Source organism: Mobula hypostoma, chromosome 4, assembly GCF_963921235.1.
Source record: "Mobula hypostoma chromosome 4, sMobHyp1.1, whole genome shotgun sequence".
Classification (NCBI taxonomy): Eukaryota; Metazoa; Chordata; class Chondrichthyes; order Myliobatiformes; family Myliobatidae; genus Mobula; species Mobula hypostoma.
Genome location: NC_086100.1, coordinates 122,249,774 through 122,319,366, shown reverse-complemented (window position 1 = coordinate 122,319,366; position 69,593 = coordinate 122,249,774). Strand labels below are relative to the sequence as shown.

General features: G+C 41.5%; 1 protein-coding gene across 1 annotated transcript; it reads right to left on the bottom strand.

The window, feature by feature from the left end:
- Window positions 1-17,151: 17,151 nt before the first annotated feature.
- On the bottom strand, window positions 17,152-59,165 carry LOC134345979 (reelin domain-containing protein 1-like). Its single transcript, XM_063047321.1, has 6 exons — window positions 58,988-59,165; window positions 40,091-40,313; window positions 36,600-36,769; window positions 29,031-29,313; window positions 27,271-27,346; window positions 17,152-17,802 (listed from the first exon to the last, which is right to left on the bottom strand). Exons 1-6 carry the CDS (start codon window positions 59,163-59,165, stop codon window positions 17,152-17,154), a joined length of 1,581 nt encoding a protein of 526 aa, XP_062903391.1.
- Between the last annotated feature and the right edge of the window lie 10,428 nt (window positions 59,166-69,593).

Sequence of the window (69,593 nt, the reverse complement as noted above, 5' to 3'; positions counted from 1 at the left end):
GGGACCGTGTTAGGGAACTGGAGCTGCAGCTCGATGACCTCTGTCTGGTCAGGGAGAGTGAGGAGTTGATAGAGAGGAGTTACAGGCAGGTGATCACATCGGGGCCACGGGAGGCAGACAAGTGGGTCACGGTTAGGAGGGGGAAGGGGAAGAGTCAGGTAATAGGGAGTACCCCGGTGGCTGTGCCCCTTGACAATAGGTACTCCTGTTTGAGTACTGTGGGGGGGAGGACAGCTTACCTGGGGGAAGCGACAGTGGCCGTGCCTCCGGCACAGAGTGCGGCCCTGTAGCTCAGAAGGGTAGGGAAAGGAAGAGGAGGGCAGTAGTAATAGGGGACTTGATAGTAAAGGGGTCAGATAGGCAATTCTGTGGACGCAGTCCAGAGACCCGGATGGTAGTTTGCCTCCCTGGTGCCAGGGTCCGGGATATTTCTGATCATGTCCAAGAAATCCTGAAGTGGGAGGATGAGGAGCCAGAGGTCGTGGTACATATAGATACCAATGACATAGGTCGGAAAAGGGAAGGGGTCCTGAAAGGAGAATATAGGGAGTTGAGAAAAAGGACTGCAAAAATAGTAATCTCGGGATTACTGCCTGTGCTACGCGACAGTGAGAGTAGGAATGCAATGAGGTGAAAGATAAATGCGTGGCTGAGGGATTGGAGCAGGGGGCAGGGATTCAAGTTTTTGGATCATTGGGACCTCTTTTGGCGCAGGTGTGACCTGTACAAAAAGGACGGGTTGCACTTGAATCCTAGGGGGACCAATATCCTGGCAGGGAGATTTGTGAGGGCTACTGAGGTGACTTTAAACTAGAATGGTTGGGGGCCGGGAATCAAATTAAAGAGACTAGGAGAGAGGAGGTTAGTTCACAACAGGGGGATGGGAACAAGTGCAGAGAGACAGAGGGGTGTAAAATGAGGGTAGAAGCAAAAAGTAGTAAGGTGAAAAGTAAAAGTGGCTGGCCGGCAAATCCAGGGCAAAAATCAAATAGGGCCACTTTTCTACATAATTGTATAAAGGCCAAGAGTGTTGTAAAAGCAAGCCTGAAGGCTTTGTGTGTCAATGCAAGGAGCATTCGTAATAAGGTGGATGCATTAGAAGTGCAGATTGTTATTAATGAATATGATATAGTTGGGATCTAGAGACATGGCTCCAGGATGACCAAGGATGGGAGCTCAACATTCAGGGATATTCAATATTCAGGAGGGACAGACATGAAAGAAAAGGAGGTGGGGTAGCATTGCTGGTTAGAGAGGAGATTAACACAATAGAAAGGAAGGACATTAGCCGGGAGGATGTGGAATCGATATGGGTAGAGCTGCATAACACTAAGGGGCAGAAAACGCTGGTGGGAGTTGTGTACAGGTCACCTAACAGTAGTAGTGAGGTTGGGAGTGGCATTAAACAGGAAATTAGAAATGCGTGCAATAAAGGAACAGCAGTTATCATGGGTGACTTCAATCTACATATAGATTGGGTGAACCAAATTGGTAAGGGTGCTGAGGAAGAGGGTTTCTTGGAATGTATACGGGATGGTTTTTTTGAACCAACATGTCGAGGAACCAACTAGAGAGCAGGCCATTCTAGATTAGGTATTGAGCAATGAGGAAGGGTTAATTAGCAATTTTATCGTGAGAGGCCCCTTGGGTAAGAGTGACCATAATATGGTGGAATTCTTCATTAAGATGGAGAGTGACATAGTTAATTCAGAAACAAAGGTTGTGAACTTAAAGAAGGGTAACTTTGACGGTATGAGACGTGAATTAGCTAAGATAGACTGGCAAATGATACTTAAAGGGTTGACGGTGGATATGCAATGGCAAGCATTTAAAGATCGCATGGATGAACTACAACAATTGTTCATCACAGTTTGGCAAAAGAATAAATCAGGGAAGGTAGTGCACCCATGGCTGACAAGGGAAATTAGGGATAGTATCAATTCCAAAGAAGAAACATACAAATTAGCCAGAAAAAGCGGCTCACCTGAGGACTGGGAGAAATTCAGTGTCCAGCAGAGGAGGACAAAGGGCTTAATTAGGAAAGGGAAAAGAATTTATGAGAGAAAACGGGCAGGGAACATAAAAACTGACTGTAAAAGCTTTTATAGATATGTGAAAAGAAGAAGATTGGTTAAGACAAATGTCGGTCCCTTACAGACAGAAACAGGTGAATTGATTATGGGGAACAAGGACATGGCAGACCAATCGAATAACTACTTTGGTTCTGTCTTCACTAAGGAGGACATAAATAATCTTCCGGAAATAGTAGGGGACAGAGGGTCTAGTGAGATGGAGGAACTGAGGGAAATACATGTTAGTAGGGAAGTGGTGTTAGGTAAATTGAAGAGATTAAAGGCAGATAAATCCCCAGGGCCAGATGGTCTGCATCCCAGAGTGCTTAAGGGAGTAGCCCAAGAAATAGTGGATGCATTAGTGATAATTTTTCAAAACTCTTTAGATTCTGGACTAGTTCCTGAGGATTGGAGGGTGGATAATGTAACCCCGCTTTTTAAAAAAGGAGGGAGAGAGAAACCGGGGAATTATAGACTAGTTAGCCTAACATCGGTGGTGGGGAAAATGCTAGAGTCAGTTATCAAAGATGTGATAACAGCACATTTGGAAAGCGGTGAAATCATCGGACAAAGTCAGCATGGATTTGTGAAAGGAAAATCATGTCTGACGAATCTCATAGAATTTTTTGAGGATGTAACTAGTAGAGTGGATAGGGGAGAAACAGTGGATGTGGTATATTTGGATTTTCAAAAGGCTTTTGACAAGGTCCCACACAGGAGATTAGTGTGCAAACTTAATGCACATGGTATTGGGGGTAAGGTATTGATGTGGATAGAGAATTGGTTGGCAGACAGTAAGCAAAGAGTGGGAATAAACGGGACCTTTTCAGAATGGCAGGCAGTGACTAGTGGGGTACTGCAATGCTCAGTGCTGGAACCCCAGTTGTTTACAATATATATTAATGACTTAGACGTGGGAATTCAATGCAGCATCTCCAAGTTTGCGGATGACATGAAGCTGGGCGTCAGTGTTAGCTGTGAGGAGGATGCTAAGAGGATGCAGGGTGACTTGGATAGGTTAGGTGAGTGGGCAAATTCATGGCAGATGCAATTTAATGTGGATAAAGTTATCCACTTTGGTGGCAAAAACAGGAAAACAGATTATTATGGTGGCCGATTAGGGAAAGGGGAGGTGCAACGAGACCTGGGTGTCATTATACACCAGTCATTGAAAGTGGGCATGCAGGTACAGCAGATGGTGAAAAAGGCGAATGGTATGCTGGCATTCATAGCAAGAGGATTCAAGTACAGGAACAGGGAGGTACTACTGCAGTTGTACAAGGCCTTGGTGAGACCACACCTGGAGTATTGTGTGCAGTTTTAGTCCCCTAATCTGAGGAAAGACATTCTTGCCATAGAGGGAGTACAAAGAAGGTTCACCAGATTGATTCCTGGGATGGCAGGACTTTCATATGATGAAAGACTGGATCGGCTAGGCTTATACTCGCTGGAATTTAGAAGATTGAAGGGGGATCTTATTGAAACGTATAAAATCCTAAAGGGATTGGACAGGCTAGATGCAGGAAGATTGTTCCCAATGTTGGGGAAGTCCAGAATGAGGGGTCACAGTTTAAGGATAGAGGGGAAGCCTTTTAGGACCGAGATTAGGAAAAACTTCTTCACACAGAGAGTGGTGAATCTGTGGAATTCTCTGCCACAGGAAACTGTTGAGGCCAGTTCATTGGCTATATTTAAGAGGGAGTTAGATATGGCCCTTGTGGCTAAAGGAATCAGAGGGTATGGAAAAAAGGCAGGTACAGGGTTCTGAGTTGGATGATCAGCCACGATCATACTGAATAGCGGTGCAGGCTCGAAGGGCCGAATGGCCCACCTATTTTCTATGTTTCTATATTTCTAATGTTAGCATTCGTTTGGAGAGGATTAGAATATAAAAGCAAGGACGTAATACTGGGGGTTTATAAGGCACTGGTAAGGCCTTACTTGGAGTATTGTGTGTAGGTTTGAGCCCCTTCTTAGTGGATGCATTAGTGATAATTTTTCAAAACTCGTTAGATTCTGGACTAGTTCCTGAGGATTGGAGGGTGGCTAATGTAACCCCACTTTTTAAAAAAGGAGGGAGAGAGAAACCGGGGAATTATAGATCGGTTAGCCTAACGTCGGTGGTGGGGAAACTGCTGGAGTCAGTTATCAAGGATGTGATAACAGCACATTTGGAAAGCGGTGAAATCATCGGACAAAGTTAGCATGGATTTGTGAAAGGAAAATCATGTCTGACGAATCTCATAGAATTTTTTGAGGATGTAACTAGTAGAGTGGATAGGGGAGAAACAGTGGATGTGGTATATTTGGATTTTCAAAAGGCTTTTGACAAGGTCCCACACAGGAGATTAGTGTGCAAACTTAAAGCACATGGTATTGGGGGTAAGGTATTGGTGTGGGTGGAGAATTGGTTAGCAGACAGGAAGCAAAGAGTGGGAATAAACGGGACCTTTTCAGAATGGCAGGCGGTGACTAGTGGGGTACTGCAAGGCTCAGTGCTGGGACCCCAGTTGTTCACAATATATATTAATGACTTGGATGAGGGAATTGAATGCAGCATCTCCAAGTTTGCGGATGACACGAAGCTGGGTGGCAGTGTTAGCTGTGAGGAGGATGCAGAGTGACTTGGATAGGTTGGGTGAGTGGTCAAATTCATGGCAGATTCAATTTAATGTGGATAAATGTGAAGTTATCCACTTTGGTGGCAAAAATAGGAAAACAGATTATTATCTGAATGGTGGCCGATTAGGAAAAGGGGAGGTGCAACGAGACCTGGGTGTCATTATACACCAGTCATTGAAAGTGGGCATGCAGGTACAGCAGGCGGTGAAAAAGGCGAATGGTATGCTGGCATTTATAGTGAGAGGATTCGAGTACAGGAGCAGGGAGGTACTACTGCAGTTGTACAAGGCCTTGGTGAGACCACACCTGGAGTATTGTGTGCAGTTTTGGTCCCCTAATCTGAGGAAAGACATCCTTGCCATAGAGGGAGTACAAAGAAGGTTCACCAGATTGATTCCTGGGATGGCAGGACTTTCATATGAAGAAAGACTGGGTGAACTGGGCTTGTACTCGTTGGAATTTAGAAGATTGAGGGGGGATCTGATTGAAACGTATAAAATCCTAAAGGGATTGGACAGGCTAGATGCAGGAAGATTGTTCCTGATGTTGGGGAAGTCCAGAACGAGGGGCCACAGTTTGAGGATAGAGGGGAAGCTTTTTAGGACCGAGATTAGGAAAAACTTCTTCACACAGAGAGTGGTGAATCTGTGGAATTCTCTGCCACAGGAAACAGTTGAGGCCAGTTCATTGGCTATATTTAAGAGGGAGTTAGATATGGCCCTTGTGGCTGCGGGGGTCAGGGGGTATGGAGGAAAGGCTGGGGTGGGGTTCTGAGTTGGATGATCAGCCATGATCATAATAAATGGCGGTGCAGGCTCGAAGGGCCGAATGGCCTACTCCTGCACCTATTTTCTATGTTTCTATGTTTCTTTAAGGAAGGATGAGTTGACATTGGAGAGCATTCTGAGGTGGTTCACGAGAATGATTCCGGGAATGAAAGTCGGATTGTATGAGGAGCAATTAATAGCTCTGGACACTTACTCACTGAAATTTAGAAGAATGATGGGGTATTTCATTGAAACCTATCAAATGTTGAAAGGCATAGATAGAGTGGATGTGGTGAGGATGTTTCAGCTGATGGAGCTACCTAGGACTAAAGGGCACAGCCTCAGAATAGGGGGATATCCATTTAGAAGGGAGATGAGAAGGAATTTCTTTAGCCAAATGGTGGTGAATCTGTGGAATTTGTTGCCTCGGGCAGCTGTGGAGGCCAAACCATTGGGTATATTTAAGGCAGAGATTCTGAATTAGGGCGTGAAAGGTTACGGGGAGAAGGCAGGAGAATGGGGTTGAGGGGGAAATGGATCAGCCATGATGAAATGGCAGAGCAGACTTGATGTACCAAATGGTCCAATTCTGCTCCTATGATTTATGGTCTTAGGTGCCATACCTTTATGTCATTGCCATTCTTGGATCAGTCGCTTCCTATTCTATCATCAAAATCATTTTTGAGTGAGGTGAATATATGGGCCCAAAATAGATCTTTGAAGCAAACCATGTTACCGCCTGCAAGCTGGAGAACCTGCCTGTTATCTCTACATTGCTCCCTTGTGTTCTGACTCATGGTCAGTTTCCTAAGTCAATAAAATTTATTAGGTAGTCAATCAATTTTACTGAACCATGAATACGAATCAAAACCTTTCACTTTTTCTACGTAACAGTTACTGTTGATGCTCTCTAGTCACTACTATGATCACTTCTTCAAAAACTCAATCAGGTTTATTAGCCATGGTCTAACTAATCTTCACATATTCATGCTGGCTATCTCTGAGTAGCCTTATAAGAACTTGCAAGGCATTTTGTTACTCTCCTTATTTATAACTTTTATTAGTTCATCAACAAATGTTAGGATAACTCTCTATAGTATTTCTAGTTCTCTCTGTCTTTAGAAGTGATAGAAGTTTTCCAATCTGAAGTGATGATTCCTGACACAAACAAGAGAAAATCTGCAGATGCTGGGAGTCTCCTTTCGACAGCCAATGGAGTAAGATGCATGTTGGCGCTACTCCTTCCTTTTACAACTTACTTTTCACTGCTAGTTTTGTTTAAACTTTGAAGATTTATTACTTTTAGTGAAGGATTAACGATTTAATCACGATGGCTGGAACCTAAACAGAAATCAAATTAAGACATGGCAAAATTGTTTCCAAAGCTGAACAAACAAAGGAGTCAGAGGGAGTCTCTACTTCAGAAAGAATGTTTTCTTTGGTGCAAGATATTAATATCGAGATCGGAATGGTGGACACCAAGATTGATAAACTGATGAATGCTAATGAAAAGCTTGAAAAAATTGTCTTTGCTGTCCAGGAATCTTTGAGGAATCTGGAATTTCAATATCAGACGCCTAAAAGGACACTAATAGAATCGGAAGAAAACCGGAGACTGTGAATCAAGTGATTAAAGAACAAGAATTAAAGACAACTACTATGGAAAAGAAAATTGTTGAGGTTTCTTTGGAAATATTATGAATTAAGAAGAAAACGACCGATCTGGAAAGCAGAAGTCATAGGATGAATTTACGCATACTGGGTTTGCCTGAAAACATGGAAACCGGTGAGCCACTAAAGTTTTTCATGAATATGCTACACTCACTTTTTAGTGAGATACTTGAAGCTCCTTGGATGGTAGATAGAGCTCACCGAATCCTCCGCCCAAAGTCCTCTGTTGAGTTGAAACCTCACTCGGTGATTTTATGTTTGGATTACTTTACTACTAAAGAAACAATTCTTCAAGATGCTAGGAAGCAGGGGAAGCTAATTTATAATGGAGTAGAGATTTGCATAATTGAAGATTTTGCCCCAGATGTTTATGCAGAAAGAATTAAATATCGGGAAGTGACGGCTGAACTTTAGAAGAAGAACTGTCGCCCCTCTTTGTGATATCCAGCTCATTTGAGAATTCCCCCATCTAATGCTAGCCCAAAACAATTTGACTCCCCAGAAGAGGCTTGGAGATTTATAAAGGAGTTTAAGCCTGTCTTGCAAGCAACTTAAACACTTAACCATCAGCTGGGAGTCATTTGTAGCTGGATCATTTAAAGTTTAATCTACGTTTTATGTCTGCCCAGACATCATTTTGGCTGTTTTATTTTTTCCTTTAGGATTTGTAAGAGTTTAACACTAGTCGTAACATATGATTTGGTTGGATCTATCTTTTTTGAATATATGATCAATTTTTATTAAATGAATTTAAGATGGCCGCTGTTAACTACGTCTTAACCTCTGTTAGACATAATTTCAAAATATTTTGAATTTGTTTATTTCTTCATGTTTGTGTTGTTGTGTCTTTAGTCAGTGGTGTTAGCATATAACTTTTTAAAAAGAGTCCGCCTATTGGAGACAGGGGTTAAGGGATTATAGTTTAGCATGCTGTCCGCCTATTGGATGGTTTTAGGGCTTTGGGGGGAGGAGGGTGGGGTTATTAGTTTAGGTTTTTTCGACTGGGCAGTCCTGAGAGGTTTTCCTGTCAATCATGTTTTTTTTCTCTCTGATCGAATCCATAATTTGTTCTTCCCTGCAGATTTGGTCTGTGCCGGCGCACTAACTTATTTTATAAAACCTTAAATTAAAGCCTTATTAGGGAAGTTAATAAAATTAATATAATCTCTTGGAACCTGAATGGCTTGAGCCAACCTACTAAGCGTAGAAAGATCTTTAAGAAATTAAAAACACTTCAAGCTGATATTATTTTAGCGCAAGAGACCCATATCCATAGGGAGGATGAAAAACGTTTCTTGAAATTTTGGAGGGGCTCTCAGTTTCACTCTTCATCAGTAACTAAAATTAGCGGGGTATCTATTTTTATTAATTTTATAATCCCTTTTGTATGTCTTAATACTGTCACTGATTCAATTGGAAGATATTTACTTACTGGTTTGTTATGTGGTCAAAAGATGGCTTTGGTTTGTGTGTGTATGCACCTAATGTAGATAGCTCTGAATTTTTTAAGTTATTTTCTGTGTTGCCGAATTTAAATGAATATAAGTTGATCATGGGCGGTGACTTTAACTGTTGTCTCAATCCTTCGATTAATAGATCATCAACCAATCCATGGCTTTCTAACAAGGCTGCAACCTGTATTAATTCCTTTTTACTAGAATACGGCCTGGTTGATATTTGGAGATTTCTTTATCCTAAAGATAAGGATTTTTCTTTTTTTTCACATGTACATCATAAATGTTCAAGAATTGATTATTTTTTGTTGGATACATGATTGGTGCCTTTTGTTGCTGACTGTGCATATGATGCTATTGCGTTGTTGGATCATGCGCCCACAAAACTAACACTGAAGTTCCCTGACAATATACGGAATGCATCTCAGTGGAATTTAATGCTACACTGCTGCATGATTCAGCAATTGTAAGTGTTATTAAAGAGCAAATTCTCTATTTTTTGAATTAAATACAACTGAGGGTATGTAAAATTTGGCTATTTGGGATGCAATGAAATCTTTTCTTAGGGGACAGATAATCTCATATTCAGTAGCTTTAAGAAGGAAAACTAAAGTGGAACTTTTAGTGATTACTAACTACGTCAACTCAAGCCTAGGGGGCCGGCGTCGGGCACGATGACGGACTCTCCACTTCTCCCTCTCCCTCATCAGGGTGTTCAGTTCATCTACATTAGCCACGCCACTGTCTTCTAGGATTACTAATGGGATTAAAGAAATAGATAAAGTTTACTCAGTAACACCTAGTGAAGATCTATATAAGGAAAGGGTGGAACTTCAAACAAAGTATGATCTGCTTCTGACTTTTCCCATTGAGCAGCAGCTTTTGAAATCTAAAAGTCAATTTTATATACATGGGGATAAGTCAGTTAAATTGTTGGCCGGTCAACTTAAAGCATCTATGGCTAGAAGACAGATTTTGAAAATACGAAGAACTGATAGAACTGAAATGTCAGATTGTCAGGAAATTAACGAGGTATTTCTGGATTTTTACTCTAACCTTTATAAATCTGATTTTCCAGACAATATTACTTTTATGAATAGATTCTTGCAAAGATTGAATATACCCAAAATTTCTACTCAAGATATGAATACATTAGATGTGCCTATCAAACGAGAGGAAATAGTAAGGGCTATGTCCTCTTTTCAATCAGGTAAAGCTCTGGGACCGGATGGATTTACAGTAGAATTTTTTAAGACTTCTACTGAAGTACTTACACCTCACTTATGCCAAACTTTCACTGATTCTATATCCTCTGGGACCCTTCCAAAAACTTTCTATGAGGCATCAATTTCATTGATTTCCAAAACAGAAAAAGATTTATCTGAATGTGCCTCTTACAGACCAATTTCCTTATTAAATGTGGATTCTAGAATTCTTTCTAAGATTTTGGCTTAACAGGCTCGAGAATATTTTATTTAAGGTTATTTCTAAGGATCAGACTGGATTTGTTAAGAATAGATACTCATATTTTAATATTCAGAGATTATTGAACATTATTCATTCCTCTCCAGCTAAAGAATCCGAATGTGTTGTTTCCTTTGATGCAGAGAAAGCCTTTGATAGGGTAGGGTGGTCCTATTTATTCGAAGTTTTAGAAAGATTTAATTTTGGTTCAGGTTTTATTTCCTGGATTAGGCTGATCTATCAAGCTCCTATGGCGGCAGTTATAACTAATAATCAAAAATCTCCTTATTTTAGACTATACAGAGGTACCTGGCAGGGTTGTCCTCTTAGTCCGCTGTTATTTAACCTGGCTTTAGAACCTCTTACTATTGCTCTTCGAGACTCCAACAATGTTCAAGGTATTAAGAGAGGAGATAAAGTGCATAAGGTTTCATTGTATGCAGATGACTTGTTAGTTTATATTTCAGATCTTAAGAAATCTATTCCTTCTATGTTATCTATATTTTCTGAATTTAGTAGTTTTTCTGGATATAAATTAAATTTGCACAAAAATGAGTTATTTCCTATTAATAACTACTTGGATCAATATGATCAAATTCCTTTTAGCATTGCTAAAAATAACTTTACCTGGTATTAAAACTACCAAAAATTTTAAGGACCTGTATAAATATAACTTTCTTCCATTAATTGAATACACGCAACAAATACTTTCTAAATGGTCGCCTATGACATTATCTTTAACTGGTTGAATTAATGCTATTAAAATGATCGTGCTACCAAAGTTCTTGTATGTATTTCAAGCAATCCTTTCTTTTGTTCCTAAACGGTTTTTTGATAGGATAGACTCTGAAATTTTATCTTATATTTGGAATAATAAAAATGCTAGATTGAGTAAACCTCTATTGCAGAAATTTTAAAAAGCATGGTGGTAGTGCTTTGCCAAATTTTAGAATGTATTACTGGGCAATTAATATTCAATATATTTCATTTTGGATTCATTATTCAGACATACATGATTGTCCTTTATGGGTGGATTTGGAGAAAAAGCTCAGTGAAAGGGTATTCTTTGGCCTCTTTACTGGGAGCTCCTCTTCCTTTTTTGCTTTCTAAGATTGGTAGTCGAGACCTCAATCCCATTATTAAACATACATTAAGAATTTCGTTTCAGTTTCATAGATTTTTTGAGTTTAATAACTTTGTTCTTTCTAGTAAAATCCACCTTAATTATTTTTTTAAACCATCAATTTCCGATCAGACCTTTTTAATTTGGAAAGCCAAAGGAATAATAACTTCTTTAGATTTGTTTATGGGGGATTGTTTAATGTCTTTCACTCAGTTAGTGGATAAATATGACTTATCTCATGCACACTTTTTTAGATATTTACAAATTAGGAATTTTTTACATAGTTTACTTCCAAATTTTCCCTCTGCTTATCCACCCAATATGATAGATACTCTTTTTCAGGTTAAACCATTTCAAAAAGGACTGATAGCTATAATTTATAAATGGTTATTGAATTTGCGAAAGATATCGAACGATAAAATTAAAGGTGCGTGGGAATTGAAATTTTGAGAGTCACTTTCGGATAATCAATGGGATAAAATTTTTCATTTGAATATCTCATCTATTTGTGCCCGTCATTCCTTGATACAGTTCAAGGTAGTACATCAGGCACATATGTCAAAGGATAAATTAGCCCATATTTTTCCCAATATTAATCCTATTTGTGACAGATGTAATATTGAGGTGGCTACATTAACTCATATGTTTTGGTCTTGTATCAAGATAGGTAATTTTTGGAAAGATGTCTTTAAAACTTTATCAAGAGTTTTGAATTTGGACCTACAACCAAATTTTTTTACAGCAATTTTTGGGATCATTCCACCAGAAGCAGGATATGTTCCTGTTTCCGCTCAACAGATGATAGCTTTTACAACTTTATTGGCTAGGAGAGCCATTTTGCTTAAATGGAAGGACTCTAATCCACCTACTGTTTTTTATTGACTTTCCTCCATTATGTCCTATCTAAGTTTAGAGGAAATAAGAAGTCGGACATTTGATACATCCTTCAAATTTGAAGAAACCTGGCGACCTTTTATTCAATATTTTCATATGGTTTGATTTATTGCTTTTCCAGTTACCTTCTCGAAACTTTGGATTTGATCAGAAAGTTTTTCTTTTTTCTTGCTTTACTCTCAATTCCTCTTGTTTGTATATATGTACTTTTTAAAATTAATAAAAAGATTGATAAAGAAAGAAAGAGAAAATCTGCAAATGCTGGAAATCTAAGCAACACACGCAAAATGCCAGAGGAGCTCGGCAGACCAGGCAGTATCTAAGGAAAAGCAGGCGGGAGGAGAAGATGGCAGCGCGATGCAGCTCACGCAGCTCTCCCGTGAAATGATATCGCATTTGTAAGTAGGATGCCGTGCACAATTCTGATTTGATGGAGACAGACGTGAGAAGCAGAGGAACATCTGGAGAAACTTCTGAAATGCCCGGTTCGCTGTCGCTGCTACTGTGCGATCGAGAATCTCCGGAGGGAAGGCCCCAAAATACCCGGCTTTGCCTGCTGCTGGTGACCGAGGCTGGGGTCGAAGCGTTCGGCAGAGATGGTGCTCGGTACTAGGTGTCGGAGGGCTGATCAGAGCTCGAAGTTTTTGGATGACTCAGAGTCAGACTGTGGTCGGGCATGGCAGGGAGAGTTTCCTTCCTTCTCCCGTCTGCATGAGATGTGGGACTTTCGAGAGACTTGAACATTTTTACTGTGCCATGGCCTGTTCTTCATCAAATTATGGTATTGTTGCACTGTTGTAACTATACATTATAATTATGTGGTTTTTGTTAGTTTTTCAGTCTTGGTCTGTCCTGTGTTTCTGTGATATCACACCGGAGAAATATTGTATCATTTCTTAATGCATGCATTACTAAATGACAATAAAAGAGGACTGTGTGTCCTCATAATCTAATCTAATCTAATCCAATATGGACTGCCCAGTCCCCTTTTTTCCCCTTTTTGTTTTTTTAATTATTTTTTGTTTTTGTTTATAGAGAATAGTGGGTTTTTTAATTATAAAGGTTTCTTTATCTTTTTTTTCTTTTCATGAAATGATAAGGGGAGAATTGAATATTTTATTTTTATTATGTACTATTAGATTAATACTATGTATGATCTTGATAATGTTTATTTTAATATGTATTGTTATCGATATAGATATCTGAGATGATCCTCCTCTTGTTTGTATATATGTACTTTTTTTTAAATTAATAAAAAGATTGATAAAGAAAGAAAGAGAAAATCTGCAAATGCTGGAAATCCAAGCAACACACGCAAAATGCCAGAGGAGCTCAGCAGACCAGGCAGTATCTAAGGAAAAGAGTATAGTCGACGCCTTGGGCCAAGGCCCTTCATGAGTCCTGATGAAGGGTCTTGGCCCAAAACATTGACTGTACTCTTTTCCATAGATGCTGTCTGGTCTGCTGAGTTCCTCCAGCATTTTTGTGTGCATTCTTTTAATGATTCCTGAAACATATCTCTTAAACTTCTTGGTTAAGTTCTCTGAAATATTCACACCATGTTTCTATAAAATTCTAGGGTAAATTCACCCTGCCCTAGGAATATACCATTCATTGCTGTGCTCATTTTCTTCAACAGTACTTTTTTTTGGTTTCCTTTGTCTTGGTGGGTCCACATTGTTAAATCATTATTGGATTCCTCAGAATGCTGTCACTTCTAAGCAGTAAACATTGACACAATCATTATTTCACATATCTGTCATTTCCTCATTTTCCTTTCCAGGCTGGCCTGGTGCAAACAAGGACATAATCTTTTTTAGAATTAGGAAACAGTAGAAGTGTAATGCATTACTGGGATTATTCTATTATTAGAAAGGATATTGAGGTGTGGATTAGCAGGGAATTTGCAAAGATGTTAAAAGTTTAAAGTCAATTTATTATCAAAGTGCATGTATGTTATCATTTACAACCTTGACGTTCATTTTCTTGCAGGCATATTCCAATAACCATAATAGAATCACTGAAAGACCACACCAAACAGGACAGTCAACCAGTGTGTGAAAGACAACGAACTGTGCAAGTACAAAAAGAAAGAAAAAAATGAAATAAATAAACAAACAAACAAAGAAGCAATCAGATGTTGAGAACATGAGATGAAGAGATCTTGAAAATGAGTCCATAGGTTGTGGGGCTCAGTGATGAGGCACGTGAAGCTGAGCGATGTAATCACCTCTGGCTGAAGAGCCTGATGCTTGGGGGGTAATAACTGTTCTTGAACCTGGTGGTGTGAGTCCTGGGGCTCCTGTACCACCTTCCTGGTGGCAGCAATGAGAAGAGGGCATGACCTGCATGATGGGGGTCTCTGATGACGGGTGCTGCTTTCCTGTGACAACGCTCCCTGTACGTGCTCAGTGGTGAGGTGGGCTTCACCCATGGTGGACTGGGCCGTATTCACTACTTTTTCTGTTCAAGAACATTGGGTCAATATACTCTCCACCACATACCCGTAGAAATTTGTCAGAGTTTTAGATGCCATGCCGAATCTTCGCAAATTACTGAGAAAGAAGGAACGGCTACTGTGCTTTCTTCATAATTGCCTTACGTGCTAGGCCCAGGACAGATCCTCTGAAATGATAACACTGAGTAATTTAAAGTTGCTGACCCTCTCCATCTCTGATCCCCTGATGAGGACTGGCTCATAGACTTCCAGTTTCTTCCCCTGAAGTCAATAATCATCTCCTTGGTCTTGCTGACATTGAGTGAGAGGTTGTTGTTGTGGCATCACTCAGCCAGATTTTCAGTCTCCCTCCGGTATGCTGATTCACCACCACCTTTGATTCGGCCCATGACAGTGTTGTCATCAGCAAACTTGAATGTGGCATTGGAGCTGTGCGTAGCCACACGGTCGTAAGTATAAAGCGAGTAGAGCAGGGAGCCTTGTGGTGCACCTGTGCTGATGGAGATCGTGGAGGAGAATTCGTGTGTAAAAGTCATGGAGGAGTGAAGTTGGGAAGAAAGTTTTTTTGTAACCTTCCATATCTACGATAACAATAAATGACAGTCAAAGGAGGGGAGAAAATTCACCCATTTTCAATGAAACCTGTATTCGGGTGAATTGTCTTGATCAGTATATTTCTGGCCCAATGTGAATAGCAACGTTGCTTTTGGGATTTGATCAGGCCAATGGAGTAATTATTAGATCAGGTATATTTAGTCAACAGTAATTATAATATCATGAGTTTTGGACTAACTGGGAAAAGATGCCTTCACAAAAGTGTATGTAGGTTATCAGTCACTTGTCCAGGCAAATTCAATTGGATGAAAGAGATCTCTGGGTAAATTAGAAATGAAGCCTGTCAGATTAAAATACTCTACCAAGCATTGTGACATGCTATGTTGGCACCAAAACCATGGTAAAACTGTGGGCTGCTCTCAGCACATTCTCAAAATAGATATCATAAATCTAACCATTATGTTGTCCTATTTAACTGTAGGAATGATTAAGAACTATTTTGGAAAATTTCCTTAAACGGGATTCATTTCTTCAATGGTTACTTTTATTATAAAGGAACGAATGGTTATTCCACACACACACACACACACACCCACACACACACACCCACACCCCCCCACACACACACACACACACACACACACCCATACATGCTGATATGTGGAATACACCTCTATTACACTGTGTGTAACAGAGGACATATTTGCAGAAGATGATTTTCATGGTAGAAGTAAACACTCTAAAATATATTTCACTGCAAATAGGCATCTTTAATAATTGTGGCATCAATTACTACATCTTAGCAATGTGCAAAATTTATAGAATGTGTTGTTTAGTAACAATTATCCACCAAAGATCAGACAGACATTAATCCATTCCAAAAGATGACAAAGCTTCCTCAAGGGAATTGTTTACAAGAGACTGTTCATTTACAAAAATATTAATACTCTAACAACAGAAAGAACTTATCTAGTTTAAGCAATTACAAGCCAAGGTGCTCTGTGTACTCAACATTACTCTCCACCCTCACTAAAATGCACTCTCTGGGGACAAATATTTTGCATGTTTTAAAGAAATTAAACTACTAAAACTTTTAGGGCTTTGAAGATAAGAAGTTTTTACTAATGCGGGTAAAATAAGTCCATGCCATGCACGAGAAGGTGTGATTTTTCCGTATGGACACAAGATGGTCTGAAAATCTATATGTATACAATATACTTAAAAACTGTATTTATTGTGACTTACATGCTGGAAAATATCACTTTATCCTGCACTAAAAGTGTGTGTGTGTTGGGGGGGGGAGGGGGATGGTGGTGCTCAGGAGTGGTCTCACTGTTTGACTTTTTGTATGCAGTCTAACCCTACTCTAATGAGTGAAGCCAAGAACTTGTGTATGTTCCAGGAGTAGGCATTGATAGAGTGGACAGGGAGTGTCTTTTCACAGGGTAGAAATGCCTAAAACCAGAGGGCATACATTGAAGCTGAGAGGAAGGTGGGTTCAAACGGGTAGTGAAGGGCAAGTTTTTTACTCAAGAGTATGGTGAATGCCTGGAATGCGTTGCCTGGTATGGTGGTAGAGACAAATACATTAGAGGCTTTTAAGAGACATTTCAATAGGCACATGGGTATAAGGAAGATGGAGGGATATGGATAGGTGTAGGTAGGAGGGATTAGAGTTTGGAGGTTTTTGATTTAGTTTTTAGCTGGTTTGACACAATGTTGTGGGCCACAGGGCCTGTTCCTGTGCTGTACAGTTCTATGTTCTATGTTTAACAATTAACCGAGGGTGTTGCTATTGTGGTTTAAAATCAATTTGGAAACCTCTCTCCACTTTGTGGTTCATGTGTACTGGTGTTGCTATACAAGTGCACAGCACAGAAAAACCAAGGCACTGTGCCCCGTGAAATGTGCCTTCACAACCTGCACATCAAAAGGGAACATTTACTAACTGGAAAATATTTCTCTTTTGTTCGTGGAAAAGTTAATGAAGGTCAGTGTTACGAAGGGGTGTATCATAATGAGGGTGCATTGTATAATCAATAATATAAATCTTGCACATTTCAAACTGCAATTACTTTCCAACAGTGATTGGTGGATTGATCACATTGTATTCAGCTTGAACAAGCACAAAGCTATTTTCACGTATCTTTCTGACGTGCACCAACTCACCGCTGTCTCCCACTCCCATGATGCTACCGTTAGGATCTCGGAAGGACACTTCCGTACGTTTCCGACAGTGCTGGGAGAGGAAATGGCGTGTCCCCACAGCAAGCACCATGCCAAGAGCAGCAGAGCAGCCAAGCAGGATTCCCAGTTGAGGAATGCCCAGCCCTGCACCTTCAGCAGGATCATCTCCAATAGCTGGGCCATTATCTTTCTGTTCATGCTGTGTCACCCTGACCGACATGTTTCTGACTATTTTACCCACATTAACTTTGGAACCTGAATTTTTTGAAGACTGCAGGAAATCTGCTGATGCACGGTGTGACATCAGCTGCTTGATAGTCCCCGTTGGCCTTACATCCTCCAGCTCTGGGTATGGTCCTGTGCCCAGAATTGTTGCTGCTCCTGCTCGTTTTTCGTGATCGCTCATATCTGAAGACACCCATTGCGTTTCTCTGTCTGTAGAGAAGTTAGCAGACAAGAAGGTAGAATAACCTTGTCCAGAAGTTGCATCAGAAGGTCTTAAATTAACGACTGTAGAAGTGGTCCATATGGTGACCTTCAAAATAAAACAAAACAAAGCAGTTGAAAATCACAGCAGCCAACCAAATTGCTGCCTTGGTATTATCTCCTGATTAGTAAAAGATAAACTCATGATAATGTCATCACAACTGAAATTCTTTAGATTTGATGTTGTAGAATCCCACGTTAATTATTCACCTTGATCTTCCTTCCTTCCTCATTTGGAAATGAATTCCAAAAACTGGAGGTGAGAGGGAATAGAGCCAACTATATATTCAACATTTTACATTAACTCCTAAAATTATCATTAAATTAAGTGCTCAAAGAAGCTATCATTAATAATTCCTCACAAACATAACATTTTGTGGTGAAAATAGAGAAACAGCATAAGTTCTATTTGACATTAGCCTCAACAAAATTGAAAACATTGGAATATCGTTCTGCACAGATTCCCTATTTGCCAATAAAACGCTGGATTTATGTCTAAATGTTTCTGCATTGGTTTGGTTTTTGGTGATTTATGGCTGCACAATCCTATCCAAGTCAGAATTTATCATTTGTTCCTCCCCACAACTACCACAGATCACAAAAGGTGTGGCAGGCAAGATTAACAGTGAAAAAGACAGAATATTTATTCAGTCCAACAATTCACTTGCTGAGCCAATTCAAGAGACAATTGAATTGAATTGACTTTATTTTGTTACATCCTTCACATATATGAGGAGTAAAAATCGTTATGTTACGTCTCCATCTAAATGTGCCATGTGCAATCATAGTAATTTATAATAAATAGAACAGTCAACATAATATAGAGTACACTCAAATCAGCGTGAGTTCGTCAGTCTGATGGCCTGGTGGAAGAAGCTGTCCCGGAGCCTGTTGGTCCTGGCTTTTATGTTGCGGTACCACTTTGGGATGGTAGCAGCTGAAACGGTTTGTGGTTGGGGTGACTTGGGTCCCCAATGATCCTACGGGCCCTTTTTACACACCTATCCTTGTAAATATCCTGGATCATGGGAAGTTCACATCTACAGATGCGCTGAGCTGTCTACACCACTCTCTGCAGAATACTGCGATTAAGGGTGGTACAGTTCCCATAGCAGGCAGTGATGCAGCCAGTCAGGATGCTCTCAACTGTGTCCCTGTAGAAAGTTCTTAGGATTTGAGGGCCCATACCAAACTTCAACCGTCTGAGGTAAAAGAGGCGCTGTTGTGCCTTTTTCACCACACAGCTGGTGTGTACAGACCATGTGAGGTCCTCAGTGATGTGGATGCCGAGATAATTATGGGAGATTTTAATATGAAAGTGGATTGGGAATGTCAGGAAGGTAATGGATCTCAGGAGAGGGAATTTGTAGAATGCCTACAGGATGGCTTTTTGGAGCAGCTTGTCCAGAAGCCCACCAGGGGACCAGCTGTTTTGGATTGGGTGCTGTGTAACGAACCTGAGGCGATTAGGGAGCTGGAGGTAAAGGAACCCCTTGCAAGTATTGATCATAATATGATTGAGTTCAGTTTCAAATTTGAAAAGGAGAAGCTGGTATCAAGTGTATTGATATTTCACTGGAATGGGGAAATTACAGTGGTATGAGAGAGGAACTGGCCCAAGTCGATTGGAAAAGTAAGCTAAATGGAGGGGCGGCAGAGCGGAATTGGATGAAATTCCTACAAGAAATAAGGAAAATGCAGGAAAAATATATTCCAAGAAAAAAGAAAATCATGAATGGAAAAATGGCACAAATATGGCTAATGAGAGAGGTTAAGGCAAAAATAAAAGCAAAAGAAATGGCGTACAAGGAAGCAAAAATTAGTGGGGAAAATGAGGACTGTAAGAGTTTTTTTAAATACATGAAGAGTAAAAGAGTGACAAGGGTAGATACGGGACCGATTGAAAATGATGCTGGAGAAATTATAATGGATAACAAAGAGATGGCAGAGGAACTGAATGAGTATTTTGCATCAGTCTTCACAGTGGAAGACATGAGCAATATACCTGATAGCCAGAGGTATCAGGGAATAGAATTAGGTACAGTCAAGATTACTAGAGAGAAAGTGCTTGGGAAGCTAAGTGGACTAAGAATAGATAAGTCTCCCGGTCCGGATGAGGTGCACCCAAGGGTTCTGAAGGAGGTGGCTTTGGAGATTGTGGAAGCATTGGAAATGAACTTCCAGGACTCAATAGACTCTGGCATAGTTCCAGAGGACTGGAAGGTCGCAAATGTAGTTCTGCTATTTAAGAAAGGAAGGAGGCAGCAAAAAGAAAATTACAGACTGTTTAGTCTGCCATCGGTAGTTGGAAAGATATTGGAGTCAATCCTCAAGGACGAGGTTATGAAATACCTCGAGGTGCATGACAAGATAGGCCAAAGCCAGCATGGTTTCATGAAGGGAAGATCCTGCCTCACCAACCTATTGGAATTTTTTGAGGTAATCTCAAATAAGATTGACAAGGGAGAGCCTGTGGATGTTGTGTATTTGGATTTTCAAAAGGCCTTCGATAAGGTGTCGCATATGAGGCTGCTTAATAAGATGAGAGCCCATGGAATTATAGGAAAGATAATGAAATAGGTGGAGCATTGGCTGATAGGCAGAAAGCAAAAGGTGGGAGTAAAGGGATCCTATTCTGATTGGTTGCCGGTTACCAGTGGTGTTCCGCAGGGGTCAGTGTTGGGGCCGCTTCTTTTTACAATGTATATCGATGATTTGGATTATGGATTAAATGGTTTGGTGGCTAAGTTTGCGGATGACACCAAGATAGGTGGAGGAGCAGGAAATATTGAAGAAACGGAAAGGTTGCAAAGAGACTTAGTCAGTTTAGGAGAGTGGGCAAAGAAATGGCAGATGAGATACAACACTGACAAATGTACGGTTGTACATTTTGGAAGAAGAAATAATCGGGCAGATTATTATTTAGATGGGGAGAAAACTCAAAAATCGGAAGTGCATAGGGACTTGGGGGTCCTCGTGCAGGATACCCTAAAGGTTAACCACCAAGTTGGATCAGCGGTAGGGAAAACGAATGCTATGTTGGCATTCATTTCAAGAGGAATAGTGTATAAGAGTAAGGAGGTGTTGATGAGGCTCTATGGGGCATTAGTGAGACCTCATTTGGAATACTGTGTGCAGTTTTGGGCCCCCTATCTTAGAAAGGATGTACTGATCTTGGAGCGAGTTCAGAGAAGATTTACGAGGATGATTCCTGGAATGCAGGGGCTAACATATGAGGAGCGTTTGTTGGCTCTTGGACTGTATTCATTAGAGTATAGAAGAATGAGAGGGGATCTCATAGAAACATTTCAAATGTTGAAAGGGTTGGACAGATTAGATGTGGAAAGGTTGTTTCCCTTGGTGGGTGAGGCCAGGACAAGAGGCCGTGGTCTTAGAATTAGAGGGTACCCAGTTAAAACAGAGGAGAAATTTTTTTAGCCAGAGGGTCGTGGATTTGTGGAATTCGTTGCCACATACAGCTGTGGAGGCCTGATCATTGAGGGTGTTTAAGGAGGAGATTGACAGGTATCTAATTAGTCAGGGTATCAAGGGATAGAGGAAAAAAGCCGGAAATTGGAACTAGATGGGTAAATAGTTTAGCTCATGGGGGAGCTGCGGAGCAGACTCGATGGCTGAATGGCCTACTTCTGCTCCTTTGTCTTGTGATCTTGTGAACTTGAAGTTGTTTACCCTCTCAAACCCAAACCCAAATCTATTGGTATCAATAGGGGTTAGCCTGTCTCTATTCCTCCTGTAATCCACAACTAACTCCTTTGTTTTTGCGACATTGAGGGAGACGTTGTTTTCTTGATACCACTGTGTCAGAGAGATGACTTTTTCTCTGTAGGCTAGCTCGTTATTCGTTGAGATAAGGCCAATCAATGTAGTGTCATCAGCAAATTTAATTAGCAGATTGGAGCTGTGGGTGGTGATAGAGTCATGGGTTTACAGGGAGTAAAGGAGGGGACTCAGTATGCAGCCCTGAGGGGCTCCTATATTGAGAGTCAGAGGGTTGGAGGTGAGGGAGCCCTCTCTTACCACCTGTTGGCGATCTGACAGGAAGTCCAAAGCACAAGGCAGGGTCAAGGCCGAGGTCTCTGAGCTTCTTGTCAAGCCTGGATGGAACTATGGTGTTGAATACTGAACTGTAGTCCAAGAACAGTATTCTCACATAAGCATCCTTCTCCAGATGTGTAAGAACAGTATGTAGAGCAGCGGCTATTGCGTCATCTGTCGATTGTCAATTGCAAATGTACTGTATATTTTTAATTATTTTTAAAAAGTTCAATTGTTGAAAATTCCTTCACCAAATCACTTAACATCAGTGACAAAGGTAACAACAGTAATTGAGTAATAAACTAGAAACAAGAACACATGATAGAATGGAGACAATGGTACAAGGAGTAATAAATTTTACATTATTCATGCCCTGAACGTCCACGGCAGGCAGGATGGGGTGGGTGTAGAATCAGTGCAACAGAGGAAACTTTCCTTTTTACTGGCACCTCCCTGGGGCACAGCCTCTGAGTGATGCTGAGATACATCCTTGGACGTACTGGGTCATCGGGTGTTTCGGACACTCTTTTCCAGCCGACCCATCCAGGCTTGATCAGGCCCTGGCTTGTGTCCCAGTAGCATTGGTCCTCGGGTCACACTTCTTGATCCATAGACATCTGGAGCCCCTGTGACGATCCTGATGGCTCTTTTCTCTGCAATCCCCGTTAATGTCAAGGAGAGAGCAGGTTCTGCACAGCAAGCAGCCAGTAAAACCTCGACACTCCACCTCCATAGCTTGCATCGACTTCGTGCCCTTCATCCTTGTCTTTGGCACTACTCTACCAGGTCCAGGAATTCAGCTTTCAAACATCCCCTCAACTGCTTTCAGCTGGAAGCCAGGTGCCTGAAGCAACCCGGCATAAGGGAGCATAATGGGTAAGTTATTGAACTGATGTCTTACTACTGCCAGTTGTATTCCCACTGTGGGCATGCCATTAAGGTCTGTGTCCTACTAAAGAACAAGAAGAGCTCTGAGTGGAACTGGGGGCCAGTTGGCTTTGGCTCGAGCATCGACCCTCTTCAGGGGGCATGGTGGGGGGGAGTGGAGAGAGCAGCTGGCTGCTGTTCTACAGGGTAGTTCTCAATACCCGTGTGTCTCACGCATGCCCAGAGCTGGTAATGCCTGGCCCTGGAACCTGGACTGAAGGTCCTTTCTTGCTTGGAGCTGGACAAGCTCCATAGGGGTGAAGTTGAAGGAAACACAGCAGGAATGGAATGGGACAGTGCACACAGACAGATGGGTTGTGTAAAAGGCTTTTGTGCAGTGTTGAGAATCAGAATCAGATTTACTATCACCGACATACGTCATGAAATCTGTTATTTTGTGGAAGCAGTATAGTGCAATATGTAAGTAATACCAAGTTCCAATAAGAATATGTAAAAAGGTAAATAAATATTACAAAATGGATGAAAATACTGAGGTCGTGTCCCTGGGTTCACGGACCATTCAGAAATCAGATGGTGGAATTCCACGTAAGGAATGCCAGCTGAACTCAAGACGCTGTGGGTATGTGAGCACCATCAGCCTCAGTATTATTGCACACAGATCCCAGCCACCTGGCGGCTGCACACTGTTGTGGATGTACGTGGCCTACTGACCCCTACTGCCCTTCTGACCACTGGGGTTGGCAGCCTGCTGCTTGCCACTTTCTCCCATTCATTCCACCCTTTACTGCTGTCTGCAGCTCCTTCTCATCACTTACATTGAACCTGCTTTCTTGCATCTCATTCACATCACCCTGCACTTCCCCCTTACCACCTCTAAAGACTCCCTCGCCACCCACCATTGCCCACCCCTCACTACGTTCGATATCCTTCACCATCTCAGACACCTGGACCTTTAAAGTATTACAAGGGTAAAGTTAGCTCATTTGCTACGTCACAAAGTTTATCTCCATGCACAAGGCATCGAGTCCTAGAGTTATACATCACGGAAATAGGTTGACTGGTCCATGTCGACCAAGAGGCCCCATCCGAGCAGGAACATCACCTCCACCTCAGCATTTGACCTACAACCTTCTAAACTTTTCCAATCCACGTACTTGTCCAACTTTCTTTTATGTTTTTATTGTTCTTGCCTCAACCACTTCCTCTGGCAGCTAATTCCACCGATATACTATCCTTCATGTAAAAGTTTTGACCCTGAAGTTACTATTAAATCTTTCTCCTCTCACCTTAACCCTGTGCCCTTGATTCCCCATCCCTAGGAAAAAGATAGATTGCATTTACCCTCTGTCTGCAATTATGTAATACTATCACCTCACAGTCTCCTATGCTGTAAGGCAGGAATGGCGAACTGTTTTGGGAGTGTGTGCCCAAATTGGCGACAATCTTTAAAAAAAAAAAATTCTCTCACATGCCATGGTAATTTTCAGCAGAAATTATCATTGATTAATTAATTATTAACAATAATTATGGACTTTAAGGAAAAAAGTGAATCCTGTTGTTTATTTATGTACGCAAACTTGAGGAAATCTGCAGATGCTGGAAATTCAAGTAACACACACATGCTGGTGAACACAGCAGGCCAGGCAGCATCTATAGGAAAAGGTACTGTCGAAGTTTCGGGCCGAGACCCTTCATCAGGACTAACTGAAAGAAGAGATAGTAAGAGATTTGAAAGCGTGAGGGGGAGGGGGAGATCCGAAATGATAGGAGAAGACAGGAGGGGGAGGGATGGAGCCAAGAGCTGGAAAGTTGATTGGCAAAAGGGATACAAGGCTGGAGAAGGGAGAGGATCATGGGACGGGAGGCCTAGGGAGAAAGAAAAGGGGAGGGGAGCATCAGAGGAAGATATAGTGAGAGAGACAGAGGGAGAAAAAAGAGAGAGAAAGAAAGGGGGAATAAATAAATAAAAGATGGGGTAAGAAGGGGAGGAGGAGCATTAATGGAAGTTAGAGAAGTCAATATTCATGCCATCAGGTTGGAGGCTACCCAGATGGAATATAAGGTGTTGTTCCTCCAACCTGAGTGTGGCTTCATCTTGACAGTAGAGAGGCCACAGATAGACATATCAGAATGGGAATGGGACGCAGAATTAAAATGTGTGGCCACTGGGAGATCCTGCTTTCTCTGGCGGACAGAGCATAGGTGTTCAGTGAAACAGTCTCCCAGTCTGCGTCGGGTCTCGCCGGGAGTCGGCTGTCTGGGGCCCTGAATGGTGGTGAAGGAGGAAGTGTAAGGGCAGGTGTAGCACTTGTTCTGCTTACAAAGATAAGTGCCAGGAGGGAGATCAGTGGGAAGGGATGGGGGGAGTGAATGGACAAGGGATTTGCGTAGGGAACGATCCTTCTTACCCCATCCCTTATTTATGTATGTATGTATTTATTTATTTATTTTCCCCTTTCTTTCTTTCTTTCTTTCTTTCTTTCTTTCTTTCTCTCTCTGTCCCTCTCACAATAACTCCTTGCCTGCTCTCCATCTTCCTCTGGTGCTCGCCTCCCCCTTTTTCTCCCCAGACCTCCTGTCCTATGATCCTCTCCCTTCTCCAGCTTTGTATCCCTTTTGCCAATTAACTTTCCAGCTCTTGGCTCCATCCCTCCCCCTCCTGTCTTCTCCTATCATTTTGGATCTCCCCTTCCCCCTCCCACTTTCAAATCTCTTACTATCTCTTCTTTCAGTTAGTCCTGACGAAGGGTCTCAGCCAGAAACATCGACTGTACCTCTTCCTAGAGATGCTGCCTGGTCTGCTGCGTTCACCAGCATTTTGTGTGTGTTCTTTATTTATGTATATTCATTGTTTTAATCGAAGTATAACAGAGACAGATTGAAATAAATGAAACATTTTAGAAAACCTGTTCAAAAATGATTAATATTCTTCTTTTAAAAAGGCCATTGAAAAATCACATAATTTCTAAATAGTAATATCGTTGTAACTGTTTACTATCCAAATACTGATGTGTACACCTTTTCTGAGAGGCTTTCAAAACATATTATCCAGCATCACGTGTTCTTGCAACTGTCTAGCTCAGTGGTTCCAAAATTCTTTTGGGTTACCCCCCCCCCCACCAGCGTGGCTCCCAGACCACATCCCCAGCGACCCCTCTCCCTTTATATCCATTATATAAAACATTTTCATTTACAATGCACAGTGAGAGAAAATAGGAACTGCAAGTTCAAGGCAGTGACAAATAATTGCAAGAATTATTCACATGTTTTTAAAGCTACAAATGGAATTATTTAATTGCAGTAAAAACAATTTTCAACAACAATTTTAGAGTATGCATTAGTAGTCCAACTATTCACTATGTCACTGCTTTTTCACCTTTCAATGAGATGGACGGCTTGGTGCAGTGATATCAGCTCCTCACACCAGGCTGAATGTCAATCAGAAGGAGTCTCAGATCCCCACATTCAATAATTTGCAGTCTGATTCGTTGCTTTGAAGGAAGTTGGGCAACTTCACTGAAACTGCACTCCACTAAGTATGATGTTGGAAAGAACATCCTGACCTTTTTCCACAGTGCAGATAATGAAGATCATCTGCTGACATTCTTTCTTTCTCTTCCAACTCGGTGAGGCTTGGAAATTGGAAAATGTACAACAGCTAATGTTGAACTTAAATAGGTTAACTTGGACAGAAATGTGGAGACATCTAATTTGACTTAGATAAGATTCATATTTCCTTGCAATTGAAGATTGATTTCATTAAACTGGGCAAATAGTTCTGACAAATAAGCAATGTCGTGCCTAATATTCTTGAGTTGATGACTGAATGAAACATCTAAGACTTCAACAAATTTTATCACAGTTTCAAAAAGCACATAAAAGCAGCTCACCCAGTTTCCTTTAGAGAGCCATCCGATCTTTGTGTGCAACAGCAAGCATTCAAACTCTTCATCATTCTCAATAGAAAGATCTCAGAATAGTCACAAATTGAGAGCATGCGATTGGATTTTATTTACCACTGTGATAACAGTATTTAGTGATTTGTGCAATCATTTGCTTAGGTATTTGTGTGTGTGAATGGTAATATGTTAGATACAAAATTGTTCAAGAAAGAAATAAGCACGTGATGACATCCTGTCATTGCTGGTGCCCTGTTTGTTGCACAAGCAAGAATGTTAATGAGCAGAATGTCCTTCTCTTTGAAATATTGCCCAACAACCCAAAATATTTTCTCCCCCTTTGTATCTCTTTCTATTCCACTTGCAAATAAAAACTCTTGAACCAAGCTTTCATCTTTTACGAAGCGAACAAGACCAAGAAGCAAAGATTTGTTGCCTGGCAAAGTTGACACATCCAACTGCAGAGCAAATTTTGTTGTCCAAAGTATAATGCACAATGTGTCTTCCATCTATTTCATCTATTCGTCTTTGAACAGAGTTGTCACTGAATGCAATTGCTTTAATTACTTGTCCTGGTGACTTGTACTCCTCAGGGTTGAGCACATTAAATCAATAGATATGTAATTTATAAAATACAGTAGCTGTTACAATGTGAAAGTTAAATATATACTTACTTGTTCATTATCACTGCAGCTGATGCAAGACTGAGAAGTTAGGTTGAAGTCACTCTCAGTATTTAAAATATGGTTGCTATAAAATGAAATTGTAAGACAATAGTTAATTTTTGTAACATGTGTAAATAAACATGTTGTTCAAAAAGAATCTTCAATTATGTAAAATGGTCCAAAACCATGTATTCTCTCTTTATGAATCCATCCTAGTTCTTTTAAGTTACAAAGTGAAATCACATCATGCAGTTTTCTTTCCTCAGTACTATTTGCTTCCAGTTTCATTTAAGCTTCCACAAAAGGTCCACTGTGAATGCACAGTGTAAATACTCTAAACACCTGTACATTGCTCTGTCCTCTGCTGAATATTCTAAGCTACTGATATCGAAGATTAGTTCCATCAATTCTTCCCATCGAACACAGAATGTTTATGCAGGAAGCTAATATCAGCAAGTTCAGCTCTTTAATACTCCGAGACTTGGAAAATCTTTAACCATCACTCTAAAGCTTTTTCCTCCTCAATCAGTGAGTCAGTTTTACTCTTCCCCTGTGCCTAGGATATTTAGAGAGCTGAAAACTGTCTTGCCTCCTCCAATTAAGAGAACAGCAGAAATAGTTTATATATTAGGACCTGCATTACTTGAATAACTTATTTAATTACAGTTTGTACTATATTTAATTATACTGAACACTGATCTTTTTTTTAAACATATGTATGTGTACCCAGATCACAGGAAAAGGCCGGATGCCTCTTTTCCAAGCAAAGCACTACGTAACTGAAATGAGCCAGGCAAGTATCATAAATTGAACTTCCAACAATAAATTCTGTGTGGCATGCTTCTGAGTTAGAACACTACACAAGAGGATCATAGTGACATTAACCAACAGATATCACCGAATAGGGTTTAGGTAGCAACGTCAGTGTTTAATATCCCGTAGTGTTAGATAACAATAAAAAAACAGGAGTAGAATAACAACATTGTATGTAAAGAAAACAAGATTTGAAGAAGAGTGAATTTCTTAGAGGAAAAAATGCAGTCCATGAGTCTACATACAAATTAATGTACTATCCATTCTACCTGAAGATGTTTTCCTTTGAGAACATCCTCTGCTTCCTAAGGAGATCGAGGCAAGCGAGGCTCTCCTCCCCAATTCAATCTTTATGGAATTTTACAGGAGCACGATTGCGAGCATCCTGATAAGTTGCATCGCCATCTGGTATGGGAGCAGCCAAGCATTGGACCAGAAGTCCCCACAAAGGACTGTGAGAATGGCCGAGAGGATCACAGGGGTGTCCCTGCCATCCATCAGGGACATTTATCAGGAGCGTAGCATACACAGGGCCCTTATTATTATCAAGGATCCCACCCATCCATCCAGCATCCTCTTTGACTTTCTACCATCGGACAGGAGATTCTGATGCATAAAAACAAGAACGGTTAGGATGGGAAACTGCCTCTTTCCTCAGGCCATTAGGCTTCTGAACTCCCTGCCTCATCACATTCAAAATGTCACCAGTTAATTGTTCTGGACCTTAAAATATTTATTTAATGCACTTTAATTTGTTTATTTATGCAAAATTCATCTGTAAATTTTATTCTTACTTTCCTAAATTATGTGTACTACTGTTTTACACCCTGTTCTATAGAAATGTCTCATTTGACTGTATACGTGTACAGAGTTAAGTGACAATAAACTTGACTTGATATATTAATGTAGATTTTTTTAACATTTTGAAGCAAATGCTAAGACAAGTTTGAATTTACCTTTCCGTGGCCTCAAGCTCTAAGGATTTCAACAGGAAACTGTTATCAGTTGACAGGAGTGCAGTAAGTTTCCCTCTGCTTATGGAGTTCAAGGATGGCTGCAAACGTCTATCATTTTCACCCAGAACCAGGCTGGACTCCTTAGGTGCAAGGTTCTGATCCACTTCGGACAAATAGTTTTCCGCATATGTAGACTGCAATTTAAGGGACCATTCCTTGGTGATCATTAGAGTCTGTGAAAAATCCTGCAGCATCTGAGTGACTACTTGAGGATTAGTGAAGTCTGTGAATTTCAGAGGTGGTAAGGTGGATAATGTATTTACCAGATAGAAATACACATTTTATTAAAAATTGTTAATCAAAGTCTCAAATATATTTTAAAAAGTAAAAAATATTTATTCATATTTGTATCGAAACTTTGTGAGCCAAAAAAAATCAAATCTTTTAATTACTTAATGCAGTGTCATGTTGAACATTTGAATACTTAAATCTTGGTGTTTAAAGATATGTCCATCATGCCTTTCCATCACAAGTATGTTTTATTTAGGAGAATATTATGCTACTTTATGCTGAATATATTTGGGAAGGTCTGGGACAAACTGCTCTGCACATGCTCTTCCCATATCATGTACTGGAAGCAGGCTCGGTGTGTGTCAAATCTAAGTACAAAACAGAAGAATTTTCACAAAGTTTTTGAGTTAAGCTGTAAATTATACTTTACATCCAAGTTGTATTATCCCTGCAACTTTCTAAGCTCTACCACCCCCATAACCTTTTCTCTTCATAGATAATAGTGTTGTTGTCATGGGGGATTTCTAGTTCCCTAACATAAACTGAAACCTTCTTAGTGTAAGGGGTGTAGATGGGGCAGAACTTGTTAAGTGTTTCAGAAAGGTTTCATAACTCAATATGTGGACAGTCCAATGAGAGAAGAGTTGTACTGGACCTGGTATTGGTAATGAACCTGGCCAGGTGACTAACATTTCAGCGGGTGAACAGTTAGGGAACAGTGACCACAACTCTTTAACTTTCAGGATAGGTATGGTCCTTGTGGGAAAGTTTTAAATTGGAGTAGGGCAAATTATGAGGGCATTAGTCAGGAACTAAAAAGTGTTAATAGGGAACACCTTTCTCTGACAAGTCCACATCAGACATTTAGAGGATGTTTAGAGATCAATTACACAGTACAGGAAAGGTATGCTCCTCTTAGAAGGAAGAACAGGAATGGAAAGATAAGAGAAACTTGGATGTCCAGAAAGGTGATGAATTTAGTCAAGAAGGAAAAGAAGAAGCATGTAAAGCTTCAGAAGTTAGGATAAAATGGAGCACATGAGGATTATAAAGCCAGAAAAGAACTAAAGAAGGGAATTGGGAAAACCTAATGAATATTAAGGTGGATGACTCCCCAGGGCCTGAAGGGATTTATCCCCAGGTTATTGAAGGAGGAAAAGGACAAGATAGCTGGGTCCTTTGTGTCCTTTCTGTCCATAGGCAAGGTCCCGGAGGGCTGGCGACTGGCTAATGTTGTACCTCTATTTTAGAAGAGAACAAGGGAAAATCCTAGGAACTATGGATCAGTGACTCTCATGTCAGTTGTGAGAAATTGCTGGAGAAAATGCTTAGGGATAGGATATATGAGTATTTGGAAATCCATGGTCCAATTAGGAAGAGCCAACATGGCTTTGTGCGTGGCAGGTCATGCCTTACCAACTTGATTGAGTTTTGTGACAAGGTGGATGAGAGAGATTGATGAAGGTAGGACAGAGGAAGTTGTCTACATGGATTTTACTAAGGAGTTTGACAAAGTCCCTCTTGGGAAACTAATCCAGATTAGGATGCATGGAGTCTGTGGCAATTTGGCTGTTTGGATTCAAAACTGACTTGTGCAGAGAAGACAGAGGATGGTGGTTGAAGGGAGTTGTTTGTGCTGGAGGTCCGTAACTAATGGTGTTCTGCAGGGATCTGCGCTGGGACCTCCGCTGTTTGTGATGTTTATAAATGACCCAGATGAAAACCTAGATGGGTGGGTTAGCAAATTTGCGGATGATACCTAGATTGGTGGAGTTGTGGATAGTGCAGAAGACTGGCAAAGAATATAGCATGATATAGATCAATTGCAGATATGGGCAGAGAAATGGCAGATGGAACATATCCCAGATAAATGTGAGGTGATACAACTCAGTAGAGCAAGACTAGATCCTTAACAGTGTTGCTGAGCAGAGAGATCTTGGGATCCAAGTTCATAGCTCCATGGAAGTGGCTACACAGGTCAATGAGGTGGTGAAGAAGGCTTATGGAATCCTTTCTTTCATTAGTTGAGGCATTGAGTTCAAAAATCAGCAGGTTATGTTGCAAGTTTTTAAAACTCTGGTTAGGCCACCTCTAGAGAATTGTGTACAGTTCTGATCACCCCGCTGTAGGAAGAATGATGGGGCTTTGGAGAGAGTGTAGAAGAGATTTAACAGAATGCTGCCTGGTTTAGAGCGAATGTGTTATCACCAGGGGCTGGATAAACTGGAGTACCAGAGGCAGAGGGGAGATCATACAAATTAGCCAGAAAAAGCCGCTCACCTGAGGACTGGGAGAAATTCAGAGTCCAGCAGAGGAGGACAAAGGGCTTAATAAGGAAAGGGAAAAAAGATTATGAGAGAAAGCGGGCAGGGAACATAAAAACTGACAGTAAAAGCTTTTATAGATATGTGAAAAGAAAAAGATTGGTTAAGACAAATGTAGGTCCCTTACAGTCAGAAACAGGTGAATTGATCATGGGGAGCAAGGACATGGCAGACCAATTGAATAATTACTTTGGTTCTGTCTTCACTAAGGAGGACATAAATAATCTTCCGGAAATAGTAGGGGACCGAGGGTCTAGTGAGATGGAGGAACTGTGGGAAATACATGTTAGTAGGGAAGTGGTGTTAGGTAAATTGAAGGGATTAAAGGAAGATAAATCCCCAGGGCCAGATGGTCTGCATCCCAGAGTGCTTAAGGAAGTAGCCCAAGAAATAGTGGATGCATTAGTGATAATTTTTCAAAACTCTTTAGATTCTGGACTAGTTCCTGAGGCTTGGAGGGTGGCTAATGTAACACCGCTTTTTAAAAAAGGAGGGAGAGAGAAACCGGGGAATTATAGACTGGTAAGCCTAACATCGGTGGTGGGGAAACTGCTGGAGTCAGTCATCAAAGATGTGATAACAGCACATTTGGAAAGCGGTGAAATCATCGGTCAAAGTCAGCATGGATTTGTGAAAGGAAAGTCATGTCTGACGAATCTCATAGAATTTTTTGAGGATGTAACTAGTAGAGTGGATAGGGGAGAACCAGTAGATGTGGTATATTTGGATTTTCAAAAGGCTTTTGACAAGGTCCCACACAGGAGATTAGCGTGCAAACTTAAAGCACACGGTATTGGGGGTAAGGTATTGATGTGGACAGAGAATTGGTTGGCAGACAGGAAGCAAAGAGTGGGAATAAATGGGACCTTTTCAGAATAGCAGGCAGTGACTAGTGGGGTACCGCAAGGCTCAGTGCTGGGACCCCAGTTGTTTACAATATATATTAATGACTTAGACGAGGGAATTAAATGCAGCATCTCCAAGTTTGCAGATGACACGAAGCTGGGCGGCAGTGTTAGCTGTGAGGAGGATGCTAAGAGGATGCAGGGTGACTTGGATAGGTTAGGTGAGTGGGCAAATTCATGGCAGATGCAATTGAATGTGGATAAATGTGAGGTTATCCACTTTGGTGGCAAGAACAGGAAAACAGATTATTATCTGAATGGTGGCCGATTAGGAAAAGGGGAGGTGCAAGGAGACCTGGGTGTCATTGTACACCAGTCATTGAAAGTGGGCATGCAGATACAGCAGGCAGTGAAAAAGGCGAATGGCATGCTGGCATTCATAGCAAGAGGATTCGAGTACAGGAGCAGGGAGGTACTACTGCAGTTGTACAAGGCCTTGGTGAGACCACACCTGGAGTATTGTGTGCAGTTTTGGTCCCCTAATCTGAGGAAAGACATTCTTGCCACAGAGGGAGTACAAAGAAGGTTCACCAGGTTGATTCCTGGGATGGCAGGACTTTCATATGATGAAAGACTGGATCGACTTGGCTTATATTCGCTGGAATTTAGAAGATCGAGGGGGGGATCTTATTGAAACATATAAAATTCTAAAAGGATTAGACAGGCTAGGTGCAGGAAGATTGTTCCCGATGTTGGGCAAGTCCAGAATGAGGGGTCACAGTTTAAGGATAAAGGGGAAGCCTTTTAGGACTGAGATTAGGAAAAACTTCTTCACACAGAGAGTGGTGAATCTGTGGAATTCTCTGCCACAGGAAACAGTTGAGACCAGTTCATTGGCTATATTTAAGAGGGAGTTAGATATGGCCCTTGTGGCTAAAGGGATCAGGGGGTATGGAGAGAAGGCAGGTACAGGGTTCTGAGTTGGATGATCAGCCATGATCGTACTGAATGGTGGTGCAGGCTCGAAGGGCTGAATGGCCTACTCCTAAACCTATTTTCTATGTTTCTATCCGATGGAGGTTTACAAGATTATGAGAGGCATAGATAGAGTGGACAGAAAGCATCTGTTACCTGGGGTTGAAATGTCTAATACCAGAGGGCATGCATTGAATGTGAGGGCGGGATGTGAGGGGTAAGTATTTTACTCAAAGACTGGTGGATGCCTGGAATGTGCTGCCTGGTATGGTGGTGAAGGCAAATACATTAGAGGCTTTTAAGAGACGTTCGGATAGGCACATGGATGTGAGGAAGATGGAGGGATATGGACAAGGGGGGATTAGTGTTTAGGTATTTCTGATTTTCTTTTTAACTGGTTCAGCACAATATGGTGGGTCGAATGACCTGTATTGTTCTATGTTCTGTATAATTGTACAACATGAGCCAACACAGTATCATAAGACCATGAGATATAGGAGCCATTTTGTCCATTGAGTCTTCTCCACCATTTCATCATGCATGATCCAGTTGTCCTCTCATGCCCAGTCTCCAGCCTATTCTCTGTATCCCTTCATGCCCTGAATCAATCAAGACTCTATCAACCTCTGCCTTAAATATACATTAAGACTTGGCCTTCAAATGTCCGCATCAATGCTGCAGGGTTTTTAATCTTAGAAGTAATGGTATTGGAATTTCTAAAAAGAGACCTAGGGCTCCCAACTGTGCAGGAAGAAAAATAAATTGTCTAATGTCCAGTGTCTTCCAGTGACCAGCCGTAAGTATCATTGGCAGAGAATTCAGAACAAAATGTAGAGAAAGGTTGTAATTAATCTCAATAGGCCAATCACCTTAAGGGACCTGGAGAACACACTGACAGTAGATATCGGAATACTTCCAGATTGGAGGCTGCAACCAAACTTGGTAAAATCCATGGTCACCATTCTACCTTACTAACCACCCAGCATCCACAAAAACCAATGTAACCTCTGTGGAAAGAAAATTCACTTTGTAATTTGGAATGACCCTTCGCAGATGACTTATTATGGCCACCCTGAGGAAGACAGTGGCCAAGAGTAAAACATGGATTAGCACATTTTGCTCATTCACAGGGACTAGCTAGGATGGATCTCTACTCTGATGTTGTTGATTGTGTCTTCCATGAACTCTGAGCTGACCATTTACCAGATCCTTAAAAAAATCACCCCTCTTCCATGACCCACCACTCTTGTTTCCAAGTTATTATCAACTTGCAGCCAAGAAAGCTCACCAGCGTCTCTACTCGTACAGGAATCTGAAGAAATTTGGCATGTTCCTCTTTACCCTTACCAATCTTTATTGATGCGCCATCATAGCTGGAGATGCATAACGGCTTAGTGTGGCAACTGCTCTGCACATGACCACAAGAAACTGCAGGGGATAGCCGCAGCCAAGCACATCATAGAAATCTGCCTCCTTTCCATAGGCTCTGACTACACCCAGTAAAGCAGCTAGCATAATCAAAGACCCCACTTACCACGGGCATTCTCACAAAACGCAAAGATACAAAGATACAAAAGCCTGAAAACATGTACCACCAGGCTCATGGGTATCGTCTATGCTGCTGTTATTATACTATTGAACAGTTTCCTAGAATGATAAGACAGACTCTTGACCTCACAATCCACATTTTTATGACCTTGCACTTATTGTTTATCTTCACTGCATTTTCTCTGTAACTGTTGCACTTTATCTGGAGTTCTGCAATTGTTTTACCTTGTCCTACCTCTTTAATACTATGTCAAAGTTTAATCTCTATGAACAGTATGCAAGACAAGCTTTTCACTGTATCTCACTACGGCTGACAATAATAAATTCATTTAATTCCAATTCAATTACTACTCAGCCACCTAAACTTCCCTGAAGCTCCAGCATTGTGCGTGATTGCTACTTCTACAATATCATTCATTTTAGCAGCCACAACAAATAAAACCTGGACTAAAAAGACTAGTCAAAGTAAGAAAGACAGTGATAACCCTACAACTAGGTTTCCTGGATGTGACGGATCTCGAATGGCATGGACGGTTCTAAACAGAATCCAAATGAGACATGGGCAATGTAACACCGAACACTTGGATCATCAACTCTCCTCTGCTTGTGAATTACAGGATGTCCAAAATCAAGCAATGGACCACATCATCACATCCTGCCCTCAGCACAAATTTGATAAAGATACCTTTGAAATGAACTTCCTCTCTGAAAAGGCCTTGCAGTGTCTTATGAACTCTCTTTATAAATGTGGAAGAAAAGGGTAAAGTATTGATTTTGAATTGCTAATCCTGAAAAAGACAACCTTATGTACTTCAATTTCTAGGGAATGATTCCTTGTTATTGATAGGTTTTCAAGTTCCTGGAACTGAAAGCTTTGATAAATGAACGTTACACATGACTGACATTGGACTATGCAGTTACGATAGGAAATAAAGTGTTCTGCAGTGAGATACTGATGTGTACTTTGAGGTTCTATCATTCATGTCTGTGCCTATTACAAAACCAACCGATCATAAAGACAGGCAGAGTGAAATGGTGCTTTAGAAAACTTTCTGACCTGAACTGGATGAGCTGGAATTTAACCGTTCAAAATACAAAAACGAGACGTTAATGTCCTCACAGATTTTCAGCCTTTCACTCGATTTCTCTTGAATCCTCCCCAAACAAATGACTGCATTGCTAAGGGCACAGGTCTATCATGCATCATATCAGACACATCCCACAGATTGTGAGGTTTTGGTAAAAAGAGTTATTATTTATCTATGATAAAGTAAAGGGAATATCTTTCCTAAAAATAACCACAAAAAGGTCTATTTTACCTTTCAGTACTGAATGGCCCTTCAAGAAAGTTGCACTGGAGGCTTCTGTATTTCAAAACCACCCCAATGTGTTTATTAATTCCAGAGGAAGTGTTTGCTTACTGTTAACAGGATTTTACTCTCTGGTTACAGTCACTAATGGAAGAATTGGCGACAAAATGTTCTAACTTTGTTAGCTAAATGGCCTCAGGATTTAGTGCCATATTAAAACAACATCAATATAATTCTAAATAATTATTACAATGATAGGAATGAAATTTGTTGTACCTTCAGTAAAAGGAGTAGTCCTTACAGTTGCATTGTTATATACTGATGCCTGGAGAGTTTCCAATAATTCCTCGTTTTTGGTCAATATAGAGTCATTATGCTTTTGGTCAGAAATAAGACCAGACTCAATTCTACTCCAGTATATGAAGTATGACTGGACAGCCGAAACACTGTAGGTTAGATGCAATAAGGCACAGATTAACTCCAACTATAAAAAAATATAGAGAATTCGGGAAACAACAGATCAGAGATCGGAGGGGGAAAAGTGTTAAGAGTCGATGGACCTTCATCAGAATTTATAAAGTATTAGAGTTTAAACAAGTTTTAAAATGCAGACAGGGGATAGAAAGGAAGGAGAAGCAAAATAGAAGGTAAGATGCAATGTCACCCTGATCCATTTTGTTGGAGTCAAAATAAACATTTCAATTTATCCCCATATTCTCCCTCATCCCTACTCCCACCATTACCTACAAATTCCTTTGAAAGACAGGGGGAAGTATGTAAGGAACAATATGCTATGTTATGTTATGACTCTATGACTCTAATATTTGGGATGTTATGTTGAAGGTGTATAAGATGTTGGTGAGGCCTAATTTGGAGCATTGTGCGCAGTTTTGGTCACCTACTTACTGGAGAGATGTCAGCAAGGTTGAAAGAGTACCGAGAAAATTTACAAGGATGTTGCAGGTCTGGAGGACCTGAGTTAAAAGGAAAGATTGAATTGGTTAGGACTGTATTCTTTAGAAGGTCGATGATTGTCTACAAGAAGGGTCAGAGCTGTCTCTATTTCCTGAGGAGACTGAGATCCTTTAACATCTGTTGGACGATGCTGAGGATGTTCTACGAGTCAGTGGTGGCCAGTGCTATCATGTTTGCTGTTGTGTGCTGGGGCAGCAGGCTGAGGGTAGCAGACACCAACAGAATCAACAAACTCATTCGTAAGGCCAGTGATGTTGTGGGGATGGAACTGGACTCTCTGACGGTGGTGTCTGAAAAGAGGATGCTGTCCAAGTTACATGCCATCTTGGACAATGTCTCCCATCCACTACATAATGGACTGGTTGGGCACAGGAGTACATTCAGCCAGAGACTCATTCCACCGAGATGCAGCACAGAGCGTCATAGGAAGTCATTCCTGCCTGTGGCCATCAAACTTTACAACTCCTCCCTTGGAGGGTCAGACACCCTGAGCTAATAGACTGGTCCTGGACTTATTTCCTGGCATAATTTACATATTACTATTTAATTATTTGTGGTTTTATTACTGTTTAATTATTTATGGTGCAACTGTAACGAAAACCAATTTCCCCCGGGATCAATAAAGTATGACTATGACAATGACTATTGAGAGGGGATTTGATTGAGATATACAAAATTATGAGGGGTATAGATAGGGTAAATGCAAACGGGCTTTTTCCACTAAGGTTGGGTGGGACTACAACCAAAAGTCATGGGTTAAGGGTGAAAGGTGAGATGCCTAAAGTGAACATGAGGGGAGGTGGGAATGTGGAATGAGCTGCCAACACAAGTGGTGCATGCGAGCTTGATTTCAGTGTTTAAGAGAAGTTTGGATAGGTACATGGATGGTAGCGGAATGGAGGGCTATGGTCCTGGTGCAGGTCGATGAGAGTAGGCAGTTAAATGGTCTCAGCATGGACTAGATGGGCCAAAGGGCCTGTTTCTGTGCTGTACTTCTCTATGACTCTAATATCTCAGTAAAATAAGAGCTTAGGAGGATGATGGCACCTAACAGCGACTCGTTTGCTTGCATCTTTGGAAACAGCTCTATTTCTACCTTTAATATTTTTACTTTTCCCTTTCAGGGTTCTTTTGAAGACCTCAAACTGGAGTAAGATGCAGGCTTCTGTTCTTTGGGGGAATGGGACCCGTTCTCAGGGTTCCGTGACTGGCCGTTATTCGACATGCCAAGGGTTTGGCCTGAGAGCTTCGATCATGTTCAGAAGCCTAAGACCTCGGGGCTCTGGAGACAGGCGGATCGAGGGTCAGTGTCACGGCAGGAGACTTACGTGTCATCGGGGAGGCCAGAAAATCTCTTGCTGTGGGCCCAAAGACCCTAAATCTTCACGATCTTCAGGCACAGAGCTCGTAAAAAGCGAAGAAACAGACTTGTAACATCATAAACCTGCGGGTTGTTGTTGTCTCCCGCTCGCTGTGAAAATGGGGAACACCTCCCTCTCACTTGCCAGGGAGAGAGAGAACCTGTGGTTTGTCGAATGTTGGATGAAAAGCGAAGCCTTTGGGGTAACCTCAGTCTGTGTCTTTGCTATTGCTTAGCACAGACTTGGGCACGGTGACGGTACCGATGCGCGTTTATTTTTGCCGGTGGGGGAGGGGGGATTGTTGCTAGCCGCCGCTTACACGCGGGACAGGGAGCTGGGGATGACTTTGGGGTTCTCACAGTCCAGGACAAGAGGCCATAGTCTTAGAATTAGAGGGTACCCAGTTAAAACAGAGATGAGGAGAAATTTTTTTAGCCAGAGGGTTGTGGATTTGTGGAATTCGTTGCCACATATGGCTGTGGAAGCCTGATCATTGAGGATGTTTAAGGAGGAGATTGACAGGTATCTAATTAGTCAGGGTATCAAAGGATATGGGGAAAAAGCTGGAAATTGGAACTAGATGGGAGAATAGTTTAGCTCATGGGGGAGCTGCGGAGCAGACTCGATGGGCCGAATGGCCTACTTCTGCTCCTTTGTCTTGTGATCTTGTGATCTTAACTGTCATTCATTCTTTGGGGCACTTCTCTGATTTTGTGGATGTTTTGCGAAGAAAAAGCATTTCAGGATGTATATTGTATACGTTTCTCTGATATTAAATTTGACATTTGAACCTTTGAATAGCAAATAGGTCACAGACAAACAACTTAGCTGTGTAGATAATACCTAGCCATTAGGTATTTCCTGCATTTTCTGATTTTTTTGAGGACAATGTTAATGTTGTCAACAGTTCCTATTTTCCTTTTCTCATCCCCTTTTATTCAACCTGGAGGTAAAATTTACCGACTAATGCCTGACAAAAGCTAATGTCACTTGAATTTAAGGGGGCAGGGGAGGAGGGAGGGAACGTCGACTCAGACCATGAGAGGCCTGTGTCGGGCATTTTCATGCCTTACAAGGCGCAGATTGGACGTCTGTGTGGGGCGCCACTCCTCCCACAGACAATGTATGGTTAAGTGCCTTGCTCAAGGACACAAACACTCTGCCACAGCTGAGGCTCGAACTAGTGACCTTGAGATCACTAGACGAATGCCTTAACCACTTGGCTACGTACCCACACAAAGGCCTGGACTTAACAAGTCTGTCCCAACACTGTTTCAGAAATTACTCAGAGAGATTCTGACGGATGGAAGATCTGTGTATTTGTTACACACACATCAACAACATTGCAACCCTTCTTCACTTCTGTTAATTTCCTTGCATACTTTTAATATTTTTTACATTTTTCCACGAGTATATTAAAAATATAATTACAAAAACTTGATGTCTCCGGTGAGTTGGTCTGGTGCTTTCCAGACAAAGGAGAGGTTTCTCTTCAGTGACTTGTCCGAGTGGGTCACTGTATCTCCATCCTCAAAACACTTCAGCAGTTTGGACCCAGGAGAAATGTGAATGAATGTACCAGCCACTTGGTCATCAGCCACTCGCCGAGCTTGAATTAGGAAGCCCATGAAGTCTTGTGTGCTTCTTACAGTCACTGAAGCATAAGAAACATACAACGGTAACACACTTTATTGAAGAATTCCAGTTCCTCTTTTATAAGAGCTTAGCTGGGTGCATCACCAATGGGTTTTATTTCTCCCCTTTCTCTGGGTTTCACAGCTCTCCAGGCAGGGACATTATGGAGCCACTTTCTCAGATGCCATTCCTAATTCAGTGAACATGTTGAGCATTTTGATGGGTTTGAGTAGATGGAGTAGTCTTTTGTCATCCTGATTACAGATCATAACATAAGACTCAGCTCCAGTTCCCCTTTATCTTACTCCATTCAGACACCTCATACAACACCACTGCCTCAAAGTCTTTGCATTTCCAAATCTTATCACCTCCTCACAAAAAGGCATTGATTCAATCATCCTTTTCAGTTCCTGTTACAACTCTAATTTCCCAATTTATAACCATATAACCATATAACAACTACAGCACGGAAACAGGCCATCTCGGCCCTTCTAGTCTGTGCCGAACTCTTACCCTATCCTATTTCCACTGACCTGCACTCAGCCCATAACCCTCCATTCCTTTACTGTCCATATTAACTTTTAACGACAACATCAAACTTGCCTCAACCACTTTTGCTGGAAGCTCATTCCACACAGCTACCACTCTCTGAGTAAAGAAGTTCCCCCTCATGTTACCCCTAAACTTTTGTCCTCTAATTCTCAACCCATGCCCTCTTGTTTGAATCTTCCCCACGCTCAATGGAAAAAGTCTAACCATGTCAACTCTATCAATCCCCCTCATAATTTTAAACACCTCTATCAAGTCCCCCCTTAACCTTCTACACTCCAAAGAATGAAGACCTAACTTGTTCAACCTTTCTCTGTAACTTAGGAGATGAAACCCAGGCAACATTTTAGTAAACCTCCTCTGTACTCTCTCAATTTTATTGACATCCTTCCTATAATATGGTGACAAGAACTGTACACAATACTCCAGATTTGGCCTTACCAATGCCTTATACAAATTCAACATTACATCCCAACTCCTATACTCTATGCTCTGATTAATAAAGGCCAGCAAACCAAAAGCTTTCTTCACCACCCTATCCACATAAGATTCCATCTTCAGGGAACTATGCACCATTATTCCTAGATCCCTCTGTTCTACAGCATTCTTCAATGCCCTACCATTTACCATGTATGTCCTATTTTGATTAGTTCTACCAAAATGTAGCACCTCACATTTTTCAGCATTAAACTCCATCTGCCATCTTTCAGCCCACTCTTCTAACTGTCCTAAACCTCTCTGCAAGTTTTGAAAACCTACCTCATCATCCACAACACCTATCTTGGTATCATCTGAATACTTACTAATCCAATTTACCACCCCATCATCCAGATCATTAATATATATTACAAACAACATTGGACCAGTACAGATCCTTGAGCCACACCGCTAGCCTCCGGCCTCCAATCTGACAAACAGTTATCCACCACTACTCTCTGGTGTCTCCCATCCAGCCACTGATGAATCCATTTTACTACTTCCATATTAATGCCTAACGATTGAACCTTCCTACCTAACCTTCCGTGTGGAACCTTGTCAAAGGCCTTACTGAAGTCCATATAGACAACATCCACCGTTTTACCCTCGTCAACTTTCTTAGTAACCTCATCAAAAAATTCGATAAGATTTGTCAAACATGACCTTCCACGCACAAATCCATGTTGACTGTTCCTAATCAGACCCTGTTTATCCAGAAAATTATATATACCATCTCTAAGAATACTTTCCATCAATTTACCCACCACTGACGTCAAACTCACAGGCCGATAATTGCCAGGTTTACTCTTAGAACCCTTATTAAACAACAGAACCACATGAGCAATATGCCAATCCTCCGGCACCATTCCCGTTTCTAATGACATTTGAAATATTTCTGTCAGAGCCCCTGTTATTTCTACACTAACTTCCCTCAAAGTCCTAGGGAATATCTTGTCCGGGCCAAGGTTTTTTCCCAAGGTTTCTCAATTGCATTGTTACTTCCCAACTCCAAGTTCTTCTTTTCCTGAAATCTTTATTGGGACCACTTCAGTCTGCCATCCAACCTCCCATGGGTATTTAATCTGTCACAATCAATGAAGGCATTCTAAGGGTCCCTTCCTTTCAGGCTATATGGGTATGTAATCCCTATTAAATGCCTTTAAAATATTGGGTGAGGTTAAATGTGGCTTTATCATCTTTCTTCAAATATCTAGTTCAGTGGATTCCCTCAAAATGTTTCCATCCTTACCAATCTGAATGCAGACAGCATATCACTAACAATTCTTCCCTTGCCACTCTTTCAGCAACTACAGGATCTCTCACTGTCCAGTCCCTTTCAGTATGATGCCTAACCACAAGGTCATCTTCTTTACATATGCTGATGTCATGTAGTTCCGCCTACACCTCTGTGTTTAATCCTGCAACTGGCTTTGTGCTGCCTGCTTGTCTCTCCAACATCTAAGTTAAAATATTTCCCATTGAACATCAGTATGCTAAAGTCTCCACTAAAAAGGACCATTCTGGATGATAACTACAATATCCCATGCCCAAGAACATACTAAAGTTAAACTACTCCATATAACAGCTTGCCATCAATTTCAAACTAGAAATGAACTTCAGAACTTATATCCCTTTAAGTATCTCTGACTTGAATTGAATTGATTTTATTTCTTACATCCTTCACATACATGAGTAAAAATCTTTGTTACATCTCCCTCTAAATGTGCCATGTGCAACCATAGTAATTTATAATAATTTATAATAAATAGAACAGTCAATGTAATATAGAGTACCCTCAAATCAGTGTGAGTTCATCAGTCTGATGGCCTGGTGGAAGAAGCTGTCCTGGAGCCTGTTGGTCCTGGCTTTTATGCTGCGGTACCGTTTCCTGGAGGCCTTTTTCACCACACAGCTGGTGTGTACAGACCACGTGAGGTTCTCGGTGATGTGGATGCTGAGGAACTTGAGTTTACCCTCTCAAACCCAGATCCATTGATGTCAATAGGGGTTAGCCCGTCTCCATTCCTCCTGTAATCCACAACCAACTCCTTTGCTTTTGCAACATTCAGGGGGAGGTTATTTTCTTGACAGCACTGTGTCAGAGAGTGATTTCTTCCCTGTAGGCCACCTCGTTATTGTTTGAGATAAGGCCAATCAATGTAGTGTCATTGGCAAATTTAATTAGCTGATTAGAGCTGTGAGTGGCGATATAGTCACGGGTATACAGATACAGGGAGTAAAGGAGGGGACTCAGTACGCAGCCTTGAGGGGCTCCTGTGTTGAACGTCAGAGGATTGGAGGTGAGGGAGCCCACTCTTACACCCTGTTGGTGATCTGACAGGAAGTCCAGGATCCAGCTGCACAAGGCAGGGTCAAGGCCGAGGTCTCTGAGCTTCTAGTTGAGCCTGGATGGAACTATGGTGTTGAATGTTGAACGGTAGTCCAAGAACAGCATTCTCACATAAGCATCCTTCTTCTCCAAATGTGTAAGGATGATATGTAGAGCAGTGGCTCTTGCGTCATCTGTCGATCAGTTGTGTCAGTAGGCACAACCAATTGACACGTTTAAAAACCATTACATTTTCAGTAACACACACAAAATACACGTCCTGGTGAAAGATCTGAGCATGAAACACCTACTGATTATTCCCCTACATAGATGCTGCCTGACTTGCTGAGCTCTTCCAGTATTTTGTGTGTGTTGCTCAAGGCTTCCAGCATCTTAAGAATCTTTTGTGCTATTGATCATCAAGGTCCTCCCAGAATATATATTGTTGTATAATCTTACATCTGAGACTTTGAAGGTTTCATTTCACTTAGTGTGGGATCTCTCCTACTTGTTTCTGATTAAATTTACCATGGCGGAATCCTGGAGTTCTTTAGTCAACTCAACACATAGGACATATCTCCATCGCCAGCTTCAAATCTCATCATCAACATTCTTTAATGTAAGGTTACAGAGAAATCATTGGCCTTGTATCACTGCTCTTTATTAAACTGCCCCATCTTTCTCTGTAGAGCTGAACCAATTTTCTTCAAATTTTTCATGAAAAGATTATATGGTTTCTCCTTTAGAAAGCATTGATGGCTTAAAAATTCTATTGAGAAATTTATTGTAATCTCCTAAAGTATCTTTATTACTGGGAACTTAAACAGAGGAAATATTGTTTCCATATTCAAATATCCCAAAATTGTAAAAGTCTTTAACAAATCTGATTTGGAAGCTATACTAGCTTCTTGAATCTCTGCTTCTAGTTTCATTTGATAATACAGTTTTAGTCCAAAGCTCCTCAGAACATTCTAATGTGATTAGACCAAAGACTTATACAAATGTTTCATTGAATCTTTACTCTTGTACTCTAGTCTATACCCTAACTTGTGTCACATAAGCGACACATCAGTCCAAGAACTCCTCTACTTCAGCACTCTCAGGTTGGTGGAGCAACACCTCATATTCCATCTGGGTAGCCTCCAACCTGACAGCATGAATATCAATTTCACTAACTTCATGTAATTCCACCCCCCCCCCCACTTTTTCCATTTCCCATTCTGGCCCCTTTCTTACACATTCTCTTCTCCTACCTGCCCATCACCTCCCTCTGTTACCTTTCCTCCTTCCCTTTCTCCTATGGTCCACTCTTCTCTCCTATCAAATTCTTTCTTCTTCATCCCTTTACCTCTTCCACCTATCACATCCCAGTTTCTTATTTCATCCCCTCTCCCCCACCAACCCTCACTTCCCATCAGCCCTCTTGGAAGTAGGTACGGAGGAGATGTTAGGGATAAGTTTTTTTACGCAGAGAGTGGTGAATGCGTGGAATGGGCTGCCAGCGGCGGTGGTGGAGGTGGAAACGATGGGGTCTTTTAAGTGACTCCAGGATAGGTACATGGAGCTTAGAAAAATAGAGGGCTATGGGTAAGCCTAGGTAGTTCTAAGGTAAGGACATGTTCGGCTCTGCTTTGTGGGCCGAAGGGCCTGTATTGTGCTGTAGGTTTTCTATGTTTCTATGTCTTCACCTATCACCTTTCAGCATGTACTCCTTCACCTTCCTCTAGCTCTGACCCTCTCCTTCCAGTCCAGATAAAGGGTCTTGGCCCAAAATGACACCTGTTTATTCCTTTCGATGGATACTGATTGACCTGCTGAGATCCCCCAGCATTTTTATGTGTTGCTGTGAATTTCCAGCATCTGCAGAATCTCTTGTGTTTGTGTAACCTAAGACATCATTTTTTTTTCCAAAGGTTTAACTCTCTGCCTTCACATGTTAAGAAATTACGTATAGAAGCACTATCTTTCCATTAAGTCGAAACTCCCATTGGTTTTTATCCATCTTGGCTGCATTACTCACACATTTATTTATTAAATTGCATTTGCCTCCATAAACACTACTTCGTCTAAAAGTTCTCTTGCCCATGTCCAATCCCACATTAAGTCCCATTAAATTTATCTTCATTGAACTAAATTGCTCTATTTCCCTAAATTAAAACGTAAATACTTATGTTTATATTTTAAATGTTTCCATAATTTTGCCTATATCTAACTTTGTGATCTCCCACAGCCCTTAAATCTTTGGCTCAGAACCAGAATCGCTCAGGAAAAGATGTGCTAAACTATTGCTGTATTCGTGATTGTTGTAATCAAAGACACTCCACTGCAACATTTACCATCCTGCAAGGCCCAGACCATTGTGCTCTGCAGAACAGGCCTTAAACTTAAATGCTTTAAATCCTTTTTATTCCCAAATTCATCACTGAGGAGACTGGAATGATGATATAGGGAATGAAAAGGACTTCAATATTTAAGGTTGAAAGGGAAAGGAAAGGGGTTTCTCTCTGTCCAATCCATATTATGGGTGAGGCACATCAAGGCACATTTAGGTGGGATTAGGGCATGGAGGGTCAGGCCTAGTCACTGGAGGCAGAGGGGAGATGGCAATCAGCTGCTGGAAATGATAGAACATAGAACAGTCCGGTACTTGAACAAGCCCTTCAGCCATGACATTGGAGGGATATATTGATAAATTGGTTTATTATTGTCAAATAAAACACAAAAACTTCTACAACTGTACCATGGAGAGCATTCTGACTGGCTGCGTCACCGTCTGGTATGGAGGGGGTGGTGGGGGGGCTACTGCATAGGACTGAAGTAAGTTGCAGAAACTTGTAAAATTGGTCAGCTTCATCATGGGTACTCGCCCCTGTAGTACCAAGACATCTTCAAGGAGTGGTGCCTCAGAAATGCAGCATCCATTACTAAGGAGCCCCACCACCCAGGGCATGTCCTCTTCTCATTGTTACTTTCGGGAGGGAGGTACAGAAGCCTGAAGGCACACACTCAGTGATTCAGGAACAGCTTCTTCCCCTCTGCCATCTGATTTCTCAATGGACATTAAATCTATGAACATTACCTTTTAATTTCTATTTTTTGCACTGCTTATTAAATTTAACTATTTAATAAACATATATATATATTTGCTGTAATTCTTTTTTTCTCTCTATATTTATCATGCGTTTAATTGTACTGCTGCCGTAAAATTAACAAATTTCACAACATGCCGGTGATATGAAACCTGATTCTGGCATGTCACAGTGAAAAACTTCGTTTTGCAAACCATCCATTCAGACTATTTCATTACAACAATGCTTAGAGGTAAGACAAGAGAAAACGTTAACAGAGTGCAGAATAAAGAGTCACGGTTACCGAGGACGTGCAGTGCCGGCAGACGATAAAGTGCAAGGCAATGATTAGATGGACTGAGGGGGTCAAGACTCCATTTTATTATACTGGGGGATTGTTCAATTGTTTTATTTCAGCAGGATAGAAAGCTTGAGCCTAATGGTGCATGCTTTGTCTTTTGTCCCTTTTGCCTGATGAGAGAGAATGTTCAGTGCGTGTGGGGTCTTTGATTACATCGGCTGCCTTACTGAGGGAGCGAGAAGGTGGACATTGTAGAGGCAGAAGAGATTTGCTTCGTTTGGCATTTAATTACTAGTATAATGAGTTCAGCACGACATCACATGCAGATTGGGAAATACATGGTGTGGGTACAGCTTGGGTGGAAGGTCAGGGTCAGCGTGTGGGTCAGGAAAGAGTTCCTATGGGCCTGAAGAAGTGCTGTTGTGATGACACACCTAATGGAGGGTAATAAAGAGTTGTCACGTCAGACCGAGACCCTTCATCGTGACTGGGAAGGAAGGGGGCAGAAGCCAGAATAAGGCGGGGGAGGGAGGGGGTATAGTCTGAGGGGTGACATGTGAAAGCAGGTGAGGATGAAGGAGGGTGGGAGAGGGAAGGGGGTGATGTGAGTTGCTGGGAAATATTCAGGCAATTTCCCCTTTGGAATCAACAAGGTAAAACTCACAATGGCAGTGAAAGAACGATTTTCTACAAGTGGAGCAAGTATGGTAAACAAAATAAAGTCTTAGATGTGACAAACACGAGAAAATCTGCCGAAGCTGGATATCCAGAGCAACACACACAAAATGCTGGAGGAACTCAGCAGGCCAGGCAGCATCTCTGGAAAAGAGTTCACGGGACGGAATAACGTCAACTCTACTCTTTTCCCACAGATGCTGCCTGGCCTGCTGAGTTCCTCAGCATTTTGCGTTCGTTGCTCTTAGATGTGACATTTGGACCATCACTGTGTACATCTAGGCTCCATGTGTTAGCATCAGAATCAGATTTATTGTCACTGATCTGTCATGAAATGTGTTGCTTTATGACGACAGAACAGTGAATGCACTACAAAGTTACCATAAATTACAATAAATACAGAAAAAATTGGAGCAAAAAGGGAACAAAATAATGAGGTAAAGTTCATGTGTTCATTGACCATTCAGAAATCAGACATTGAGTGCACATTTTCCAGCTCTACTACCTCTGTCCTGACGTAGTAATGAGAAGAGGACATGTCCTGTTTGGTGAGGGACCTCAATGATGGATGCCAAATTCTTGAGGTATTGCCTTTTCAAAATGTCCTCAATAATGGGGACGCTAGAACCCACAATGGAGCTGGCTGAGTCGACAACTTATTTCTGTGTCAGGTACATAGACTTGAAAGGAATATTCCAGAAATTGTAGTAAGCCGAGGTTTTCCTTTGCACATAGCTTTTCATGAAAACATAATTACCTAATTGCCTTGAGCACAAATATTTAGCAGTCTTTAGTTCTCTTTTATTTGTTGCTTCCCCCATCGGATGACTTAAACCTTGCACTTTGAAATTCCCTCTTCATAAATCTCTCTTCTTTTATGATCCCCTCTAAAACTGATCCCTTTCAGGATGATTTTGTTCACACCTCTTAATACTTTGAATTGTTAAGAGCTTCAGGTTGTATTTCTGAGAATTAACTACATTTAAGGTGCCATATAAATGGAAGACATTGCAGGTTTGTTTCCTTGGTCTCTAAAAATGTGTACTTTATAACTGTGTGGCCATTTCCACCCCAAGCATCTATAGATAAAAACCACAAGCCTAAAGTGGCAGGCTAATTTGTGAAATGGCAGAACCGCGTGAATGAAAAGGAATTAACTTCCTATCAAATCAAGCTACAAAAAAAATAATAATTTCAACTCTGCATCACTTAAGGTCAAGATTACAATCCCCTTTTGTCGCCATGAAATCCCAAATAACATGCAGAGACGTTCACATACAGTATGCTGTCCATAATTTGAAATCAATTATATTTCCAAGGTGACCATCTACATCTAGTGGCAAGAATCAGTGTTGCACAGGATTTCCTCTAAGTGAAATTCATTATTAAAGTTCTAACCTGCATTTCACTTTTACTGCGTACCATATTCCCCCACACAATGTTCCTTATCTGAGGATACATGTGGCTCTCAACTTCAGCCTCCTCTGCAGAATTAAAACCCAAGACACCTTTTAAGACCATAGATACTTTATTGATCCCAAAGGAAATTACAGTGTCACACTAGCATTACGCGTGCACGGATATGTAAGTATACAAATATTAAAAGAGAAGTAAGAAAGAATAGAAAATAAGTTACCTCAGACAGTCTAACAGGAGGGGGTCATCACTTCCCTGGCTGTAGGTTGACTCTATTATAGAGCCTAATGGTCGAGGGTAAGAGTGACCTCATATAGCACGCTTTGGAGCAGCGCAGTTGTCTTAGTCTATTACCAAAAGGGCTCCTCTGTTCAGCCAAGGTGGCATGCAGAGGGTGAGAAACATTGTCCAGAGTTGCCAGGATTTTCCGTAGGGTCCTTTGTTCTTCCACAGCCTCCAGTGTGTCCAATTTGACTCCTATAACAGAGCCAGCCTTTCTAAACAATTTGTCGAGCCTGTTGGCTTCACCAGTGTTGATGCTATTGTCCCATAGAAGATTGTACTGGTGACAACAGACTGGTAGAACTTGTTGAGGAGAAGCCTGCGTGGTCCTAAAGACTTCAGTCTCTTTGGGAAGTAAAGGTGACTCAGGCCCTTCTTGTACACAGCCTCTGTCATCACTCAAGTCTGTCATCCAGGTGTATCCTGGGTACTTGTAGGTCCTCACCATCAGTAGTAACAGGGAGAAGTACAGACTTAGTCTTCCTAAAGTCCATCACCATCTCCTTTTTTTTACTGACAATGAGCTGCAGATGATTCAACTTGCATGATTTGACAAAGTCCTCCACCGGGTTTTGTAGTCATCTTCCTGTCCTCCCTTTATACACCCAACTATTGCTGAGTCATCAAAGAATTTCTGCAGATGACATGACTCAATGTTTTATCTAAAGTCTGAGGTATACAGGGTAAACAGGAAGGGAGCCAATATAGTGCCCTGTGGGGCCCCAGTGCTGCTTATAGCCATGTCTGACACACAACTCTGAAGCCGCACAAACTGTGATCTGCCAGTCAGGTAATCCATTATCCAGGATACAATGGAAGTGCCAACCTGCACTGAATGGAGCTTTTCCCCCAATGATGAGGGCTGTATGGTATTGAAGGCACTTGAGAAATCAAAAGTCATGATCCTCACAGTGCTGTCCTGCTTACCCAAATGGGAGTGGACTCTGTTCAGTGGTAGATGACGGCATCATCAACTCCAATGTGCTCCTGGTAGGCAAACTACAGGGGATCGAGGGCTGATCTGACCAGGGGTCAGAGGTGAGCCAGGACCAGCCTCTCTAGGGTCTTCATGACGTGTGAGGTCAGGGCCACTGGACGGTAGTCATTCAAGTCTTTCGGTTGGCCTTTCTTGGGTACTGGGACCAGACATGACGTTTTCCACACAGTCGGGACGCTTTCCAGGCTGAGACTCAGATTGAAAGCGCGCTGGAGAACTCCACACAGCTGCTCAGCACACTCCTTCAGGACCCTGGGGTTCACCCCATCTGGTCCCAATGCTTTGACGTGTCTGAGCTTCTCCAGGGTCCTTCTCACCTGCTCAGTAGTGAAGGTGAGTCCATGATGACTGGGGAGTTGATGGAAGGTGGGGCTGGAGAAGGTAAAGATCAGGACAATAGCAGTTGGTAAGTGGAGGCGTGGATGGTAGGTGTAGGGCACGGAGGGAACGTAGACAGTGGCAACCTGTGTTGTTCATCTACATGTTGAACTGGGGGGTGGGAGGGGAGGGAGGAGGGGAGGCTTTGGTGTTAAGGGAGTATTGGGTGCCGGCACCTGGACTGGTGTCCTGAGGGGGGGGGGGAACATAGAACCATAATTAGGCCATTTGGTCCATCGATTCTGATCCACCATTCCATCATCAAATCAACTCAAATCAAATCAAGTGTAATTACCATTCAACCATACACAGACACAGCCGAATGATACAGTAATCCTCTGGGGCTAAGGTGCAAAACATACTCAGCACATTCAAAATAGCAAGCAAAAAAAATAGTCACGCAAAAAAAACACGTATATAGTCCAAGACCCGGAACCAAGACTATGCAGCTTCCACACTGCCTGTTGCACACCAAACAAGGGAAACAGGCCTGTGGCATCTCACATTATTAATGTCCAACGGGGTCTTGCGATCACGAGAGAAACGTCCAAGACAATCATCCGTGGTTACATTGTAGATCACCTTCATGCACCAACTCCTATGTCTTCGAGTGGCAGCCAGCTCCTCCGAACCCAGTCTGGTTCCAGCGAAACGCCAACCAGCTCCTCCGACACCCCAGCCAGATAATCCGATCAATGAGCAGCTCACTGATAGGATAGACCCGCAGTACCCAAAGTTCTTGAAGTCCAGTATTGGCTTGTGATCATAAAAAAACATAATTAACAAAGAAAAATACACCTTTGGTTGGCCCCTAAGAGGCTGCTGTGTTCGAACACGCTGCCATCTTACCTGATCTATTACCTGCCTAAACCCCATTCTCCTGCCTTCTCTCCATCACCTTTGATGCCCTTTCTAATTAAGAACCTGGCAACCTCTGCTTAAATATACCCAATGACCTAGCCTCTGTGGCAATGAATTCAGAATCAGAATCAGGTTTAATATGTCATGAATTTTTTTACTTTTGTGGCAGCAGTACATTGCAATACATAATAATTAATAAATGTGAATTACAGTAAAAAAATATATATATATAAAATAAAGGAAAGGTACATCGCATCCGGAGTTTCTCCGGTTAGCAGACCATTTCCCTCGAACCGCGTACGAGGCAAGTTACAGCAGTGGTTTGCCATTGCCCTCTGTCGGGTGAGTTTCCAAAGAGATCACAAGCTCGTAACCCAGCACGGATGGAAAGTGTGCAGGGGAGCCGGCTGGATTCGAACTCAGGACCTTTTGTCCCGAAGTCCAGCACTGATGCCACTACTCTACCAGCCAGGTCTCATATATATAATAGTTGAATTAAATAAGTAGTGCAGAAAAGTAGTGACTTAGTGTTCATTAGTTCAATGTCCGTTCAGAAATCTGAAGGCAGATTGGCAGAAGTTGTTCGTGAATTATTGAATGTGTGCCTTCAGGCTCCTGTACCACCTCCTTGATGGCAGCAATGAGAAGAGGGCATGTCCTGGGTGGTAGGGAGGCTGGTGCCCATGATGGAGCTGACTGAGTTCACAACTTTCTGCGCTTCTTTCGATCCCGTGCAGTAGCCACATAACCCCTCCCCCCCCCCACCCCATACCAGATGGTGATACAGCCAGTTAGAGTGCTATCCACAGTACATCTGTAGAAATTTGTGAGTGCCTTCGGAGACATACCTAATCTCCTCACACTCCTAATGAAATATAGCTGCTGCCATAACTTCTTTGTAACTCCATCGATATGTTGGGCCCAGGACAGATCTTCAGTGATGTTGACACCCAGACACTTGAAATTGCTCACTTTCTCCACTTCTGATTCCTCCATGTGGACGAGTCTGTGTTCCTTCGTCTTACGCTTCCTGAAGTCCACAATCAGTTCTTTAGTTCACAGATTCATCACCCTTGAGCTGAAGAAATTCCTCCTCATCGCTGTTCTAAAGGAACATTTTTGTATTCTGAGTCTGTGTCTACTGGACCTAGACTCCCTACTATAGGAAACGTTTTTTCCACGTCCACTCTTTGTAGGTCTTTCAAGTTTCAATGAGATTCACCCCCTCATTCTACTAAACTCAAACCAATACAGACCCAAAGGCGTTAAACGTTCCTCATACATTAACCCTTTCATTCCTAGATCATACTCACGAACAAGCACATCCTTTCTTAGATAAGGGGCCCAAAACCGCTCATAATACTCCAAGTGCAGTCTGAGCAATAACTTAAAAAGCCTCAACATTACATCCTTGCTTCAATACTCTAGTTCTCTCAAAGTGAATGCTAACATTGTATTTGCCTTCCTTACCGACTCATCCTCCGAATTAATCTTCAGGGAGTCCTGCATAAGGGCACCCAAGTCCCTTTACACTTCTGTTTTCTGAGTTTGCTCCCCATTTAGAAAATAGTCTACACTTTTATTCCTTCTCCCAACGTGCATGACCACACACTTACCTATACTGTGTTCCGTCTGCCACCTCTTGGACCATTCTTCCAATATATCCAAGTCCTTCTGCAGACTCCCTGATTCCTCAACACTACCTGCCCCTTCACCAATCTTTTATCGTCCACAAACCTGGTCATTAATTACATCATCCGATTATTGGCATACAACGTGAGAAGAAGCAGTCCTAACACTGACCCCTGCAGAACACCACTAGTCACCACAGCCAACCAGAAAAGGTCTTCTTTATTCCCACTCTTTGCCTCTTGCCAGTCAGCCAATCGTCTATCCATGCTCACAGCTTTCATGTTAAGCCATGGTCTCTTATCTTGTTCAGCAGCCTTGTGTGTGGCCCCTTGTCTAAGGCCTTCTGAAAATCCAAGTAAGCAACATCCAATAACTCTCTTGCCTATTTCCTCAAAGAATTACAACTGATTTGTCAGACAAGATTTCCCCTTCAGGAAACCATGATGACTACGGCCTACTTTATCATATCCCCCAAGTACAGTACCCCGAAATCTCATCCTTGATAATGGACTCCAATATCTTCTCAACAACTGAAGTTAGGTTTACTGGCCTACAATTTTCTGTCTTTTTTCCCCTTCCCTTCTTAAAGAGTGGAGTGACATTCATAACTTCCCAGTGTTCCGGAACCATTCCAGAATCGCTCCCAGAATTCTTGAAAGATCATTACTATTGCCTCCCCAATCTCTTCAGCTACCTCTTTCAAAACCCTGGGGTGTAGTCCAGATGACTTATCTACCTTCGGACCTTTCAGCTTCCCAAGCACCTTTGTAATAATGACTACACTCACTTCTACTCCCAACACTTGAATTTCTGGCATACTGTTGGTATCCTCCACAGTAAAGAATGATGCAGAATACTTATTGAGTTTGTCTGCCATTTCTTTGTCACCCATTAACACCACTCCAGCATTTCTTTCCAGTGGTCCCATATCCACTCTTGCCTCTCTTTTACTGTTCATATATCTGAAAAAAAATTTTAGTATTCATTTTGCTATTAGTGGCTAGCTTACCTTCACATTTCATATTTTCTCTCCTTATTGCTTTTTTAGTTGTCTTCTGTTGGTTTCTAAAAAGCTTCCCAATCCTCCAGGTTTGACTAATTTTTGTTACATTTTGTGCCCTCTCTCTTGCTTTAATGCCGTCTTTAACTTCCCTTGTTAGCATGGTGGCCTCATCCTCCTTTTAGAATACTTTTTTTTTGGGATGAATCTATCCTGAACATGTCAAATTGTTCCCATAACTTCAGCCATTGCTGCTCTGCCATCATCTATACTAGTGTCCCCTTCCAATCAATGCTGGCCAGCGCCTCTCTTATTCCTTTGCACTATAACACTGACACATCTTTAGCTTCTTCCTCTCAAACATGCAGAGTGAATTCTATCATATTATGATCACTGCTTCCTAAGAATTCCTCTACCCTCAGCAGCCTGATCAAATCTAGTTCATTACACAATCCCATTCCAAAATTGCCCTTACCCTAGTGGGCTCAGCTAGAAGCGGCTCTAAAAAATCCATATCATAGGCATTCTACAAATTCCCTCCCTTGATATTCTATACCAATCCAATTTTCCTAATTTACTTGCATATTGAAATTCCCCATGACCACCACAACACTGCCCCTTTTACATGCTTTTCTATCTTGTAAGCTCACTGAGCTGTGGTAGATTTCAGGGCATTACCCAGTTGCTTCTTTCCTTTCCACTCATATGTAAGATTTGGTATTTATGTTTAATTAACTGAAAGTGACATCCATCTAACAATGTAGAGAAACTGCTTCTGACCATGGACTGTACACACTTGCTCTGCTGCCTGGGTGATGAAGACAGGCTCCCCTGACTGCTTTGCTGCCATCTAATCCCAGGGGCAAGGTAATCAATTATGAGTAGAGAACAAAGGAGCCCTCCCCCCCCCCCCGCCCACCGCCCCAAAGAAGTCAGGAAATGGCATTTCACCACTTCAAGGGAAGGATCAAAAACCTAAAGATATAATGAGTCCATAGAAACCATAGAAACCATAGAAACTACAGCACAGAAACAGGCCCTTTGGCCCTTCTTGGCTGTGCCGAACCATTTTCTGCCTAGTCCCACTGACCTGCACACGGACCATATCCCTCCATACACCTCCCATCCATGTATCTGTCCAATTTATTCTTAAATGTTAAAAAAGAACCCGCATTTACCACCTCGTTTGGCAGCTCATTCCATACTCCCACCACTCTCTGTGTGAAGAAGCCCCCCCTAATATTCCCTTTAAACTTTTCCCCCCTCACCCTTAACCCATGTCCTCTGGTTTTTTTCTCCCCTTGCCTCAGTGGAAAAAGCCTGCTTGCATTCACTCTATCTATACCCATCATAATTTTATATACCCCTATCAAATCTCCCCTCATTCTTCTACGCTCCAGGGAATAAAGTCCTAACCTATTCAACCTTTCTCTGTAACTGAGTATCTCAAGTCCCGGCAACATCCTTGTAAACCTTCTCTGCACTCTTTCAACCTTATTTATATCCTTCCTGTAATTTGGTGACCAAAACTAAACACAATACTCCAGATTCGGCCTCACCGATGCCTTATACAACCTCATCATAACATTCCAGGTCTTATACTCAATACTTCAATTAATAAAGGCCAATGTACCAAAAGCTCTCTTTACAACCCTATCTACCTGTGACGACACTTTTAGGGAATTTTGTATCTGTATTCCCAGATCCTTCTGTTCCACTGCACTCCTCAGTGCCTTACCATTAACCCTGTATGTTCTACGTTGGTTTGTCCTTCCAACGTGCAATACCTCACACTTGTCAGTATTAAACTCCATCTGCCATTTTTCAGCCCATTTTTCCAGCTGGTCCAAGTCCCTCTGCAGGCTCTGAAAACCTTCCTCACTGTCTACTACACCTCCAATCTTTGTATCATCAGCAAATTTGCTGATCCAATTTACCACATTATCATCCAGATCATTGATATAGATGACAAATAACAATGGACCCAGCACTGATCCCTGTGGCACACCACTAGTCACAAGCCTCCACTCAGAGAAGCAATTCTCTACCACCACTCTCTGGCTTCTTCCATCGAGCCAATGTCTAATCCAATTTACCACCTCTCCATGTGACTGAATTTTCCTAACTAACCTCCCATGCGGGACCTTGTCAAAGGCCTTACTGAAGTCCATGTAGACAATATCCACTGCCTTCCCTTCATCCACTTTCCTGGTAACCTCCTCGAAAAACTCCAACAGATTGGTCAAACATGACCTACCACGCACAAAGTCATGTTGACTCTCCCTAATAAGCCCCTGTCTATCCAAATGCTTGTAGATTCTGTCTCCTAGTACTCCCTCCAATAACTTACCTACTACTGATGTTAAACTCACTGGCCTATAATTTCCCAGATTACTTTTCGATCCTTTTTTAAACAACAGAACAACATGAGCCACTCTCCAATCCTCTGGCACTTCACCCGTAGACAGCGACATTTTAATTATTTCTGCCGGGGCCCCTGCAATTTCAACACTAGTCTCCTTCAAGGTCCGAGGGAACACTCTGTCAGGTCCCGGAGATTTATCCACTTTAATTTTCCTCAAGACAGCAAGCACCTCCTCCTCTTCAATCTGTACAGTTTCATGGTCTCACTACTTGATTCCCTCAATTCCATAGATTTCATGCCAGCTTCCTTAGTAAATACAGATGCAAAAAACCTATTTAAGATCTCCCCCATTTCCTTTGGTTCCGCACAAAGCCAACCACTCTGATCTTCAAGAGGACCAATTTTATCCCTTACAATCCTTTTGCTTTTAATATACTTGTAAAAGCTCTTTGGATTAACCTTCACTTTGACTGCCAAGGCAACCTCATGTCTTCTTTTTGCCCTCCTGATTTCTTTCTTAAGTATTTTCTTGCACTTCTTATACTCCTCAAGCACCTGATTTATCCCCTGTTTCCTATACATTTCATACAACTCCGTCTTCTTCTTTATCAGAGTTGCAATATCCCTTGAGAACCAAGGTTCCTTATTCCTATTCAATTTGCCTTTAACCCTGACAGGAACATACGAACTCTGCACTCACAAAATTTTGAGGGTCCCCAACACTTTCAACTTGTTAGAATGTCCACTCTGCTGCTCAGACTCCATCAGATGCAATTGCATTGAGCCAGATCATTCCAATGAAAGCCTCAGTTCCAATTACACACCTTCTGCCACATCCTGTGTGTCACAATATCCTGTGCTCCACAGGTGACAATGGGAATGGCTGAAACTGTGGCAAGGAAGAAGTAAGCAAATAAAGTGACCTGCTTGCCTTTCTACTCAACACTGGGATTTTGCTTAGTTGTATAAATGGAGAAGAAACCTACAGTTCTGGGATTTAGTATCTACTCCAAATCCAATATTACTGTCCTATCAGCAGAGGAGACATTAGAGTTCCAATCCTCAGATTCTTGCATTGGTAGATATTTCACTTCACTCACAGGTGAGAATCTATTTCTAGATGTTGCCATAAGCCCAACAAAAGCAATATCTCACTGAGTCCAGCTTGAGGAAACTCAGTGGTAATAGCCAAAGGACACTAGAAGATCACATCTGACACAATGGCCAATAAGGAAACTGAAGCTCGAACTGTCAAGAAAGATCTTTTTTCTAATGTCGTCTTAAAAAATGTTTTAATTTTGTGAGAAAAAATGTGCTTCTTTACTGTAATTAATGCTTTTATCAGTTCAATTGTAGTTGACATCAAAGATGCTAGTGTTGTGCGTCCAGTTTCTCATTGATTGAAAAGATTCTGAAGCTCAATTTTTGGCAAATATTATCAGGACATAGGCTGAAACTTCCTAACCACAAGTCAACTCATTAATATCTTCCTGTCTGCAAGTTTCTTTCAAACCATCAACCCTAAGTCCAATTTAGCATCAATTGCAAATATCTTGATCTCTTAATCATGCCCCTTATGTTCGTGCAGGTCATTGATCTATACATGAAAAATAAGAGACAGAGAGATAATCCCTGAAAAACACAACTGTATATTTTCTTAAGGTCACTGAAAAATTCAGTGGCAGCAACCCAATGCATAAAACTATGCGGACATGGTCAAGAGGTTCATTTGCTGTTCAGATCAAACATCTGAATGGGGAAGAAATGTGATCCAAGTGACCTTGATCATGGAATGATTGTTGATCCCTGACTGGATGGTTTAGGTATCTCAGAAATTGCTGACTTGCTGGGATTTTCATACACAACAACCTCTAGAGTTTACTGAGAATGGTGTGAAAAACAAAAGTAAAAAAAAAATCCAGTGGGTGGCAGTTCTGTGGATGAAAAAAACCTTGTTGATGTGAGAGATCAGAGGAGAAGTGCTAGACTAGTTCAAGTTGACAGGAAAGCGACATTAACTCAAATAAACACATATTACAACAGTGGTGTGCGGAAGTTCATTTCTGAATGCAAAATGCATCGGACCTTGAACCCTGAAGACTACTCAGTGACCACTTTATTAGGTACAGAAGGCATCTGGTAAAGTGTCCACTGAGCACCTAATTTGCTGCATTCTCTCTTCTTTTCTCAAATAGGGATAGAGGGGCCATTACATTTATGCTTTCTGAATTCACTGGAACCTTTGCAGAATCCATTAACTACTGTAAGATTACTAACAATGCATTCCCTTCTCTGGAGCCACCCTAAAGCCTCAGTATGGAACAGTATGTATCCTAAAGCAACAGATAATGGGATGTCCTTACCTGGTACCTGGTCCCCAGGGAGGTAGGTAGACTTATTGGTGAGCACTGTGATGAAGCTGCTGCGCGGGTCCTGGGAGTGAGCACTGATGTGGTTCGGCTTCATGTCAGCACAAGCAGATGGACTGGCACCATGTGAAAATCCACTGACGAAGGAGGCCAGGCAAAGTGAACCTAGCATCCACGCCAGCAGGGTGTCCCAGTCTCTTAACAATTTCAAAGTAACCTGCATTAGGCAGGAAACATAAAAGAAAAAGGAAGTAAGGAACAGGAAGCAAATCAATCAAGGCGCAACTTCCCCCAAGTGACATTGGACTGGACCGTCGAGTGAGGTAGTCAGTCTCAGATCTTCTCCTCCAAGTTGTCTTGTTACTCAGGTTTGTTTAGTTAGGTTGTTTCATTTTAACAGATGAGAGGTGATAATAATCTCCTGATTCTGACCAGTGCCACGCAGTAGTGAGTTCAGTGAGCTACATAAATGGGTTTGTGACTGCAGGGAGGATTGGGGCTTTGGGACTTATTCTGTAGAAAGTCGAAGTGTTTAGACCAGACCACCTGCATCTCAAGAGGACCAAAACTAATGTCCTCGTGGGGAACTTTGCTTGTGCCATTGGGAAAGGATTAAGTGGGGCCGGCAGAGGAAAGAAACCTAACTGTTTCAGAAGGACAACAAGCAAATTGTCATGCACAAAGAGGCATTTTGTAAATGGGACTGGAAGGCAAAGGAAATGCCTATCTTGGAAATAAGATCAATGAATTGAAGACATAGATAGACATAGAAATATGACTGAAACATCACATGAATGATGGGCTGGACAGGGATTCTGGCATTCCTGTTGTGTTTGCAGACAAAATGGTCTTGGGGGGCTGCATGGGCAAAAGAGAGGGCTGTGGTTACTGGTTATAAGTACGAGTACAGCTTTTTGAAGGAATGTTATGCTGGAAATGTTACTGGAAATGCACGAAAGGACCACAAGTAGCCAGAAGAGAGAGAAAAACAATAAAAACTTTGGTAATTTTCTGAGGTGCAAAAATGACATAGTACCTGTAATAATGGCAAGGGATTTCATCTACACTACATTAACTAGGACAGAAATAAAAGGAAAATAAGATGCTGAATTATCTACTGCAGACTCTTTTTTATTAGTACGTACACGATGAGTAACGGGGTGGCAGTACCGAACTTAGTAACAAATGGGAAGGATTATGGTATTTTGGAAGAAGACTTCATTTACATTTAGTATAATTAAGGAAAAGGATAACAATAGAGCAAAAGTGAAATTTGTAAAGTGGAGGAGCTGTAGTTTTACTTGGCTGAAATATGGTTTAGATTAGAAATAGATATTTGAATATAAATCGGTGTGACAACCTCCGCATTAATGCATATATCAGGATGCTCTTTATTGATTACAACTCAGCATTTAACATCATCATCCCCTCTAAACTAATTAGTAAATTCCAAAACTTGGGCCTCGATATACCCTTGTGCAATTGGGTGGCGGATATAATGTTAAGTGGAGGGGTAAGTAGTACTGAGGAACCAGGAAGACTGTAGAAATACTTGGACAGATTAGGAGAATGGGCAAAGACATGGCAGGTGTAGGGAAGTGTATGGTTAGGCATTTTGGTAGAAGGAGTAAAGCTGTAGACTATTTTCTATACAGGGAGCAAATTTAGAAATTGGAAGTGCAAAGGGACTTGTGAGTTCTAGTGCAGGATTCTCTAAACTTGCAGGTTGAGTCAGTGATAAGGAAGGCAAATGCAATATTAACATTCATTTCAATAGGACTGAAATATAAAAGCAAGGATATAATGTTGAGACTTTATAAGGCTTTGGTCAGACCACATTTGGAGTATTATGAGCAGTCTCGGGTCCTATATCTGAGAAAGGATATGCAGGCATTGGAGAAGGGTCAGAGGAGGTTCACGAGAATGATCCTGGGAATGAAAGAGTTAACATATGAGGAGTGTTTGATGGGTCTGGGCTTGCACTCATGGAATTTGGCAGAACGAGGGGGGGATCTCACTGAAACCTACAGAAGGGTGAAAGCCTCTATAGTGTGGACGTGGAGTGGATATTTCTAATACTGGGAGATCCCAGGACAAGAGTGCACAGCCTCAGCGTATAAGGATTTCCCTTTAGAATAGAGATGCAAATGAATTTCTTTAACCAGAATCCATTGCTGCAGGTTATGGGGAGAGGCAGGAGAATAGGGATGAGAGGGAATATAAATCAGTCATGATTGAGTGGTGGAACTGACTCAATAGGCTAAATGGCCTAATTCTGCCCTTATGTCTTATGGTCTTATGGGTATTCAAATGGACAATCTTCGAGTTTTACCCAGCTGGCAGACTATTTATCTATATGTGGCATTAGAGCCATTTAATATTGTCCTCATTCCCAGACTTCCCAACATTCCTAACAGGAAGGACAACCAGGCCAAAGTACTCTCCTTGGCAAAGGCTAATTTCACATTTCCACCAAGCTCAAATATCATTGCAGAAATCAGGGGCAGGGTGTGAGATACTTCTCATTCATCTCATTCCGTTACTTACTGCTTTTCAAACTGAGACCATCAGGGAACCCATACACCACAGTAGAACCTGGTTAATCCAATACCGTCAGGACTTTGGTGATGCAGCTCAAGTAGATTTCAGGGCTGTGTTGATACCCCACCACACTTCTCTTTTTCAATGTGCACTAGAATTTAAAGAGAGCATGGGAAACAGGCCCCTGGTTGGTTTAATGGGACCTGCTGCAAATAAATCCCAGTGAATAAAAGGAGTGTGGAAAATGGGGCCCCAGCTGCTTCAAAGGAAGCAGTACAGGAAACACAGCCCCGGTGAGTTTAAAGAGAGCAAAAGGACCATCACCTAATGAGTCTGAAGGGACAATGGTAATCGTCAGAAAACTATTGGAAGAATAAGGTCCCTGGTGAGTTTAAGGGAAGCATGGGAAATAGGGCCAAGATCTGCTTGAAGGAAGCGCAGAAAACATCATAGTGAGCAAGACGCCAAGCTAGCAGTTTTTCCAAGTAAGAATTTAGCTTTTCTTTGATTTATTTGCATCTAAAACTAGATCTATTCATATTTCAAATATAGTCCATTAATGAGGTAACATAAATGATACATTACTCGTCGGAAAATCCCCTGAAAATGCTGTCAGACATGTTCCCATGTTCAGTAACTTGGCCAGATGTTTGGTCTCAGTAGAAGAACATGCTTTCACAGTGTGAGTTTTCAGCCTATCGTTCACTTACACGTTTGCAATTTAAAGCTGCAGAATCAAAGAGCAAGGCAAAGAAAGGCCACAACAATGATCTCTGCCATATAAAGCTGTGTTCAGAAAGGCAGAAGATATTGCAGGAGTCAGTGCTCTGAAAGAGTTTTAATTAAATACTAAAAAATAAAGGAAGATCACAACAAATGCCGAACCTCAGTTCAGTACATTGTAAAGCATGGTACAATATCCCAACCACCTGAATTTCTTCAACAGAGATGAAAATCTGTTAAGATCTAAACTGGGCAGCAAATTTATTGCTGCCTATTTAGTGCTACCAGTTTTACATTCCACCTGTTTTATAAACATAGGCAAATTATGGCAGTAAATCTTGATTCATTATGCCAACATAATATCACAAGCTTCAGCACCCTGCCCCCACCAGCAGCCCACATCTCATCCATTTAACAAAAAACTGAAGATCCGCCTCAGGGCGGATGTGCAATCTATTGAAACAACGTACCTCCTACAATCCATGGAACTGATTACAGTTACTAATCACTTACCTTATTAATACATATGAAAAGTAAAGCGTGATCATTAAACAGACTGACCTTGGTGGGCATTTTGCTCTGAGGCGAGCTGTGTATTAGCCTCGTGTAATATAGCGAGAGGTTCTGATTAGGAAAGCCCATCTCCAAAAAGTGTCTGAAATCTTCCCTCTAATGGTAAGCCCAGCAGCTGTCGCTTCAATAACAGTGAAACGTTTTGTGAATCTGCTCTCTCTCTCTTTAATCCCACTGAGAGCAAACTTTTTTCTTTCTGTCTGTCTTATCCGTGTTGCATAAAGAAAGGGGATTTGGTTAAATTTTTGATCTCCATGTTCCCTTCCTGTGGGCTATAGTTTTCAGTTGTTTGATCTCTTATTAAAGGGTTGAAATTCTTTATTGCCTTCCAATGAAATCAGTACATCTGGTTCATGTCATTCTCATCACAGACAATGTGCACTGTAGATCACAATACTGTCGATAATACTGTTTCCCCAACAGCGAAGTGGAGTTCTTCTTTTAACAGCAAATACCTCTATTGTTAATTTTTCAGGAAAGAATTTACCCTCAGACTTACCAATAACAATGAATATATTTCACTTGTCTTAGAAATACCTGCCTCTAATATTCATTCTGGGGAAAAAACGTGAAAGTTCCAGACAGGATTTTTCAAACAAGTTATTAGTTCTTCAGAAACAGTGCCATTTGTTAAAGTTCAATTCAAAAGATTCACTAACTTACTTTAACTGGGAAAGCATGCATGATGTTTTGAATTTAAACATGGGTGCATGCTAAAAAATCACATTGATAATTCTTCTGTTTCAGCAGCTTTTCTTATTTTGTTGCCATCTCTTCATTTGTTTCCTTCCTGTATTCTGTTTCTCATTCTGCAATGTTTCAGTTCAATACATTGGAAACAAAGGCATGGGAGTCCAAGCACCCGAAAGTAGACTCTTCATCTCGTGTTACTTACTGCTTATTTATCATTATTATTGAGACCCTGCATCGGTCGGAGTTGACCATGGTTGTTATGTCCCAGCTGTCTATGTGACACACAAGCCAGGGCAGTACCATATGGAGAGCAGGTTGTTGACCATGTATCAGGCTTCCCCTCTCCACACAGCTGAGGAAACAAAAGGTACAGCGGAGACTGACACAGTTTGGCACCAGCAGTGTCACAAGGGTTGCTTGTCAGTGTAGAACTCAATGTAGGATTGCCTTGTCGACTCCAGCTCTGGATTTTTCCTCGGGTTTGCTCCTAAAGACTTCCCCCTGGGTGGGTTTGGCTGCAAGGCAGCAGTCAGAGGTTTAAGGTCAGAGTTTTCCTTCTCCTAGATGAGCTAACAACCACAGTTGTTGAGCCAAAGTGACTGGTTTTAAGGGATCAATAACCAGCCTTTGCCCCTTCTCCTGTCAGTAGAAACCATTCTGTTGGTCTTAGCAGCTAAGCCACTTGTGAAGCCCAGGAGCTGGACTTGGTTGTCAGAGGCTATTTGAGACACACATTATTGGGAGCAATCCCTATTACCTCCCAGCAGCTATAACAACCTTTATTATTATTTTTATTTTTCCTAGCTCAAGCTGGTAAAACCTGAGCTACGGGCATAACCAAGCACGCTCATTTGTCAATTGCTAGGAACTTTCAGACTATTCTAGTGGTGTTTAGTACTGTGGCTCTCTGAAGATTTTTTACATAGGTATTGCTATGAAGGCCTAATTGTTTAATGTTATTGTGTAGTGACTTTGCGATGATATCATATGTAGTTATTACTATTGAGACTATGTTTACCCTGTTCACGTCCCATAGTCTTTCAGTTTCTTCTTTTAATTCATCATATTTCTGGTGTTTTTTACTTATTGATTTCTGTATGTTATGTCACGGGTCCCCAATCTTTTGTGAAACGCGGACCAGTTTAATATTGACAATATTCTTGCAGACCGACCGACCGGGGGGGTGGGGTGTTCAAATAGGGTTAAACTCACCTCAACATGTCTTTTACAGTTAGGGTTGCCAACTTTCTAACTCCCAAATAAGGGACAAAATTAGCAGTCAAATATGGGACATTTGTGTTTACCCCGAGAGAGACTACCATGACCATGAAGCCTTGCACGGGCAGCTGTGTGCACATATGTGACGTGCGCATGCGCATACGCGCTGATTTTTTTCCCACAAATCGGTTTTAGCTTAATCTTCCCGACAACACTGTACATACATTATTTCTACTTTATATAGGCTGTGTATTTATCATATCATTCCTGCTTTTACTATATGTTAGTGTTATTTTAGGTTTTATTTGGTATGATTTGGTAGGTTATTTTTTGGGTCTGGGAACGCTCAGAAATTTTTCCCATATAAATTAATGGTAGTTGCTTCTTCACATCATGCCATTTCAGCACAAATGGTTTCATAGGAATGCTCTACCTTAGCAGAGGAAATACAGGACAAGGGTGGTCCTGTATGGGACAAACCAATTTAGCCCGATATATGGGATGTCCCGGCAAATACGGGACAGTTGGCAACCCTATGTTCAAGTTCAACAGTGCGTGACAGGGAATGAGGAAAGGTGCAGCTGACTCATATCGTTTCCTTGCGGCCTGGTAGCACATGCTTTGCAGCCCAGTGGGTGGGGACCGCTGTGTTATGTGTGCTTGGAATGGCTTAATCTATTAAGTACATTGTTCTTTCTTGTTTATCCTGTATTAGTATATCTGGATGGTTATTATGAATTGTCCTATCTGTAATAACGGATCGGTCATAATATAATTCGTTGGACTCTGACTCTTAAACTGAATCAGGCAAATTTATAGTAAGCTATGGTATTTTTTATGGGTTTGTATTTTAAAGCAAGATTTTGATGAAAGATGTTTGTCACTTGATTGCGCATGTGTAAGTAATCAGATTGAGTTATACTGCTGCAGGATCCTGTAATGTGTTGGATTGTTTCTGGTTTTGTCTTGGCATTTTCTGCATTTATCATCTTAAATTTGTTGGTGTTTTATTATGTATTTTTGAATTTTTTTGTGTGTTCACCACCTGATCCTGTATTGCCACAAGGAATTCCTCTGTTTTTGGGAAGAGACCTCCAACTCTGAGCCAGGCGTTCAGTGCTTCCTTGTTGATATCTAGTCTGCTCAGGTCGCGGAGATGTCTTTCGTGGAGGGTCATGCTCTTCTATTGATTAACCTTTTCTCCTGTAGTAATAATTACTTCATTTTTCTGAGTTGTGGTTTCAAGTTTAGTCGCATGGCCATCTTATCAGAATTGCATATGCTTGTGTAGAGCACTGAATCTTGGTTTCGTTGATGAAAGTATATCCTTAAAAGTTTTATCTGGCTGTTGTATATTTTTTTAATGTCTGTATTCCCCCTTCTTCCTCCTGCCCTGGGTAATGTTAATCTAAGTGCATTCGAGCGTACATAATGTTTTCTAAAATTTGTCACTCCAGTTTTTATTTTTCTTGGTAAATTTTCCAGATCGGTTTCGGATTAAGATGTTATAACAAAAGGGGGGCATAGCAAAAGTGTTTATCGCCTTTGTTATATTTTTACTATTGAGTTCTGGAAGATTGTCTTAAACCTTGAAATAAATTCTGTTGAAAGTTTTCCCATCATCATAATATAATCTATTTTCCTTGTTTGCTGATATCCTGGATATTTATGTTTCGTATTCATCCATCAGTTGTATTGTATCCTGCTGCTCTGTTTTGTATTCTATTAGCTCTATTGTACCTTCCTTTATGTTTAGTGTTCTGCACTTATCTAGTCCGAAGTTCATGTTTATATCTTTCAAAAATAGTTCTACTATTTGAATTACTTGCTTTAGCTTTACTGGTGAAGGAGCGTATAATTTCAAATCATCCATGTACATACGGTGTGTCAAGGTATAATTCGTTGGGTTGTCTCTGATTTGATACTCTATTTTCATCCAATTCAGTACATTAGAGAGTGGATTTAAAGTTAGACAAAGCCATAGTGGGCTTAGAGAGTCGTCCTGGGAGAGGCCTCGGTTTATTTTGGTAACGGTGGTTGTTCTTTTTTGATTGTCATTAACCATGACTGTGCGAGTATCTTTCCTGTAATACCATGGGCTCTTATCTTGTTATCTTGCCTCATGTGCAGCACCTTGTCGAAAGCCTTCTGAAAATCCAAGTAAACAACATCCACTGACTTTTGTTTGTCTATCCTGCATGTTACTTCCTCAAAGAATTCCAACAGATTTATCAGGCAAGATTTCTCCTGAAAGAAACCATGCTGACTTTGGCCTGTTTTAATAATAGAGTCCAACATCTTCCCGATCATTAAAGTCAGGCTAACTAGCCTATAATTTCCTTTCTTCTTCCTCCCTCCCACCTTAAAGAGTTGAGTGACTTTTGCAATTTTCAAAAAGGCATTTTGGTGCACTGAGGGATTTCTACTGCCAGATTCTGCACTTCTGCCAGATTCTCTAATAATGGAGAAATCGGTCAGAAAAACATTCAATGGGTTCTTGTTCGGCCCAGCCTTAACTGAATGCATCTGACAACACTTTGCTGTGGAGCAGTTAGGGGTTTTAAACTTTAACATCACACTCCCCACTACAGACTTACAGTACCAGCAGCGAATGATGGCTGCCATTGAAGAAAGGGCATCTCCATGGGAGTGGGAGGAGATCCCCGAGTTTCCGGAAAGGCACAGAATTCCAGTATGTGAAATACACGTCTGAAGGAGGCTGTATGCCTTGGAAGGGAGGGTATGAGACCCACCAGAGCCATCAATAGAGCAACCTGGCTGAATGTACCCTCCAGGAGTGAAAAGGACGGGGTGATGGCACAATGCTGAAAGGATTTTCATGATCTTACAGTGGTGTTTGAAGGGATACGTTACCAAGGAGATGGTGGAAAGGCAGGGTGTATTAATATAGTGATAATTTGTGTGATTTAAAGTTTGTGTATGAGTGTTAGCTTCAGAGCGTGTGAATCCAGGTTAAGGAACTGTACCTCTAATGGTGCAGAGCTCGGCTGCAGTCTGAGTACTAGTAGATTGTGGCACTATTGTCTTCTCAGAGCCTCAATAACTCTTCAATGCACAAGTGTAGAATATCGGTGCCCCCCCCCCCACAAGATACCAATTCATCTCCAGCTATGAGGCAGCACCCTCATATGTATCCCATAGCACCCATCCCAATTGGATTGCAGTGTCTGAAGCCAGCCCGTTTACGGCAAGAGCTTCTCATGGATCATCCTTGTGGACTCAAAGTGACTGACTGCATGTGGCTGAACCACAAGCAAAAAGGGGAGCTGAGGTGTAGCACTGGGACGTCAAAACCCAGCCTCTAAGCTGCGGAACATAAAAAGCACTACGGTGTGTGACTTTACAGAGTAATATTAGGACCTTGTAAAGTTACAAACCTTAGTGTCTTTTGTGTACCAAATAATACATTCATGTAGGGCAACAATAGGACTTTAAACTATTGGGTCATTTGATGTAACTTTATTACATTTTTCAAGGCATCTGCAATATGCAGAAGCATTCTCATTTAGAGTAAATAACATTTTTAATTATATCTTTTGATTCCTTTCTTCTTCTTGTTCTGCACCTAGAATTACTAATATGACTACCTCCAGTGGACCAGAGGCAGACAAATCTGAGGCAGAATCCTTGCTCTGATGAAATGTCTAGCTTACATTGACTTCCCTTAGGAGTCTCCCTTTACACAGAGGATTCAGTTTCTGAAAAGTGATGCAGCAAGCAGGAAATCATAGCACTACAATCATCAGATTTACAGTAACTGAGAGCTGAACGAAACCAGTATTTCTGGTGCTAATACTTGATCAGCTTTGACCCACTTTACTAAGAAATTTCTCCTGAACTCAGTTCTAAGTGGCATATCCTATTTCCTGAGGCCATGAATCTTGAATGTAGACTCTTCAGCTATCAGGAACATCTTCCCTGTATCTAGATAGTCTAGCTTTGTAATAATTTTATGGGTTCTGGTTAGATCCACTTCCATTTTTCAAAACTCCAGTGAATATAAATCTAACTGACCCAATCTCTTCTCACTGCTCAGGCCTGCTATCCCAGGTTCTGGTGAAGGGTCTTGACCTGAAACGGCAACTCTTTATTCCTTTCCATAGATGCTGCCTGACTTGCTGAGTTCTTCTGGTATTTTGATCAAAGGTTCATTTATTAACAAAGCATCTATCCAAATACAACTCTGAAATTTGTCTTCTCCAGAGAGCCACGAAACAAAGAAAGAACATGAAAATCATTCAGAGAGAAACATCAACATCACCCCCCCCACACAAAAAAAGAATGGCATCCCAATCATCAGCCTCCCCCCCCCACACCCAAAACCCTCCTCCCCCTGCACAAAACAGAACAGGAACATTAACCCCCAAAAAACAACCCCTCCCCTGCACAAATAAACTAACAGAATACAACATAACATCAACCCCCAAACACCCTCCCCTCACACAACAAGACGGGAAAGAGACCAGCGATAAAAACCGTAAGTCTGAAAAAAATCCACAGTCCATAAACCCAACAGTCCAATCCAAAAACGCAGAGCCATGATACCAGCCTGTGATATCACCGACATTCATCGAAAGAGAGACATACCACACGAGGCCGAGAGGCCTACCCACCTGCCACTCACAGTCTCCTTCTCCAGCAACGATCAAAAGACAGGCAGTTGGCGATGAAACTCACGCTCGCCTTCTGCATTCGCCTCGATGTCTCAGTCTTCCTTGACACTTTAATCGGAGATTAATGGACGCTTTAACCGGCAAAATGGAGTTGGACATCAGCTCGCTCCCCATCTCGAAGTTTCTTCACATCGAGGCCCTCTGAGCTAGCGCTCGCT

Coding starts and splice junctions, on each gene's coding strand:
- LOC134345979 (XM_063047321.1), bottom strand. CDS start 59,165: ATGCTAGGTTCACTTTGCCTGGCCTCCTTCGTCAGTGGATTTTCACAT. Junction 40,314..58,987: donor CCCTGGGGACCAGGTACCAG/GTAAGGACATCC, acceptor CTTATGCTTCAG/TGACTGTAAGAAGCACACAA. Junction 27,347..29,030: donor GAGCTTGAGGCCACGGAAAG/GTAAATTCAAAC, acceptor TTCATTTTATAG/CAACCATATTTTAAATACTG.